This window comes from Crinia signifera, chromosome 9, assembly GCF_055691185.1.
Source record: "Crinia signifera chromosome 9, ASM5569118v1, whole genome shotgun sequence".
Taxonomy (NCBI): Eukaryota; Metazoa; Chordata; class Amphibia; order Anura; family Myobatrachidae; genus Crinia; species Crinia signifera.
The window spans coordinates 160,454,558-160,526,646 of NC_139225.1; the positions used below are offsets into that span (position 1 = coordinate 160,454,558).

At 45.5% G+C, this 72,089-nt stretch overlaps 1 long non-coding RNA gene across 2 annotated transcripts; it reads left to right on the top strand.

The window, feature by feature from the left end:
- The first annotated feature begins 7,179 nt into the window (after positions 1 to 7,179).
- Positions 7,180 to 51,778, top strand: LOC146036779 (uncharacterized). Of its 2 annotated transcripts, none has more exons than XR_014460961.1 (3): positions 7,180 to 7,449; positions 9,990 to 10,254; positions 51,687 to 51,778. It is a non-coding gene; the product is annotated as an uncharacterized LOC146036779 (long non-coding RNA). The 2 variants fall into 2 exon arrangements; XR_014460960.1 differs by lacking the exon at positions 7,180 to 7,449 and adding an exon at positions 9,500 to 9,633.
- Positions 51,779 to 72,089: the final 20,311 nt, after the last annotated feature.

Sequence of the window (72,089 nt, forward strand, 5' to 3'; positions counted from 1 at the left end):
ACAAAAATCATCTCAAATACTTTAATGTTTTTATGCACAGTAAATGTAATACAGCCCATTCATTAAATATGTTTCCTGTCTGTGATGGTTTTATCTGGAGACAAAACAGAAACGGAAACACACAAGAATGTATGAATTAATGACGATTATTCTACCCAAGGTTGGTTATGCTGAGACATCACTCTAGATAACATGTTATGTACTTATAAGTAATGAGACTGAGCTTTAATTGCAGCCCTTCTACAGAGTAATATGAAGTGGCGTCCATGCATTAGGTTGGTCGCTGTGTAGGAGGGAGCGGTTACTGCATAGAACATTTTTAGCTGCCCTAATGTCTGCTCTGAATGAAGAATGGAAATAATTTCTGTGGCTTATTCTTACCTCAAATTACTGGTATTATACAGTAATTGTAAAACCTTCTGCATATACGGGAGGAGGACACAATCTTTTTATAGATTATTAATAAGGTCTATGTGAACTTTTCACATTCGGTTCTGCCTCTATCCTCAGATATGTTTATGTGTCTTCTATTTCCACCCGAATGTTGCGATGCTATGTGACGGTTCAGCATGGGCCCTATTCATGTTTGTATGGAATTGCACAGTTGCAAATCAGAAACTTGGATTTCTGCCTAACTGCAACCCTAATGCAGCAGGGGGCGTCTGTAGGAGAGGAGGAGGAGGAGAGGAGATGCCTCCTCTTAGCATTGGAGATGATCTTAGTGGTGCATCGGAGGACGCAGTGTTCCGGATCACCATTGCGACTGTTGGTCATGATTCATGATGGTTAAAGGTACCGGCTAGCATACAGTAGGTGCCGATTCTGTGGGTGCTCAAGGGCCCGAGCACCCACAGGAATTAATGAGCACCCACGTGCCCGTAACTCCAGAGTCCCAATGCCGGGCCACTGTACAGTATTTGCTTGTTGAGCCTGTCAACAGGCTTGGGCACCCACCAGCAAAAATCATAAATCGGCACCTGTATGTAAGCTGATGCTTAACCCTTTTAGTGCCAAGTGAATTTGTCAAAAAAGGTGTGAATATTGCCAAGCAAACATTTTTATTCACCATAATGACCTGTAATGTTACCGTATATAGGTAATACACCACCTTATTCTGGTTCACGCGCAACACTGAGTTTTGCAGCGTTGCGTGTGGATGTAACGCCGCCCACAGGACCACCGACCCTCCCCTGCTTTGTGCGATCTTAGCATAAACATCCATTCCCAGCCTTGAGTGCGGGGCCAACTCATTCGATGGTCAAATACCATACTAATGATGTCTCCAGCTCTTGCGAGCGCCCTGTGTGGGAAGCGGGTGGGCAGCTGACCTCCGCTGAAGTCAGCTGCCAACCCCGAGCACCGGAGTCACCAGACCATTTGCATGGGAACGCTGGACGCGAGCAGGGATGGCGAACTGGCAGTTCACCGTGCCTGCTCGCACCAAGTACCTGAACATATGCATAAATGCGCATTCGCAGATGTGAAAAATCGGTCCCCCGTGAGCGACGCTGACCTTTTTTAGCAAATATTTTTGCACATCTCCCACAGAGATGGCACTCAAAGGGTTAATCCAACTGGTTGTGGGATCCAGAGACCGGGGTCGGGAAAGTCTGCATTTAATGATGTAGACCCGGACCCATCGTGCCTTAGAACAGGTGACACACCTGTTAATAAGTCCTATTGTGTATGAGGGTATGGGTCCTAGGATTGACACTAATAAGGTCGGCAGTCAATAAGTCGGCCACTATTGGTCAACAGGCCATAGGTTGACACTTGAAAATGTTAACATACCTAAGGTTGACAATCTTCAAAAAGTTGACACAAGCAATATGTCGACCTTAGATCAACATGAGTTTTTAATAGGTATTGGACATGGTATTAATGTACCTCGCCCCCCTGCCTGGCGCGCTTCGCTATTATAATCTAACTCTATGTCCACTTGGATGATAACGTTTCAAAAACACCTTTCATTGAAAAAAAAAACCCCGTGAAAAAGCCATCTCGACATTTTTCATGTCGACCATTTAACATGTCAACATATTGCTTGTATCAACACCATGCCGACCTAAGTAATGTCAACCTTTTTCATGTGTAAACCTACAGAATGGCCTGTCGACTGATATGTTATGTCCCTATTCTATGAACAGTAATATACGTGTTGTATTCCCCCTACGGGATTTATCAATATGCGTTAATATTAAAGTATTTGTATTATTTATTGCTACTTGAAGCTGCGATCGTTTATAATGAGCTCCGTACCGGAATCCTGCGCTTCGGCTTGAAGCAACAGTTTTATAGAATAAATTATTATTTTACTATACTTAACAAGAATTCTTTTTTTATCATAAAGCCTTTTTATGTATCAGGAGTTTCTGCTTTCACCGTGGCGGCATTGCATGGGGAATGTACAGCCAAAGGTGGCGGGTGGAGGCTACCATTGGTGATGTCCAATAATATCTTTTGCCGAAGCCATGACTAGAGTGGTGCTGAGGTTACCACCGCACCTAGCACCACATGGTAGGGGCTGCTGTTGGGAACATTTGCTAATTATCTGTTTTATTTACTTTCCATTCTTGGAGCTTCCCTCCCCTTTTTGAATTATGTCCCCTCCTGACAACAACTGTCTCCTTCCTACACCCCTTCCCTTGCTTATCCCTATACAGCATTCATGAATGCCACTAAAGAGCTCTTCCCCAATCAGTAACACTGCCCCTTATTACATTTCAAGATGCAGACACACCTGGGACTCGAACCTACCAACTGTGACACTGCAGCCAGACCCTCTTTTCATTGGCTGCGCACTATATAGACCTACTCATTTGCAGTGCGGATTATTTTTGACAAAGTACATGTAACTTCATATTGTTAGAAACCACAAAGTTCTTATGCAGGATCAAACAGCTCAATGAGTAACGTGTGTGTGTGTGTATGTGTGTGTATGTGTGTGTGTGTGTGTGTGTGTGTGTGTGTATGGGGGGTGGGGGGGTTGTTTGCTCATTTATCACTCTCCATTTTATCAATTTCATTGCTTAGTACATTTGCTCCTTTTTTTCCTATAAATAATCGATTGACCAATAACTTACTTAGCAGCTATGGATTCTGCACAGCAGAGCAGGAAAACATTTCCCCTAGTCACGTCAGGAGCAGGTATATATACTAGTACTGTATATGTAGCTGTGTATAACCCTATTTCTGCACAATTTAACAATGTTGTCAAACAGTATGCACCATTAACCCCTTCAGTGGTGTTTTTTTTAAAGGGAGTGCTCCCCACTGGGCGAGTATTTTCTGGGGAGCGCTCCCGAAAATAAAACCCTGGGTCTGGGCAGCGCCACTGAATAGTCAGCCGCTATCCTGCACTGTTCCTGGCAACCCGGCTTTGTTTTGCGTGACGTTGCAAGGTCACGCTGCACACAGCAGGGGGGAAGGAGGCAGGACTGGGCAGCAGGAGCTAGGCCGCTAAAGCTGAGTGCAACGCTGATCTCTGCGCTCAGCTCAGCGTCACTGCCCAGCGGGAGGGAGTGCAGGTAGTGGCACTCCCGAGAATATTCCGGGTTTGCCAGTCTACGCACTGAAGCAAAACCTGGAAATTTCACGGGAGTGCCACTGAAGGGGTTAATAAATATCAGCGTGGCATGTTCCAGTATACAAATACTTGCAAGGTGTTGTTGCAAGTTAAAAACCTGCCCTTGGAAATGCTAACCTGAAATGTTCGGAGGATATCTGCTTCCAGCGTGCTTATTCTCTCCCTGTCACAGAGATGGCTCTGGTAAGGGGCTGCCATAAATTGACACTTCTTGAAGCAGAAAGATATTTAGCAATATTAGAGAAGAAAGCGTATTTTCTGGCTCGGGCTGTGAATGCCTCAGTCCATTGTATGTAACACACCTGGATCTGGAGGCTGATTGCTTCTCTCACGCTGTGATAACATTCCCTGCAAGAAGCAGAACATTTCAATTTTCGCCGCTTGCACTGAATACGTTTTATCTTGTTTTTGTGAGTGAGCAGTTTTCATCCTCTCGTGCAGCACTTTTATTTTTTTTTACATGAATGAGGAGAGTAGGAATACAGGGCTTAAATAGTGTAAGGGGCCCTCAGAAGCCCCTCCTGGGGGAAGTTTGGGTGCATAACACAAAAAAAAAACCTATCAACATTAAAATGAAAAATAATACAATGAGAATCTAAAGGCCCCCATACCTTAGTCCGACTTGTCCTAAGGGCAAGCCGGACCCTGTTCCCCTTGTGTTCCCCCGGCAGCTCCCTTGGAGAGCTCATTGGTGACTTAGCACCAGATGAGCCATTTTTACATGTGATAAATCGAATGCGATATATCCCACTGCAGTTGCGGGATAGGAGAAGTTAAAAAAAAAAAACATTCAAAAGAATGTGTAGCTATTGATTGGCTGACAGTGCTTTCTCTCAGCCAATCAGCGGCCTGCCATTCTTTTGTATGTTTTTTTTTTTTTTTAATGACCAATCCACTACCTTCTGGGGATGCAGATAGAGGGCACTTTCCAGCTCTGCAGATACAGTATGTGTGCGCCACTGCTGGGAAACCCCTAGTAGAGGACCATAACAGATGCGGTACTGTAGATCATGGGTGCTAAAAAGGGCCGCAAATCAGATTAGAGGGATCCGATATGTAATGCCGGCGGTCGGAATCCTGGCGGTCGGAATCCCGACACTGGAATCCAGACCGTCGAAATCCCGACATGGGGGGGACGTGGAGCCACGCAGCGGGCCCGGTGGCTCGCTACGCTGGGCACGCTATTTTATTCTCCCTCTATGGGTGTCGTGGACACCCACGGAGGGAGAAAGTTTCGGGATTTCGGCGGTCGGGATTCCAGTGTCGGGATTCCGACCGCCGGGATCCCGACCGCCGGCAAATTGATTGCATCCCGTTTAGAGGTCATACACATTCAATTGGGGCCGATTTCACTTGATTTCTCACCCCGATCTGCATGATTCGGGTGAAATCGGGCCAAAAGGGCATAGTGTGTGGAAACCATTAGTTTCCTGCGTCTTAGCGCGTGCCTCGTTCTGCTCTGGGTAAGAGCCAGGCGCCTCTCGCCACTGCCGCTGCGCTTGGCATACTTTAGCGCGCTCAGTATAAGTCCAAGTGTATTGTAACGTATCGAGTTAAAAAAAACCCTCAAAATGTATTTTGATCTTTCATGTGTCAAGCACAGCCACGTCGACCTTTCCTTGTGTCAACCTTTTAACATTATAAACCTTGTGTATATAGAAAATATCAGGTCAGCCTATTGGCTTTTGACACAGAAAAAAAGGACAGAGAAGGATTGTCTTTTTTGTTGGCGCACTTTAAGGAAAAGAAGGAATGTATCTTAAAATATACCTTTTATTAACGTCTTTATAAAAACCGTTTAAGTGAAAAGACGTGCGTTTCACGAACGGCTTTCTCAAGCCTTGAGAAAGCCGTTCGTGAAACGCGCGTCTTTTTACTTAAACGGTTTTTATAAAGATATTAATAAAAGGTATATTTTAAGATACATTCCTTCTTTTCCTTAAAGTGCGCCAACAAAACAGACAATCCTTCTCTGTCCTTTTTTTCTGTATCAATCTATTGTCTTTGGCAGCACCCCCAAACTCAGTCAAACTGTAAGTCAACTTAGAAAGCTAAACTTGGGGAAAACTATAACCAACCTATATATATCTGGTGCAGAAGCATTCCCAAACCCCTCTCCCCTCAAAGTACTATTGGCTTTTGACCTAGACACTGAGGAAAATAGTTTTACTAGGATGGGAGTTCTACAGTATGTCACATGGAATGTTGCTTTGGGCAACCAATCAGATACCATCGATTATCTTCTAGAAGGTGCTAAATAAATAAGAATAGATTCTGATTGGTTGCCCATAGCAACATCTCAACTGAAATAGAAATCCGATCTTAGTAAATTTCCACCTGCCTGTCAGCCATCTGGATACTGAAGGTATATAGATTGATAGATTGACTTTGTCATTAGGTCGACCACTATTGGTCGTCAGCCAAAAAGTCGACAGGGTCCAAAGGTCGACAGTCAAAAGGTTGACAGGGTCAATAGGTCAACAGCCAAAAGGTCAACATGGTCAAAGGGTCAAAAGGTCAACATGAAAAATGTTGACATGCATTTTTTAACAAAATTTTGAGCCGACGTGCCGACGGGTGGTATTTCATACCCTACCATCCACAACGGCGTGGAGGGAGACTATAATAGTGTGCCAAGTGCAGCGAGGCACCGAGTACGAGCGCAGCGAACTGTGTAGGCATAGACACCAAAAAAGAAAAAAAAAATCATGTCGACCTTTAGAATTTCTACATTTTGATCATGTCCACCTTTTCACTGTTGACCTATTGACCCTTTCAACATTTTCACTGAAGACCTTTGGACCCTGTCGGCCTTTTGACTGTCAACCTTTTTAATGTCGACCTTTGGACCCTGCCGACATTTTGACCATTAGTGGTTGACCATATGACTGTAGACCGAGACATTGTAGATCTGATATACCATATAACCGACACTGAAATGCCGATGGCCTGGTGGTCCGACCTGGCTGCACAGAGATGGGCTGTCCTCCCAGCGCTCTGCTCACCCACCTGACTTACAGAATACACAGGAGTCTGCTGCCAGGTCTCGCCCTGTGAGACGTGACTGCGGTGCAGGCAGGGCGGGGTGCCCCGGCGCTCAACTGCTCCACGGGGGTGGTGCGCAATGTGGCTGCCCCGCCTGGGGGGGGGGGTTTGCGCGATGTGGCTGCCCAGCCGGCCGCCAGGGGAGGGGGGGTTTTCCATGTGGCCGCCGTGCTGCTGGGGGAAGGGGGGGGGGTGCAATGCTCACTTACTGAACACCTGTGAGCTCCTTCCTCTGGTTTTCCTGCTCGTCTTCTGCTGCTGCTGCGGTAGCTTTCCAGCTCACTACCAGGGGCGGATTGGCCATTATATTTACCGGGATCTTTCCCGGGAGGCCGACACTAGTGAGGCCGCAGCCGAAATTTGCGCATGCACACACTCTTAAGCAGGGTTGGAGCCTGCTTTACTGGGGGGAAGTGGCGGATTAGTTTGTCTGGTGTCCTGCAGCCTGATAAGTGGGCGGAGACAGGTGGGAGCCCGTGCGGGGGGCTGCTCTGCGCCGCTGCTGTTAATGTATGAGTCTGACCACCTGTGTCATGTTCGCTGCCTTCTTTAGGATGGTAAGCGCCAGCGCGGCTTTTGGCTACAAGGAGAGAGAGAGGAGAGACACAGCGCCGGGGAAATAATGGACGATACCCGGCGCTGGAAAGAAAGAGCAGCAGACGGCGCCCCTGGAACAGACACAGGACTCGGCCCTGGGGAAAGAAAAAAAAAACGGCACTCAGGAGAACAAGACTTTGCGCCGGGGGGGAGAGAGGAGAGTCGGGACCATGGAGAAGGAGCAGATGCGGCCGGTGAGAGTGCAGCGCAGATGAGAGAAGGTACACATTGACTAATTTTTCAAATGCCTGCTCTCCCTCCCCTGCCCCATCTCCTCTGCCCCATCTCCTCCCTCCTCTCCCCTTCCCCCTCTCCCCCTCCACCTTCCCTCTCTAGGGCTGGAGCTTGGTCTGCCTACCCCCCCCCCCCCCCCCCCCCTACATTATATATAAAGAGCAACATACATACGGGAAGCAGTGTGAAAGGGGAACAGGGCCAAGTGTGAGGGCACCCGGCAGGGTAAGCTGGCACTTGCCTAGCTAGGTGAGCCATGGGCACCATGGCATTGCCACGGGCACCATGGCATTGCCACTCTTCCCACTCTTCTTGTAAATAAACCTTCCTGCAGGCCCGCGTTCACCACTTTATGCTTGAAGGTGCAGCCTCCCCGGGCTACCAGCACTATCCAGGGCTCGCCTTCCTCCATTACCTCGGTGCTCATGCCGGGCACTGTCTAGTGGGTGTGGGGTCACAGTCCTCCAGGCTTCCCGGATCCCTCGGGAACCCCACCAGGCCCTGCACGCTCTCCTTGGGGGGACTATCCCCATAGCGGCCACTCTCCGTGGTGACCTGCACCTTGCTGTTCATCAGTAGCTACATGTACTCCGTGCATTCCAGTGGACGTACAGAGGAGCTGGGACACAGCTCCAACAGAACCGGGCACACATACAGCCAGCCCGGCATCCTCAGCGCTCTGAGACTGCAGATGGCATGGACGCCTTCACCACCGCCGGCAGAACATGCACTGTACCCGTGGGTCAGATGGATGGAGGCTACTGTGCTCCACTCTTCCACCTCCTGTGCTGCCCCACACAGATACAGTAAATAAGGGGCGCCCTCCAGTGGCTAGCGCTCTAGGCAGCTGCCTAGTGGTAGCTCCGGCCCTTTTCCTCCCCCCTTCCTGTCCTCTCCTCCACTCCTCCTCCTCCATTCCTCCTTCTCCTCTCCCCCCTCCGCTCCTCTCCTTCTTATCCTCCCCCTCTCTCCATACCCTACACCTCCACTCCTCCTTCTCTGCTCCCCCTTTAATTCACTTCCCCTCCCCTGCTCCCACTCCCCTCTTTCTCTATCTCTGCCTTCTCTATTCCTCTGCCCTGGAATATATATATATATATATATAACTCCTGCACTACGACAAATAATCAAGGTATTGTTGCGTGCCTGGAATATACATCACCCTGGGACTTTGTGCAAAATATATATATATATGTGTATACAAAAGCCAGCTGTAAAGTAGCAGCTGAAATACTTTACAGTGTCTGCTGAATTATTTCCGAGTGCCCCTCCTGCATACTTCTACATTTGGACCCATGCATAGGAAACTCCATTGAAGGCACTAACCTAAAAAGTGTTTATGGTGTACTGCCTCTTCTAATAAATATATATATATATATATATATATATATATATATATATATATATATATATATATATATATATATATATATATATATATATATATATATAAAACAGGGTTTTGGGGAATCCGGCACTCCTTACAATCCAATGGCCTCGTGCCTTCCATATGGTAATACAGCAAACAGTGTACCAAGGTACTCAGGCGGCACTCACAGGGCTTACACACGGTCACAAAAAACTGCAGACTACACCGGCAGTAGGTGCTGACATTTCGATAATTTAATATCTTTATCAAAGACTTTGATAAAGATATTAAATTATCGAAACGTCAGCACCTACTGCCGGTGTAGTCTGCAGTTTTTTGTGACCGTGTGTAAGCCCTGTGAGTGCCGCCTGAGTACCTTGGTACACTGTTTGCTATATATATATATATATATATATATATATATATATATATATATATATATATATTCGCCCATCTGCATACCTGAATATTTCTACCACCACCGGGGCCCATCCGAGGGTGGGCACCAGGTGTCACTACGACTTTACAGGGCAGTGGAGTGCCGGCATACATCTACAATATAGGAACAGTACCTCTGCCATAATACATAACTGCAGTACTTCAAAAACAATAGCTTTTATTACCTAGACTGATGTAATAAAATAACCTTTTTTTTTAAATACTACAGTTATGTGCCAGTTTTATGGAACCCTGCTGGGTTCTGCTGGGACTGCATCCGGAGCCTCTGGAGCAACACAGAGTTCCCACGTGGGGTGCGACTGGCTTTAACCTCTGCTACCACTGGGGCACCACTGGACTCCTGGTAGGCTTGCACAGTAAATAGCTCGCTATAGTGCTTTACTGTCTCTGTATCCTCGTGTTCACTGTCCATGCGTCCTCACCATCAGTTTCCATGCTTCCACACTGTCTCTCCCTGAATCCCCCCGTCTCTATTCCTGCATCCCCGTCAGAATTTGGGCTTAATCCGTGTAGCATAATGTGAAGTTTTGACTCATTCCGTGTGGCATAATGTGAATTTCGTCCCATTCCGTGTGGCATAATATGAAAGGGGCAAGTAAAGGGGGTCTACTATTGTGTTGCATAATGTGTATAAGGGGTATTTGGTGTGGTACACTACACCCTTTTCTTCTTTTACCGGCCCTGGACACGTCGCCTCAGTCTTCTCCACGTGACCCACTGCTGCCCGAACGGAGCTCCCTCCACTCAGAACCCGCCGCTTCTGCCACAGGACCTACCCCCCTGCCTGCCTCTTCCACAGGACCTGCTGCCTCTGCCTGCCTCTTCCACGGGACCTGTCACCTCTGTCTCTTCCATGGGACCCGCCCCCTCTGCCTCCTCCACGGGACTGCCCACCTCAGCCTCCTCTACGGGACCTGCTGTTGCCCTGACCCTCAAAACACCTGCTGTTGACCTGCTGCCTCAGGTACACTATTTGTCTTGTATATTGAAAGTAAAGAGGGGGGGGGGGTTGCTGGGTTCTTTTTCCCCCACTCTTTCTGGTCTATCTCCTCCCCCAATCTCCTCTTTTTCTCACTTTGCTCTCCTTCTCTCTCCCTGTAATCCTCTCGCTCTCCTCTCTCTCTCTGTGCGCGCTCCTTCTCTCCCACTCCACTCTCATTCTTTCCCTCTTGCCACTCTCCTTCTTTCTCTCTCGCTGCTCTCCTCTCTTCTCTCTCCCTGCACACACACTCTCTGCACTCTCCTTGTCTCTCCCTGCACACTCCTTGTCTTTCTCCGCGCTCACTTTGTCTCTCTCTCTCTGCGCTCTTCTCTCTCTCTCCTTTTCTCACTCCCCTTTCCTTTTTTCTCTCGCCGCTCCACTTTCTCCCTACTCTCCTTCTTTCTCTCTCGCCGCTCTTTCTTTCTCTCACCACTCTCCTCTCTTACCGCTCTCCTTCTCTTGCTCTCTGCACTCTGCTTTTCTCTCTTGCCGCTCTCCTTTCTCTCTCGCCACTCTACTTCTTTCTCTCTCGCCACTCTCCTTTCTCTCTCGCCACTCTCCTTCTCTCTCTCGCCACTCTCCTCTCTCTCTCTCCCTGCTCTCCTTGTCTCTCTCTCTCCTCATCTCTCTCTCCTTCTCTTTCTCTCATCTCTCTCTCCTCTCCTTTTCTCTCTCTGCTCTCCTTCACTCTTTCTCTCTGCTCTCCTTCTCTCTCCCTGCTCTCCTTGTCTCTCTCTCTCTTTGCTCTCCTTCTCTCTCTCTGCTCTCCTTCTCTCTCTCTGATCTCCTTCTGTCTCTCTCTGCTCTCCATTCTCCATTCTCCATCTCTCTATCCTTTTTCTCTCTCCCCTTTTTCTCTTCCTTCCCTTTTCTCTCTCCCGCTTCTTTCAGCTCTTGTTACACCCCTACTCTCCGCTCTCCATCTCTCTCTCTCTCCACTTTCCATCTCTCTGCGCTCTGCTCCATCTCTCTCTTAGGGGCTAGCATAAAAATCATAGGTAACACTAACAACTGTTCTTGTACGGCACTAGCCATAGTGCCGTAGTGTAATCGTTATTTGGGGGGGCCGGGGGCCCAGCACCAGCAAGCCTGGCAGGCCATCGTTGCATGTGGTATACTATGTAATGGGTGTATGATGTGTAAAAGGCATTACGGTGTTAATTTTCGGGGCGCACATTATCCATGTTCTCCCTATTTTATGAAAATTTGAAAAGCCCTGACATAATGTGTAATGGGCATTATGGTGTGTGGCATTAGTTTTGCCTGTCAACAATGTATCTAAGTATAGTGATGTAATAATCACGCCTACCGTTATTTTGGCTCCGCCCTTTATTGATTTGTTGCATGAGGCCACTTTCAGAAATTTTCCAGGGCCACTTTTAGTCCCCAATCCGCCCCTGCTCACTACTGCCCAGTGGCCGGCGCCCTAGGCAAATGCCTAAACCTGCCTAGCGGTGGCGTTGGCCCTGGGTGCAGGTGAACGCTATCATGCTAGGACCTCGAATCAGGTCTATTATCTAACTCTTATCAAAATAAGAATCTTTTAAAAGTTCAAAATGAATTGAAAATGATGGAATTCTTATACATTCACTAATGTAGACCCTGTGTGACATCAATATACCGCAGCCTGTTCCTGGCAGCAGTACTGTATATGTATTACTATATAATGACTTTGTAATGAGCTGAGAAAGTCTACATACTGTACACTTAGCCCACACTGAGTAGGCGTATACTGTACGTTTTCGGAGAAGGAGTCATCGGGTTATTGGGCGTAGAACGCACGAGCACTTGACCCTGCAGAGAAACAACACAGACTCATTACACACAATAAGTGCCAACAGAAATTTCTCTCCGTGTAACACAAGAACCCCCATTAAATATTCTATGTTCATATTATTGTTTTTTAATATGGATGAAACCTCCTGTTCCTCCTATATGTCTGTTATCTGAGGACATTGATAGTTTGCAACAATGACGTTTCCTGCCGACTTTTACAAACTAGAATTACTGTGTTCCTCTTATATTGGCGCATGGGGGGGGGGGGGGGTGTGTAGGGAAACAGATATATGCTACGGCAGACAAATAATGTTAACATTACCCAGATAATCAATGGAAACCATCCTTCCTTGTTTTCCTGGTGATTTTAATTCAAAAACATGTTCTTTTTCCTACACACACACACAGACAGATTAGACGTACGGCACCTTTGAGTTTATATACATTGTCAAGCTGCTTTTAAGTTGGAGAAATAATTGCGGCATACGATTTCTTATGTGCTGGCTTTATGCCTTTACAGCTGCGGCAGGGGAATATATATCAAATAAGGGTTTTGACGAAGACGCATGGAAAAATGTACAGCAAGCACTATAAAGTAGACAGCTGGTGCAGGGAGCTGCAAGACTTTATAAGGCCAACATGAAACAGGAGGGGAGGACATTTTCGGTCGCTCTTGTCAGTGATCACCTTCCAGTATCTCAAAGGCGCTCCGGTGGACTCCGAAGCCCCCACATACCAACTGTTTGTACCAATGAAAGGATCTTGTTGATGAGAAATGTGGTGTCTCAGTGGAAGAAGGCTCGGCGAGGGGCCTCAGCTGTGTGGAGCAGTACTATAAAGGAATATACAAAGCTGTTTGTTTCTTGGCCTTTTTCATTTTGTTCATTATAAGCAGCGCCGACTGAAAGGATCCTCGTGATATGAAAGAACGTGTCAGGGCACAAGCTAAAGCGATTGTGTAATAATATGTTAAACAGGAAACGAGGGCGACGCAAATAGATGCATTGTTTGATGCGCTCAAAGTTTACTTTTAAATCATGGAAAGCATTAAGGGAAATGCACGGGTCCTGGACTCTGCGGAGGGAAATGATCTGCGAAGCTTCTCCTGCGTGCAAACAGTTAAAAACAATTAATTACTGTAAGTCGTAAATGGACGGCGCGGATTTAGAATACATCAAGAGCCATATGTTGGGATATTGCACCATGGGGAGCTGCTGAAAATAATTGGACTTCATCCCCATTATACTAAACCTATATGAATGGCGTATAGAGGATGAATTAAATGTGTGTAAATGAGGCATCCTAACAACTGGCCGTGATGGGTTTTTGCATTTATAGAGGGAGTGAGATCAGTTGACAATAACATTTGCTAGAGGCTGTGGTATTGATCTGAACAATATACATAAGATGACTAGAGCAGGGGTTCCCAATCTTTTTTGATTCACGGCACCCTAGAGAATCAGAATTTTTTTCACGGCACCCCTAGGTCCAAAAAAAATTAATTAGATTGGATTTATATGCTATTCTTAGTGGCAGTTATGTGGTAAAGGGCAGGATTTGCTTCTGTTTGTACACATTCTATGATTGGCAGCCACCAGCACTGGTTTTGCTCATAAATAATTAATCATTAATAATTTGAGTTGGTCCTGGACCACCAAGCCACGGCACCCCTGCATGTGTCCCGAGGCACCCCAGGGAGCCACGGCACACAGTTTGGGAACCACTGGACTAGAGGATTTATTCTGATCGTCGGCAGCAGGCTTCCCCGACTGCAGATGCTGGCTGATACAGACTGGGATTGGTGAATGAAGGGCCAACCGAGGGAATACCCTATGCTTAAGGGGTGTGGTCATCCACCAGAAGGGGTGTGGCCAGCCATTACGGATGTTGTTTTGAACTTAGTCATATCTTGGTGTAGTTTCTGTAAATGAACAAATGACCCAAGTTTACCGTATCAGTTCCCGCGCTCCATAGGGCAATAGGGCAACAGTGTATAATCTCAGTGCCCAGTCTGGAGCAGGACACCTAGAAGAGGCAGTGGGGCCACTGGGAGTTTTCTTCTTTGCAAAAAAGCAACAGTGCAGTTGGTGACTCTCGCTTGGTCTAGTCCGCCCAGCACTGGGCACTGCGGCCCAACATGTAAACTCCCTTCCCACGAGCCAATTGCAGCTGTGGTGGACACAAATAATGTAGAATCAGACCCCAAATTTGCGATTTACTGACATTTTGCTCTTTATTAGTGTGGAATACCGTTGGTGATAACATTTCCGTTGCAGGTGCATTTACATATGTGTAAAGTGTTATTGTTTCCCACACCAACCCTAGCCTATAACACAGGTATGTCCATGTGGCTGTCCATGTGGCTGGTTTCAGCACATGTGAATAGTTTGTATGTGTACATAGGTGTAGTAGAATTGATGTGTATACTAGACGTCCTCACTAGACCAGCCTCACTTCATTCGATGGCTGGTGACCATCGAATCATTTTTCTCCTGTACGCTACCCTATGAATGGAAGTTTATTTATTTATTAACAGTTTCTTATATAATCCACACAAGTACGGTGGGTAATATACAAACTCCGCACAGTTAAGGTACCCATACACGGTCCGTTAAACGGATCCGTTTGGGTCTTAATTAGCATGCATCGTATCGGATCGCATGCCTAGTGCATGCCTAGTGCATGCAATGCGATCCGATACGATGTTTAGCTAGTACAAAAAGTATGTGCAGCACATACTTTTTGTACCGTACTATCCGATGCGCGGGAGCGCGCATCGCATAGTACTAAACGGACGGTCCGGGAACAGACCGTCTATGGGCGCCTTTAGGGCCATGGTAGGAATAGAACCCATGACCTCAGCGCTGTGAGGCAGTAATGTAACCATTACAATATCCGTACTGCCCCGTATATATAACACAGGGTGGGAATAGAACCCATGACCTCAGTGCTGTGAGGCAGTAATGCTAACCATTACACCATCCGTGCTGCCCCGTATATATAACACATGGTGGGGATAGAACCCATGACCTCAGTGCTGTGAGGCAGTAATGTAACCACTACACCGTCCGTACTGCCCTGTATATATAAAACATGGTGGGGATAGAACCCATGACCTCAGTGCTGTGAGGCAGTAATGCTAACCATTACACCATCCGTGCTGCCCCGTATTTATAACATATGGTGGGGATAGAACCCATGACCTCAGTGCTGTTAGGCAGTAATGCTAACCATTATACTATCCGTACTGCCCAGTATATATAACACATGGTGGGGATAGAACCCATAACCTCAGTGCTGTGAGGCAGTAATGCTAACCATTACACCGTCTGTACTGCCCCGTATATATAACACAAGTGGGAATAGAACCCATGACCTCAGCGCTGTGAGGCAGTTATGCCAGCCATTACACCATCCGTACTGCCCTGTATATATAACACATTGTGGGGATAGAACCCATGACATCAGTGCTGTGAGGCAGTAATGCCAGCGTACACCATCCGTACTGCCCCGTATATATAACACAGGGTGGGAATAGAACCCATGACCTCAGTGCTGTGAGGTAGTAATGCTAACCATTAAACCGTCCGTACTGCCCCGTATATATAACACATGGTGGGGATAGAACCCATGACCTCAGTGCTGTGAGGCAGTAATGCCAGCCATTACACCATCCGTACTGCCCTGTATATATAACACATGGTGGGGATAGAACCCATGACCTCAGTGCTGTGAGGCAGTAATGTAACCATGACACTATCCGTACTGCCCAGTATATATAACACATGGTGGGGATAGAACCCATGACCTCAATGCTGTGAGGCAGTAATGTAACCATTACACCATCCGTACTGCCCCGTATATATAACACAGGGTGGGAATAGAACCCATGACCTCAGTGCTGTGAGGTAGTAATGCTAACAATTACACCATCCGTGCTGCCCCGTATATATAACACATGGTGGGAATAGAACCCATGACCTCAGTGCTGTGAGGCAGTAATGCTACCATTACACCGTCCGTACTGCCCCGTATATATAACACATGGTGGGAATATAACCCATGACCTCAGTGCTGTGAGACAGTAATACTAACCATTACACCGCCCGTACTGCCCCGTATATATAACACATGGTGGGGATAGAACCCATGACCTCAGTGCTGTGAGGCAGTAATGCTAACCATTACACCGTCCGTGCAGCCCCGTATATATAACACATGGTGGGGATAGAACCCATGACCTCAACGCTGTGAGGCAGTAATGTAACCATTACACCGTCCGTACTGCCCTGTATATATAACACATGGTGGGGATAGAACCCATGACCTCAGTGCTGTGAGGCAGTAATACTAACCATTACACCGTCCGTACTGCCCCGTATATATAACACATGGTGGGGATAGAACCCATGACCTCAGCGCTGTGAGGCAGTAATGTAACCATTACACCGTCCGTACTGCCCCGTATATATAACACATGGTGGGGATAGAACCCATGACCTCAGCGCTGTGAGGCAGTAATGTAACCATTACACCGTCCGTACTGCCCCGTATATATAACACATGGTGGGAATAGAACCCATGACCTCAGCACTGTGAGGCAGTAATGCTAACCATTATACCATCCGTACTGCCCGATTATAGAACACATGGTGGGAATAGAACCCATGACCTCAGTGCTGTGAGGCAGTAATGTAACCATTACACCGTCCGTACTGCCCCGTATATATAACACATGGTGGGGATAGAACCCATGACCTCAGTGCTGTGAGACAGTAATGTAACCATTACACCGTCCGTACTGCCCCGTATATATAACACATGGTGGGGATAGAACCCATGACCTCAGCGCTGTGAGGCAGTAATGCTAACCATTACACTGTCCGTACTGCCCCGTATATATAACACATGGTGGGGATAGAACCCATGACCTCAGTGCTTTGAGGCAGTAATGTAACCATTATACCGTCCGTACTGCCCCGTATATATAACACATGGTGGGAATGGAACCCATGATCTCAGTGCTGTGAGGCAGTAATGCTAACCATTACACTGTCTGTACTGCCCTGTATATATAACACATGGTGGGGATAGAACCCATGACCTCAGTGCTGTGAGGTAGTAATGCTAACCATTAAACCGTCCGTGCTGCCCCGTATATATAACACATGGTGGGGATAGAACCCATGACCTCAGTGCTGTGAGGCAGTAATGTAACCATTACACTGTACTTACTGCCCTGTATATATAACACATGGTGGGAATAGAACACATGACCTCAGTGCTGTGAGGCAGTAATGTAACAATTACACCATCCGTACTGCCCCGTTTATATAACACATGGTGGGGATAGAACCCATGACCTCAATGCTGTGAGGCAGTAATGTAACCATTACACCGTCCGTACTGCCATCCGTACTGCCCGATTATATAACACACGGTGGGAATAGAACCCATGACCTCAGTGCTGTGAGGCAGTAATGCTAACCATTACACCATCCGTACTGCCCCATATATATAACACATGGTGGGAATAGAACCCATGACCTCAGTGCTGTGAGGCAGCAATGTAACCATTACACCGTCTGTACAGCCCCATATATATAACACATGGTGGGGATAGAACCCATGATCTCAGTGCAGTGAGGCAGTAATGTAACCATTACACCGTCTGTACTGCCCCGTACATATAACACATGGTGGGGATAGAACCCATGACCTAAGTGCTGTAAGGCAGTAATGCTAGCTATTACACCGTCCGTTCTGCCCCGTATATATTACACATGGTGGGAATAGAACCCATGACCTCAGTGCTGTGAGGCAGTAATGTAACCATTACACCATCCGTACTGCCCCGTATATATAAAACATGGTGGGGATAGAACCCATGACCTCAGCGCTGTGAGGCAGTAATGTAACCATTACACCGTCCTTACTGCCCCGTATATATAACACATGGTGGGGATAGAACCCATGAACTCAGCGCTGTGAGGCAGTAATGTAACCATTACACCATCCGTACTGCCCTGTATATATAACACATGGTGGGGATAGAACCCATGACCTCAGCGCTGTGAGGCAGTAATATAACCATTACACCATCCGTACTGCCCCGTATTTATAACACATGGTGGGGATAGAACCCATGACCTTGGCGCTGTGAGGCAGTAATGTAACCATTACACCATCCGTACTGCCCGTATATATAACACATGGTGGGGATAGAACCGTTACATGGTGGGGATAGAACCCATGAACTCAGCGCTGTGAGGCAGTAATGCTAACCATTACACCGTCCTTACTGCCCCGTATATATAACACATGGTGGGGATAGAACCCATGAACTCAGCGCTGTGAGGCAGTAATGTAACCATTACACCATCCGTACTGCCCTGTATATATAACACATGGTGGGGATAGAACCCATGACCTCAGCGCTGTGAGGCAGTAATATAACCATTACACCATCCGTACTGCCCCGTATTTATAACACATGGTGGGGATAGAACCCATGACCTCGGCGCTGTGAGGCAGTAATGTAACCATTACACCGTCCGTACTGCCCGTATATATAACACATGGTGGGGATAGAACCCATGACCTCAGTGCTGTGAGGCAGTAATGTAACCATTACACCGTCCGTACTGCCCGTATATATAACACATGGTGGGGATAGAACCCATCACCTCGGCGCTGTGATGCAGTAATGTAACCATTACACCGTCCGTACTGCCGTATATATAACACATGGTGGGGATAGAACCGTTACACCATCTTTGCTGTTTATACAAAGCATCCAGTGGCGGCTCCTGCTATTGGGCTGCAGGACTGCAGGCACTCCATTGAAATCCAGGAGGTTTCCAGTGTAAAACAGACAGTCAGCATCAGAGCTCCTGTGTGCGTGCTCGTTCGCGATCGTGGGTGCATGTGTTCGCGGGTGCGCACGGTTGTGCAAGAGGGGGGTGCAAATTCTACCCACGGGGGGAGAGGGGTTGCGGGACCTAGTTCTGGAGCGCTCTGCTGGCTCTCTGCCAGTCCTCATGTGTCACATGATCACATGTCTTTCCTGTCAGGAGTCACAACACCAGGATCATGTGTGACCTCCTCTCATGTGGGGATTGGAAGATTCTACTGCCTATCATACAGAGGACTGAAAACTCCTCCCCCTCTTGGGCTGCCAGTACATGGAGCGATGACAGCAATAGCTTTCCAGCAGGAAGCCATTCTGTGCACATCACCAGAGCTGCAGTGCTTCCATGGGCTGCTGCCTGTGCAGCCCGGCAGAAGCAAACCCTCTGCAGTGAGCCTGCCCAGACTTCAGTGAGTCACTCAGTGTGATGCAGCTGAAGGAAGGTATGCAGTGCACCAGAGAGGGGCATGGAAGTTGATTTATTTTTATAATATTTGAGCCTCTGTGAATAATATTTATTTAAACTATTATTTGTGTGTAGATCTTTATTAGGACTCGGAGTATAATTTTCTGTACTTTAATTAATATTAAAGTTATTCAAAGTGTGTATTTTGCTCTGTACCTGTGTTAGTGTGCACACAATATGGGTACATCATTTTACAGTATATGCAAAAAACACTGGTACAGAGCAATCACAATCGACGTTACTTTATTCCATAGTTTAAGGTGATTTAAATTAGATTATCTGTATGTTGTGTTCTGTTTGCAACGAGGCAGTACCCAGGCAGTTGCAGTCCCCCTTAAGTCTAAAGGTAGGAGCCGCCACTGAAAGTATTCACAAAGTGGCATGGATGCTCGGAACGCGGTGGTGGTGGGGGTCTGGCATTCACACGCCTGACTGCTTGCGTTGGAAGGCTCGACAATCAGCGCATTTTCACTGCTTAGCGAGCCAACCAGAATCATTTACTATGTATACTGTATATTGTATGTCCTTTAGGGCTCTAGTATTTAATATTGTTTGCTATCAAAGTCTAATGATCAAAACATCCTATAGCTGCAGTTACGGCAGTCAGTAATCTCTATTCACCCACCGCCATGAAGTAATATAATCACATTGCCCCTTCAGCTGTGCTACCACATGCCCCAAAGAACATTGGCACATGGACAAGCCAGAGCCACCAAGCAGGGGGGTCACTACAGTCTGTTTTGCCTCCGGGCACTTGGTAACAATAAAGCCATGAATCCAGAGTACTGAAGCTTTACACTCAATGTCTGACACAACTGATGTAAAGAAGAAGATACTAAAATGTACCATAGCCCTTTAATAAAATACTATGACATTGTATCTAGCTGTAACAGCAGCATAATATATAATGAATCATGCATGGAAAGATCAGGCCTGTGTCTGCTGCTAGACCCTGACATTATCTTAGAGCCCATTGCAGTAATATACAATGTACCTGATTTAAATTGGTATCTTAGAATCACTATACAGTAACTGCTAATCTGTATTATGCCCATTGCATAACCAGTATTGTTAAGGATGTGTTTTTAGTCTTTGTATTAGCTGTTTGAAGCTGTTGTCAGTGAGGCATAGGGCCTTATTCTAGTTCACTCTTTCTGACAAAATCCTTCTTAGATGGACAAAACAATGTGCACTGCAGGTGGGGCAGATGTAACATGTGCAGAAAGAGATAGATTTGGGTGGGGTTTTACTTCAAATTGAGATCTATATTGCAGTGTAAAAATAAAGCAGTCAGTATTTACTCTGCACAGAAAAAAAATAATAAACCCAAATCTAATTCTCTTTGCACATTTTACATCTGCCCCCCCTGCAGTGCACATGGTTTTGTCCATCTAAGAAGGATTTTGTCAGAAAGAGTGAACTAGAATAAGGCCCATAATGTATTGGAGTATATGTTTTGGCTAGTGTTTATTTAGCACAGGCTATGTCCTTTGATTTGCTGGTCATGTGACCTCAGCTGTAGCCTCTCAATCAGACCTGGTATATTTGTTCACATAGAGGGCAGTTCTCTAAGTTAGAAATATACTAAGTGAGAAATTACAAAGTGGGAATAATTACTCTTAAAGAAAACTTAAAAAAAACAGTTGAAAAACGTTGAACAACATCAAGCAAGGTAAATACAATACTTACTGTACTACACTTTTTCTTATTATGCATATCCACTCTGCATAAACCTGTATCTAGCATACACACAATCACATCATGCTCACCAAACTGGTACTTCCCATTTCATTACATGGAATACTCACCAAACTTCACTCATCCTGTAATCTCCCTGACACTCACCACTCTGTGCACATTGCCTCTTCAATTATTCACTACCCTCTATTAAACACTCGTGAGCTCTTTACTTACTTCTCTACTTGTACTTTCACATCCACATCCCACCAACAATACAAATAAACACAAACATACACCTACTGTATATATCTATATCTCCTTTCTAATCTTATTAGCTGGTGACATATCACCAAACCCAGGCCCCAACCACCTGTCCGAGTGATTTAATTTGTTGTAAGCCTTATAGAAATTCAGCAAACCTCATAAATATCACATGCCTCCCACCACACACAAAGCAACTTAAATGTGCCCTATTGAATGCACGCTCTGTTTGTAACAAATTAACATCCATCCAAGACCTCTTCATCTCTCACAACTTCAACCTGATGGCCATTACAGAAACCTGGCTCACACCATCAGACACAGCCTCGCCGGCAGCACTGTCACATGGTGGTCTCCACCTCACACACACCTCCAGGCCTGGTAACAGTAACATGGCCACACAGTCAGACACGGTCTCGCCTGCAGCACTGTCACATGGTGGTCTCCACCTCACTCACACCTCCAGGCCTGGTAACTGTAACATGGTCACACAATCAGACACGAGCTCCCCTGCAGCACTGTCACAGGGTGGTTTCCACTTCACACACACCTCAAGGCCTGGTAACAGTAACATGGTCACACAGTCAGACACAGCCTCACCTGCAGCACTGTCACATGGTGGTTTCCACTTCACTCACACCTCCAGGCCTGGTAACTGTAACATGGTCACACAGCCAGACACGGCCTCGCCTGCAGCACTGTCACATGGTGGTTTCCACCTCACTCACACCTTCAGGCCTGGTAACTGTAACATGGTCACACAGTCAGACACAGCCTCGCCTGCAGCACTGTCACATGGTGGTTTCCACTTCACTCACACCTCCAGGCCTGGTAACTGTAACATGGTCACACAGTCAGGCACGGCCTCCCCTGCAGCACTGTCACATGGTGGTTTCCACCTCACTCACACCTCCAGGCCTGGTAACAGTAACATGGTCACACAGTCAGACACGGCCTCGCCTGCAGCACTGTCACATGGTGGTCTCCACCTCACTCACACCTCCAGGCCTGGTAACTGTAACATGGTCACACAGTCAGGCACGGCCTCCCCTGCAGCACTGTCACATGGTGGTCTCCACCTCACTCACACCTCCAGGCCTGGTAATTGTAACATGGTCACACAGTCAGACACGGCCTCCCCTGCAGCACTGTCACATGGTGGTTTCCACTTCACTCACACCACCAGGCCTGGTAACTGTAAAGGAGGTGGGGTTGGTATATTACTGTCACAATCATTCAGATGCTCAGTTCTACCACCTGTTCCTTCACTCACATTTACATCATTTGAAGTTCACTCTATTAGGGTTTTTTCCCCTTTTTCTCTGCGTGTTGCTGCTATCTATCGCCCAGCTGGGCTTTCCAAACCTCAATTTCTGGAACATTTCTCTGCATGGCTCCCAAATTTCTTATTCTCTGACATCTCCACCATCATTCTGGGTGACTTCAATATTGCTATTGACAGTCCCCCATCTCTGCATGCCTCCAAACTGCTCTCTCTAACCTCCTCTCTCGGCCTCTCCCAGTGGTCGTCTCCTCTACTCATGAGGAAGGCCACTGCCTTGACCTTGTTTTCACAAGGCTGTGCTCAGTCTCTGATTTTACTAACACTCCCTTCCCTCTCTCTGGCCCTTATTCTGATCTGTGCGGAAATTCCCGCATTCTTACGGAGCGGTCCGCACGCCACGGTGTTTTGCCGCATGCGGCCATCGTCCGTAGAAACGCCCACGTGTCCTCCGCATTCGGACGGACTCACTCTTTAAGAACAGGGCGTGTTTACGGACGACATACAAATCATGCGTGTGCGGGAGAAACACTCCGATTCGGCACGGTATTACAGAGTATTACAGAGTATGCTCGGGAATACCGCATCCGAACGGGAGCCAAGCGGTGCTACCGCACGTAAGCGGAGGATTTACGCCAAACAACCCACTATGAAGTATCTTCTGCAATACATCACATGACCCACTTATTCAATTACCTATCCTCATAAAAAACTGCTTATTTGGAATTGGAATCAATTAGATTCCAATATATCCTTACAAGCATGCCTAACACATGCATTGCACACATTAACCCTTACAGCAATGTAAGTGCAATGCTTTGTATTACACCCTGTGTAAAAGATTATAAACAATCTACACATATACTATTTAAAGTGCAAATAAAACCAACAACTGTGAACTTGCATAAAGAATTTTATTAACGACACAATAAACATAAATAAAAAAATATAAAATTAGAAATTAAAGAAGAAGGACTTTCAGGTCTTAAGTGTGGGACAAGTACAGCATATGTGGGGGATTACTAAGGTTTCCTTGAAGCAGCAATGGTTTCAATTAAAGCACTGACAAGCGGCCTATTAGTGAGTAATGAGTAAAGGAGTAGATTCTATTGGGTTCAGGTGTTAATGGTTGTAGTCATTAGGCGTACGTTCGCATACCGCATGAACGAGTGGTGTCCGCAAAGCAATAGTACACTTGTGGACACCGCACATTTCTGGCCTTTTTGATCGCGTGCATTCGGAGTGGTTTCCGAATGTACGCCCCCCAACATAAGTGTACTCCCCCGTGTCCGCCCATGTTTCCGCCCCGTTTTGCCCACTTTGAAACTACGCCCATGTGTCATTCCGCATGACGCCCATAATACGCCCCTATTTCCCGAATGATAGCGGTGAACAGTTCTGGACGGTCTTTGTCCGAACTGGTACCGAGTCAAGGCGTGGCACATGCGCGTTGCGTTCTCTACGCATGCGCAGACGCCGTAAAGACGCAATCCGTAAGAACGCGGTAAAGTCCGCATCAATCAGAATAAGGGCCTCTGATCACAATCTCATTACCCTCTCACTCTCCTCCATTACCCCAAGCTCCCTGACACTGAAATCATGCAAGCCTACTCTAACCTGCAGAAATACTAATGCTTTAAATTTTTCACAACTTTCCACCTCCCTCCAACAACAGCTCTCACTAATTTCTACATTTACCTCTCCTGACTCTGCTGTTTCCCCCCTCTACCAGGCTCTTGAAACTGCCCTTGATGAAGTGGCTCCAGCTTCCCATTACACCTGACGCAGGCTTCGACGCCAGCACTCCAAGATAACTGGGGAAATTTACTAATATGATATTGTAGAAAAAAATCGTATTATCCTAGGAAAATACAATTTTTTGGAGTGTATTCGTATTTTTGGCATTTACTATGCCAAAAATACAAATATTCGTATTCATATTGATGGGGCATTCAAATTTGTATTTACAAATACGAATGTCTACACCATCGATGAAATACGACAGGAATCACCATTCAAAAGAATGGTGGTTCCTGATTTACTAAGCAGCCGTATTGAAAATACGGCTTCTAATTGGTGTGAAACAGCCACGAATATACTGCAGGAAAATACACTTTATTTTCCTGTCGTATTTAGCAGAAGCCTGCACAGATCAGTCAGATCCATAGTGATTTTTAGTCAGTTTTAGTGATTAAAAAAATGTAAAATAAAAAAATAATTAAAAAATCAGCGTGGGGTCCCCCCCACAGCTGTAACCAGCACCAGGCTGAAGGAGCCGGGCCGGTAATTAAAAATCATGGAACCCGACAAATAGGGGTTCCCCGATTTTTAACAACCAGCCCCAGGCTCCAGGTCCGGGGCTGGTTTCCAAAATACAGGCCACAAAATTATTAGGGGTCCCCCGTATTTAAAGAACCAGCCCCAGGCCAAACCAGCCAGCAGGGTAATGCCACAGCCGGGGGGGAGACTTTTTATACAAGTCCCCCCGGCCAAAGCATTAACCCCCTGACAGTTCAGCCTGGCCAGGGACCCTGGGGGAGAGGGGACCCCCCCGATAAAGGCACCCCCCCTCCAGGACTTACGTGGCAAGGCTGAAGCCTGGTGCTGTCCCTGGTGACCCTGGAGCAATGGCCACCGGGCTGATTTCAGTGTAAAAAAATATATTTAAAAACTATTATTGTAAACTGTGGAACTATGAGTCCCAGCAAGCCTCCCCCACAAGCTGGGACTTGGAGAACCACAAGTCCCAGCCTGCGGGGCATTAAAGGGCCCGCTGGCACTTGTAGTTCCCCAGTAAAAAAAAATAGTTAAATAAACACACACTGACAACACAGAAAAATAAAACTTGGTACTTATTTCCTAGCACGGCGCCCGTCATAGGTGATTGCATACCTTAAGTTAAGGTATGCGATGGACGCGACCGACGCGATTTCAGGGCTATTTTTAGCCTTTTACCTGACAATTAAAAAATTGCGTCCATCACATGCCTTAAGTTAAGGCACGCGATGCGACCGATGCGATGGACGCGATTTTACATAGGGAACAATGTTAAAAATGGCCAATGGACCTGATTTTTCATTGTATAGCCACCCTTATGGGTATTTGACATGACAAATGCCCCCCCCCCCATTGTTAACGCCACCCCACGATGAATGCCAACCCGAAGCGTGGCAAGCGCAGCGAGTCCGCGAGGGGCGGCGGTACACGTCCTCCGTCCTTATAATACCCCCACTATCCACGTCGGCATGGAGTTGATTTTATATAGTGTGAGAGGGCAGTGATCCACCGAGCCCGAAGCGTGGTGAGCGCAGCGAGCCCCGTGAGGGTCCGCGTAATTCCTGTGAAGTAATGCGCGTCCCCTTGCAGGGCTCGCTGCGCTCGCCACGCTTCGGGCTCGGTGGCTCGCTGCGCTCCCCACAATATATATATTCAACTCCACGCCAACGTGGATAGTGGGGGTATGAAAAGGTCGGAGGACGCGTACCTCCGCCCCTCGCGGGCTCGCTGAGCTCGCCACGCTTCGGGTTGGCGTTGATCGTGGGGTGGCGTTAACAATGGGGGGGGCATTTGACCCATCAGGGTTGGGAAACAATAAAAATTGGGGTCTGGGCGCCATTTAATATTGGGGACAATGTAAAATGACACTCTCATTGACCCCTTACAGTCAGTGAGAGTGAATGCCGGAGTGTTAACCTGCTCTGTATGCAGCAGTCAGGCCCAGGGTGGTATTACTGTATTTGGTTGTTCAGGTAAAAAAAAGTCTTCCAGTAATTTGTTATCCAATTGTACATACTTAGGCACCTGTATTATATAATTATATTAAATTTTAATTTGCCATCATACTGTATGCTTGTCAGTATTACAGCAAATGAATAAATGTAACCGTGTATTTGAAGGGAAATAAATGACAGGTATTATTAATATTATTATTAATGTGTAACGGTTATTCTGTAAGCTTCCATTAGGACAATATAATAGACCTAACGAGATATCGTTGTGTGTTTTACGTTTTCTCAGGACAGAACCAAATGTTTGTTCCAAGCAGGCGCTATTCCGAAATCCCGCGAAGGGACGGCGGATTATTTGTGTATTTCCCGCACATCAATCACTTGTGGGAACTTGTTGCTGAGCCCACTTCAATTAACATGAAATCTTACCGTAGACATTCACTTAATAAATTGATTAAGTTTTACTGTAACATTAATTTTCACAAATTTATGGTAATAATGCAGTAATTGGATTGTAAAACTAAAACACAGTGAGCTATAAATGAGCAAAGCTAATGTTGGAAATGCATTAAAACCTCCCACAAAAGGCAATAATTACTTAAAAACAGATGATTGTGAATATATGATGATGTCAATCATAATACTGAGGATACAATATGACAAAATACAAAGTTCCAAGGACATGATTTAGCTGTATCCACTGCCTAGAGACTCTGGGGGTTATTCTGGTTCACTCCTTCTGGCAAATTCCTTCTTAGGTGGGGCAGATGTTACTTGTGCAATAAGAGTTAGATTTGGGTGGTGTTTTACTTCAAACTGATATCTATATTGCAGTGTAAAAATAAAGCAGCCAGTATTTACCCTGCACAGAAACAAAATAACTCACCCAAATATAATTCTCTCTGCACATGTTACATCTGCCCCACCTGCAGTGCATATGGTTTTATTGAATGATTTCTCTAGCCTTCGCTCTGAAAAGTAAGTCTATACTACTATTGAGATGCTTGGTATCTTGGTTATTGGGGGTGGGCGCTGATGTCATAGACGCTGACGTCATGTCATGTCAGCCACACACCTGTGTTCGCAGGGGTACATCCGACCCTTGTCAGCCCCCTGTCCGCCCTTCCGAAGGAAGTCATTCGCTCGGCCAGATTAGCAAATTTGTCCTGCACTGAATCGCACCCTATTTTCTCAGTAAAACATACGGCTAACATTTCTATGAGATGTGGGGGCTAATTCAGCTGGTACGCAGTCAGTGGATAGACAATGTCTAGGTCAACAGTCACTAGGTTCAACCCACAAATGTTTCCCTGCAGTTTTCCTGTGTACCCCCCAAAACAATAGCAAAAAGCCCCCAAATAGAATTAAGTGATATTACTGGGTGACCCTTGCCATAGGCTTCACTCTGTAATATTCCTAAATTAGGGAGAAGAAAACATCAAAATGAATGGAACCTGAAGGGGCTCATAGTCAGGACTTACCCCAAAAATGTAACAATTGTAATGCAAGCCCCCACCAAAGATGATACAGATGCATACCTCCCAACTTTGGTTTCTCTGCCGGCGGGACGCTGCAGCTGCGCTCGGCGCGCCGAAATTTTCGGGGGCGTGGCCTAATTTGGGGGCGTGGCCTATACCCACGGCTCCCCCCGTGAGGCCACGCCCCATTTTACCGCTATGGGGGCATGACCCAGAGGCTCTGTGAGCCTCTAGCCATGCCCCCAGCCCCCTGGCTGCGGGAATAGACGCTGTGCACATGCGCACAGCGTTTATTCCCCGCTGTTTAGCAGCTGACGGGGGGGGGACTCCCAACAGCCCCCCCACACCGCGGGACACTGCCGCCCACGGGTGGGACATCGGGACAGGCCCTGACAATCGGGACTGTCCCGATAAAATCGGGACTGTTGGGAGGTATGCACATGGGTGCAGGAGCTGATAATAAGAAATATCATCCTTTGCTTGTTGCATTCCCAGAACTGATGTTGATCATCTACGTTACATTTTGTTTTATACACATTACAGGTGCAACACCCCCCCATAATACAAGAAGTAAAGCCCACCGGATGTTGGGTGATAAAAAGCTACATGCTTAGTAAGTAGCTTCACATTACCCTTTGCCGGCCCACCCTGCACCTTCCCTGGACAGCCCAAAGCATTGTCGGGGCCAGTGGTGGATATTTATCTTCTGAGAGTCAGCTTGGTTTGGACACAGTGAGTGGACATGACTGAGTTTCACAACTCCCCTGTGGACGTACTGTAATGCCATGATATGCGGGTGTATTACGAGGGTCCAGGGCCTATTGCAATAAAATATCCGCCCCCAGCAGTGACCGCAGCAGCTCAGCTGTAACTGGTAGAGTCTCTCTCGCTGCCCCATTCTATCTGTCCCTCTCTCTCTCTCGTGCTCCTCTACTCCTCACTCTCGCTCGCTCACTCACCCTCCTTCTCTTGCTCCCCCCTCTTTCTCTCTCACATACTGGCTCCCTTTCTTTCCCTCTCTAGCTCCCTCTTTTCCTACCTGACACTGGGCTAGATGCACTTAAAACTTAAAAAGTGATAAAATGGAGAGTGATAAACAACCAGCCAATCAGCTCAGACTGGGTTTGGGTGCCTCTGCCTAAAATGAAATATTTTGTTCCATAAATTATCCAATATTATATAAGCCGGAAGGAACAAACTACTTGCCGCTTCTGAGCCGGATAGAACAACCCATTAGGCCGGATGTATCAAGCTGCAAGAAGTGATAAGATGGTGAGTGATAAACAGCCAGCCAATCAGCTCCTACCTGCCATGTCACAGGCCAGATTTGAAAAATGACAGATAGGAGCTGATTGGCTGGTTGTTTAGCACTCTCCATTTTATCACTTTTGATGCTTGATACATCTGGCCCATTGTCTGATGTAGATTTAGGTAAATCGGAAACATTCATTATCAGGGTAACTAACGTTAAACCCCCCTAAACACAGCAAGGTTTACACCCAGGTATTTGCATTGCAGACACCGCAATAACCTTACACTGATGTTTTGTCAGTGGAGTTGGATCCTGTGAGTCACTTCGGAAATACTGCAATAAGTTCCTCTAATGTAAAGATCCTTAACAATAATAAGTAGACATTGTCTATGCTAATACATAGCGCACTATTGGATTGGAGGTGACAACCCCTGACAGACTGTCAGAAGGTGCAGAACTCTGGGTCTGTGATTGACACCTGCCACTGAGGAACATGTCTGTAAGAGATCATTTGCCTGTTTTTAGACTTTTGTCCTGTGTGCAGCGATTGTATTATCTGTGCAGCTATGATAAGTATCAGCTTCTGTTCCACTCTAATGCTTCATACAAGTGACAATATATTAGGCAACCTGTGTCTAATATACAGTATTGTAAGCATACTTGCCTTCTTTTGAAAACTAGTTTCAGGGAGATAATAGTTGGTAGTACAATATTGCACAGCGCCCCATTGAAGGGGTGTGTCATGCTCCTACCAAAGGGCGTGTCTAGTTCCAAATATGGAGAGATTGTGAAAAGAGATTGTGAACGTGGCCCCTAGAAGCGTGGGTGTGTACTGCTACATCTGAGGGGAATCTTTAACAATGACTTATATCCAAATGTAGATGAGCCCCAAAGCAGTTAGTAAGAGCTACTGTACTTGGTAAAGTGCTGGGAAATGGTGCTGATAAATCAATGTAAATGTATCTATCTCTCATTCCTTTTATCCCAAAAATGTAACAGTGTAATGTGGGCTAGGTGACATGAGGGAGATTGCTGGACTAAAGAGGGAGAGAGGGAGATTGCTACTATGTCAGTGAGTCTCCTGCAGAATGCAGAAGGGGAGGTAACTATGGTGTGACAGTGTAATGTGGGCTAGGTGAAATGAGGGTGATTGCTAGACTAATGAGGGAGAGAGGGAGATTGCTACTATGTCAGTGAGTCTCCTGCAGAATGCAGAAGGGGAGGTAACTATGGTGTGACAGTGTAATGTGGGCTAGGTGACATGACGGAGATTGCTAGACTAATGAGGGAGAGAGGGAGATTGCTGTTATTTCAGGGAGTCTCCTGCAGAATGCAGGAGGGGAGGTAACTATGATGTAACAGTGTAATGTGGGCTAGGTTACATGAGGGAGATTGCTAGACTCATGAGGGAGAGAGGGAGATTGTTGCTATTTCATTGAGTCTCCTGCAGAATGCAGGAGGGGGGGGGGGTAACTATGATGTAACAGTGTAATGTGGGCTAGGTGACATGAGGGATATTGCTAGACTAATGAGGGAGAGAGGGAGATTGCTGCTATATCAGGGAGTCTCCTGCAGAATGCAGGAAGGGAGGTATTTATGATGTAACAGTGTAATGTGGGCTAGGTGACATGAGGGAGATTGCTGGTATTTCAGGGAGAGAGGGAGATTGCTGCTATGTCAGGGAGTCTCCTGCAGAATGCAGGAGGGGAGGTATTTATGATGTAACAGTGTAATGTGGGATAGGTGACATGAGGAGATTGCTGGTATTTCAGGGAGAGAGGGAGATTGCAGCTATATCAGGGAGTCTCCTGCAGAATGCAGGAGGGGAGGTAACTATGATGTAACAGTGTAATGTGGGCTAGGTGACATGAGGGAGATTGCTAGATTAATTAGGGAGAGAGGGAGATTGCTGTTATGTTAGGGAGTCTCCTGCAGAATGCAGGGAGGGAGGTAACTATGATGCAATAATGTGATGTGGGCTAGGTGACATGAGGGAGATTGCTAGACTAATGAGGGAGAGAGGGAGATTGCTGCTATGTCAGGGAGTCTCCTGCAGAATGCAGGAAGGGAGGCATTTATGATGTAACAGTGTAATGTGGGCTAGGTGACATGAGGGAGATTGCTGGTATTTCAGGGAGAGAGGGAGATTGCTGCTATTTCAGGGAGTCTCCTGCAGAATGCAGGAGGGGAGGTAACTATGATGTAACAGTGTAATGTGGGCTAGGTGACATGAGGGAGATTGCTAGACTAATGAGGGAGAGAGGGAGATTGCAGGTATTTAAGGGAGTCTCCTGCAGAATGCAGGAGGGGAGGTAACTATGATGTAACAGTGTAATGTGGGCTAGGTTACATGAGGGAGATTGCTAGACTAATGAGGGAGAGAGGGAGATTGTTGCTATGTCAGGGAGTCTCCTGCAGAATGCAGGAGGGGGGGGGGGTAACTATGATGTAACAGTGTAATGTGGGCTAGGTGACATGAGGGATATTGCTAGACTAATGAGGGAGAGAGGGAGATTGCTGCTATATCAGGGAGTCTCCTGCAGAATGCAGGAGGGGAGGTATTTATGATGTAAGAGTGTAATGTGGGCTAGGTGACATGATGAGATTGCTGGTATTTCAGGGAGAGAGGGAGATTGCTGCTATGTCAGGGAGTCTCCTGCAGAATGCAGGAGGGGAGGTAACTATGATGCAATAATGTGATGTGGGCTAGGTGACATGAGGGAGATTGCTAGACTAATGAGGGAGAGAGGGAGATTGCTGCTATGTCAGGGAGTCTCCTGCAGAATGCAGGAAGGGAGGCAATTATGATGTTACAGTGTAATGTGGGCTAGGTGACATGAGGGAGATTGCTGGTATTTCAGGGAGAGAGGGAGATTGCTGCTATTTCAGGGAGTCTCCTGCAGAATGCAGGAGGGGAGGTAACTATGATGTAACAGTGTAATGTGGGCTAGGTGACATGAGGGAGATTGCTAGACTAATGAGGGAGAGAGGGAGATTGCAGGTATTTAAGGGAGTCTCCTGCAGAATGCAGGTGGGGAGGTAACTATGATGTAACAGTGTAATGTGGGCTAGGTTACATGAGGGAGATTGCTAGACTAATGAGGGAGAGAGGGAGATTGTTGCTATGTCAGGGAGTCTCCTGCAGAATGCAGGAGGGGGGGGGGTAACTATGATGTAACAGTGTAATGTGGGCTAGGTGACATGAGGGATATTGCTAGACTAATGAGGGAGAGAGGGAGATCGCTGCTATATCAGGGAGTCTCCTGCAGAATGCAGGAGGGGAGGTATTTATGATATAACAGTGTAATGTGGGCTAGGTGACATGATGAGATTGCTGGTATTTCAGGGAGAGAGGGAGATTGCTGCTATGTCAGGGAGTCTCCTGCAGAATGCAGGAGGGGAGGTAACTATGATATAACAGTGTAATGTGGGCTAGGTGACATGAGGGAGATTGCTTGACTAATGAGGGAGAGAGGGAGATTGCAGCTCTTTCAGGGAGTCTCCTGCAGAATGCGGGAGGGGAGTTTACTATGATATAACAGTGTAATGTGGGCTAGGTGACATGAGGGAGATTGCTAGACTAATGAGGGAGAGAGGGAGATTGCAGGCATCCCCTGAACCCTCTGTAGTTACGGCACGATCGCTAGTGGTACACTAAGGATATATTGATCCCTGAGCATAGGCTGGAATCGCATGTGATATATTGCATGTAAAAGGTCTGCATGCGGCCAATTTAGGTCAACATTGGGTCGACCACTGAACGTCGACAGGGCTTAGATTGACACCTGAAATATGCTACAGTCGACACGGTGTGAAGGTTGACACAAGCATTAGGTCGACAATGACAAGGTTGACATGAATTTTTCACATTTTTGAGCCGAATGTCAACATGAACCCCGTCTTAGTGTGCCACGTCCCCTCACTATGCTCGCCATGCCTCCGGCACTATTCTATTCTCCCACCATGCCACAGCGGATGGTAGGGCATTAAATACTGCCTGTTGGCACTTGTTAGCCATGTTGATCTAGTTCAGGATTCAACCTGACAATCTTTAGTTGTAGACTCCATGCATGTCAACCTAAATAGAGTCGACCAAGTGCCCGCGTCACCGCCCGGTAAGCTGCCAAGCAGTTTTCGTCTGTGACTTCTGCCCTCCGAGTAGTCGCAGTGGTGTAAATATATGCTAAGTAATCTTCTTACCCGCAGCTGGAAGAACTGTGCGGGCACGATGCCAGGGTCTGCCACAGTCTAACACAACGCCACGTACCTCTGTCTAATGAGCCTCGTTGTCAGAAGCCGACACTGCGAGGTTAATCTGCTCCCAGCCAGAACGCGATGCCATTGGCAAACTGGAAAGAGTGCGCTCTCCTGCCCTTGGGGCCACTTTTATGGGCCCCCCATTGTGGGTCTAGGAAATATATTCGCTTTTCATGTCACAATAATTCTATGAACACAGATCCCAGCTTCCAAATGCTTTTTCCTTTTATCCCAATCATCTTTTTACATGTGTTGGCAGAATAATCCATGTGACTGAATCCGCACAAGGAAACGCTGCCAGCCTCCATTGGACCGTGGGCACTTCCAAGCTTTTTTACATCCCACTGTTTTGCTATTGTTGCCTTTGACGTTATTTTCCATTGCCAGGTAGGAACATTTTTCTTTAAATTACATTTAATTTGAAATAGCGCCAAAAGGTCTTGTTTTTAAACAGCGCTTCCAAATGGCCATATATGAATAGTTTAACCTTTCTGAATAACATGGATCGGATGCATCTGTCGGTCTTTGTGCCTTTATTTGTTTGTATTGTATTTTCCTGTCTGTGTCTGTATTCACAGTAGTACAATGAGAGTGTTGCAACTGATGCAAAAGAATAAATAGTAATCTTCTAACTACCATTATCTAACTGGGACTCCTGCCTAGGTCCTAGGGGCCAGAGATGGCCCCCAGGTCGCCTAACCAGATTTTCTCTTGCTAAATGCATAGACTTTACTCTAAAAGAGGTTAATGTATTTTATATCATTTTTACTCAAACCATACCTCCCAAATATCCCGCTTTCCACGGGAACGTCTCATTAATTGGGGACGTTCCCATGTCCCTCCCGGGGCAAGCAGTGTTCCGTGGCCACAAGGGGCAGTTGGGAATCCCCGCTGACACCCACTGGGCAGCAGGGAAAAGACACTGGGCGCATATGCACAGCGACTATTCCCCGCAGGCAGAGGGGCAGCAGCGCCAAAATGGGGCGTGGCATCGCGTGAAGGCCGCACCCCCTCACCGCGAGGGCATGCCCCCAAATTTCAAAGATCCCTCTCCGGCGATGGAAATCATGTGTAACCTTATGGCATCTTTATCTGGCTCTGAGTAACTAGCATCATCAGTATAAAGATCTCGCAACGTCATATTACGATGTTGGTGAAAAGGAAACAATTCTAATTTATTATGACTACCTTCCTCTTCTTACTAAATTACTACCTTTACTATCTTAAAACCTTACTCACATGGGGGGATGCACTGAAATCTGCTGCCCCACATCGCTGGCATTTGGCCGGCTACCACTTTATCCGAATTTTCGGCTATGTTATCATTAGGATTTGCTAAGGGCCTATATTGTCTTCTATTAATATTTTGCTATTTATGTATTTTAATAAAGTTTTGGCCATTTATTTAGCTTTCAGTGGCTGTCAGCTTTTTATTTTTCTCTTGTTCCTGCTCTGATTTCCCTTTTACAAATGTTAATTCCTTACGTTCAGTGAAAGCCTTCTCTTCCCTTTTAGCTGGTATGCTTTAAACACCCTTCTTATTTTGTATTGCTTACCTTATCAGCCATTATGGGTTAGTCCCGCTGATATATTCCCCTTTTTTACTTTTGGGATACATTTGGGATACATTTGGGGACAATGCAGTGTAATACGTATGACTGGCTGTCTGTTAGGGGTGGGGCCACATGTCAGGAAACAAAACAGGTTTCCTATATATGTCTGCCCACCAGGAGTTTTCCCACCGGGCCCTATGGCCAATCTGTCCCTGCTCTCTGGTGTCACACAAGACTCTGCTACCATTGTGAAGGCCGGGTTCTACTGTACTGCCAGTACACAACACTACCCCATAGCATACAAATACAGTGATATTCAATTGTTATTTTGCGTCCGATTTCCTGTCTGAAATGACCGAAGATCGTAGGGTGATATTCAATTGTTCTATTTTTTTGCAATCATTCGATGGTCACGACCATCAAATTATTTATCCAGGGCTTCCATCAAAGACAGTACGGGCGGCTGACTTCATGTCCGATCTCATCATTGATCTAGAAGGGCCCTGAACATCTGCCTATTAAGTAGAGGCGGAGGAATTACAAAAAAACAAAAACAAATTAACAACTATATAAAACTTACATAAAATGTGAAACTGATCTGAAAATAACTCGGCATTCTGTAATGTAGTATTATATTTCACATATCATAAAAATGGTAATAAACGTGAAAAACTAGCGTCAGTGAAATCAACGGCATCATTACCAGATAGCGACACATTGGCGCGGCTGAATGACTAACTCAGGCACCTCTTGTTTTTCAGGACCAGAGAGAAAATAGGTTTATGTGATGAGTTTATGAGCAATACAATAAATGCGATTTATAAGACGTAAGATCTGTGTTATTCTGTGTGATAGGGTTCAGAACTTTCTGTTTACTCCGTTATAATTTCCCATTTACTTCCATTCTGTCATGATTTCATCTTTCCTTATAAATCTGTGACTCACGTGTGAATTATTGTTACTATCACCAGCCAAAGTTACAAGATGCTGCTCCCGAGTTCTCCGGTGCGGTTCAGCTGCACAGAGTCTGTCGTTACGTGGGATGCGGTCATTGGGTCCCCAGCATGATGGTCGACAAACGTTAGGTCAACACCATTAGGTCGACATGCATTTAGGTCGACATGACTTAAGGTCGACATGGAGGAAGATCGACATGACTTAAGGTCAACATGGGTTAGGTCAACAGGGTCATTCGGTCTACATGGTTAACATCAACAGGGTCATTAGGTCGACATGGGGTTTTTTACTGGTTATTTTTTAGCCAAAATGTGCCGACAGGTGGTATTTCATGCCCTACCATCCACTAGGGTGCAGTGGGAGAATAAAAGTGTGCCCGAAGCATGGCGAGCATAGCAAGCCATGCCAGGGGACGTGGTGCTACATTTCGCTGTCCATGTCGACACAACATGTGCCGACAGGCGGTATTTCATGCCCGACCATCCACTAGGGCATGGTGGGAGAATAAAATAGTGTGCTGAGCGTAGCGAGGCACAGGGCCCGAAGCATGGCGAGCGCATCAACCTTTTTACAGTTGACTTTCCCCATGTCGACCTAATGCTTGTGTCGACCTAATGCCTCTGTTGACCTAACCCCTGTCAACTTTCAGTCATGTTGCCCTTCCTGCATGTCGACCTTAATGCATGTCAACCATAGAAAAAAAGCAGGACTCTCCTGGAAAGTGGGGACATCTGGGCACCTTATGGACCTGCTCAATAATGAAAATATAATAACATCAATTATGGTATTTAACTGTTGCGCGTGTTGACATCTCACAATAAGTTCTGGCAAACGGATATATTTTCAAAGTATTTCAAACTATCTGCAAGTCAGAGATAGCAGGACCGTGGTACGGATTGGCAAGATGTGTCACAGTGGGGAACATGATTAAATTCTAACAATGAGCCAATGTCAAAGAGAAAATATATTAGGCTTAATATGGGCAAAGAAAAAGGTAGAAAACTGATTTTCAGAGAAGAGATCAGCTGTTGTGACAGACGGCGCATAAAACCCTCCAAATATTATTTCATCTTTTTTTTGAAGGTCAGTAAACAGGTTTTTTTCTTTTTTATATTTTAGATTCTTCAGTTATTTGTGAAGTCGGAGTGAATGCATCATATTCTATCAAATGATTATTTCTACTTTACACAAATAGTTTATTCATCAAACAGACGCACGTCCAATGCAACCGGCCTCCCCTCATTATTTATCAGTGATGCAAACTCAGACAAAGTAATAGAATCTCAGATGTTGGGAACATCGATCAACTGCCGGAGAATTCAAGAGAACTGTAAAATTCATATTCACAGACTACGGGGTAAATGTACTGACATGGGAATTCTATTGAAGATGTGATGCTGCCCGAAGCCATCGCTCAGATTCTATCTATTGTATTCTAGATGGTTCTAAATAAATAGGAAGTAGAATGTGATTGCTTCTTATGAGCAACTTCAATAGATCTCCCATCTTAGTAAATTTACCCCTACAATGGGAGTACAGGTACGGCGCCGATAATACTGCACCCATGATTCCATCACCGTGACCAGATTATCTGTTTCACCGGACTATCGGTGACAGCTGCATCCTGATGGCTAACCATCCTAACCCCCCCCCCATTGTCTATTCCTAAATTTCCCTCCCCCCACAGTCTAGCTCTATCCTACAGAGCAACTTTACCCCTCCTGCACCTCCGCAGCAGCCCCCCAGCCCCCGCAACGTAACTCCTCCCCCTACGTACGTACATATATACACAACACACACAGCATACATGCACACAGCACAATGCATATATACATGCATACATACACACAGTATGCATACACACATACATTCATACATACATACATATGTACATTATTAAAATCAAAAGATTAATACACCAGTGGACTATGAGGTAGTTACTCTGTATCCGTTACCTTCTAAACCAATATCCAGTTACCCTTGGCAACCGCAACCTGATACAGTATGTGCAATGCAGTAGCTCGTGTATTTACGTGTAACTCAGATGCAACAGCGTATGAGACTCTCAATAATATTTTATGAAATGACCATTTCCTGTAACCTTATGTCTACTAACAATTCTCTCACTATATCATCCTCGTACACACTTAGTCCTTAGTGGACACAGGTGATTACAAAGTAGCAAACAATATAAACTTTAGACTTATGCAGTACAGCTTATACATGAACAAGTATTACTATAATAGATACAAATGCAGGTACAGCTAACACCCAACAACAAACAAACATATATGGATAACAATTACTGTCAAAAGATGCAGAGACCACGATCAAATGAGTTTTCCCCAGGATCCCGGGCATGTGTTCTATATTAGATCACATCTGGCCAAAATGATCCGGGCATAGACTTTTAAAGCAAGGGGGTGTGGGGTCAAACGGGATGGTCATTGGATAAAGGTAAAGGGACTGGGCATCTCCTCATTGGTTCTCCTCTTCACTGGGATGTCTTCCTGTTCATGAGAGTATCGTCCGTGGCATGCGGTTCTTTGTCTTGAGCAAGGGGGAAACTAGTTCAACTGGGATTATAGTTCTTTGTTCCTTCATTTGGTGTCTCACATACTGATTCATTTGATACACAGTCCAAATATCTCTAAGGTCATGTATTGTGATTGCATTACAATCACCATACTGACCTTGCTTCTGTATCAGCAATTACAACAAGGTTAAACAAAATAAGTATGGACGATCAGATTCCAATACTTGGGGAGTTACATAGAAACACATGAAAGGGGACATGCCATTACAAGTGAACCATTAATGTTTCACGTCCGTCCCTGATCGCTATGTTTAAGCTATGGAGACGCAAATGGCATAATTAAATTACGTAGAAGACGGTCGTAATACAGTAATGGCATAGAGATACAATTTCGTTTTCCACAACATATACACACAACACACACAGCATACAGATGGAGTGGTAGACATCTTTGGCCGCCGCTTGCCAGATCCCTTGCACTGGCGAGCGCCGGCGATAGAGACTGGGACACGCGTGCATCTCACATGCACGTGCGTCCCAGTTTCCCGTTGGCGGGGGGACGGGAACCCTGTCCATCTCCGCTTCAGGGAGACAGACACGGTTAGGGGGGGGTGCAGCAAGGCGGCGAGGACCCGGGGCGACCGTCGGTGAGGCTGCGGGGACCCGGGGGGGAGTCCCCTTACGGCGGCTTGCGGGGGATGGCGGATGGCGACTCTTTCGCCATCCCCTGCAAAGATGTCTCCCGCTCCATCTGTACATGCAAACAGCACAATGCATCTATACATACATACAGCATGCTTACATACATACATAGAATACATACACACAGTATACAGCTTACATACAGCACACAATACATGCATACATACATACATATACAGACAATACACACACTACAAATATACACGCAACAAACACAGCATACTGTGCATGCACACATAGCATACATGCACACAGCATACATACACAAACAGCATACGTACAGCACACACACTGCATGCATGCATACATACATACATACTGTACATACATACATGCAGATATATACACACAATACACACTGCATACATATATACACACAATACCCACACTGCATACTATATATGTGTGGGTTTGGTTTTACTCGGATTTACGCGGATCTCAAAGCGGGATCTTATTGGATAGCCAAAAAATAGGACAGCCATTTTGGAGAAATCCGAACTTGCGATAAATTGGCGATAAGAACAGATTAAATCTGAAACTGTATGTCTCTACTGCATACATACATATACACACGCAATACACACACGCAACACACACGCAATACACACACGCAACACACACACGCAATACACGCAATACACACACAATACATAGATACACACAGAATATACATACTTTACATACATACATACAAACACACACACACATACACACCATACAGCGCTTACCAATAAAGGAAAACATGAAGAGTCACTGCCTGTGCCTGAGTAGGGATGGCCATCGACCATCGATGATTTGAAATCATTAATGGTTTATGGATGATGTAGAATATTTTTGTCATCGATGGAGGTGAACCAGATGGTTTCCCTTCATCAATGACACAGCAAAACCGATGGTTTGCTTTGTTTTTTGTTTTTTTCAAAATGCCGGGACAATGAGCATAGCTCCGCACCCAGCGCTCGTGGAGCCTGGAAATGGATGTCCATCAATAAGTAAAAACATTGATGGTCTTCCATTGCATAGTATAACACTATAGATGACCAGTTGCACTATTGCCATGGATGGCCATCCCGCAGCCATGTGAGTGGAGCTGCTGGTGGTGCATGTGCTCAATAGCTCCCTCTGCTGGTGTCTGCCCTGCTTTATGCAGAGACTCGAGCTGTCCGTGAGGAGCAGCAGTGCACCTACTGTGCCAGGCAAGGGGGGCTAAGAGACAGGGGGCCTGGCAGAGGCGGATTTTTAAAATTGTATAACATCGGCTGCCATCGCATCGCATACCATCAAATGCCTTATGGTCTGCGATGCGATGGGCGCCGTGCTACTACACAAGTACTGCTTTGTGTCCCCAGCTCCAGGCCATGCCTAGTGAATATTACTGACTTGAATCAGCCCCTTTTATTTCATGTACGCTAATGCCAGTGCCTCCTCCTCTTCATTTGTATGAACCAGGCATAATTAGTGCCAGCAGCGATGAGCACAGTACAATGTAAAGTTCTGTTAATTCAAGTTTTTCCTCCACTGATAATATCATCATTTTATAATAGTGACCAGCTGCAGCGTTGCGTTCTCATCTGCTGGATTAAATTTTAACCATCTGTTTTTATGCTGAATTCCAGTAACAATATTTTTTTTAAAGTTAAATTAAAATCCTTCCTTACCAACCTATAGAACATGCATTTTTGATGAGGGTACTTGTAATTGTAGTTAGCAGGGCCAGAATAAGCCAAATGGGGCCCAGGTACCGGTCCGGCATGGGTGTACCGTCTCCTGCAAAGGGTACATTTGGCCCTCTCAGCAGCAAAGCAAAGGTGTACATTTATCTCTCTCAGCAGCAAAGCAGAGGGGGATATTTGTCCCCCTCAGTGGCAACTACCCAGGATTTTGGAATTCAGTGCTTGCTACCGCCCCCCCCCCCCCTTTTCAGCACCCCTGGTGGATAACACTGTATTGTAATATTACTAGCAGACACTGTACCTAAGGCTGCTGAGTGATCTGACCTGTTTCCTAGGGAAGCAGCATCATATCACTCTTCTACCATTGGTTGGCTTACAGTAACTATGGTTCTGCACAAGCCACCGATGGCAGGGACCTGGAAATCTACATCCTATGGTGACGATCAATGACCTCTTCTCCTTTCTTACAGTACCTCTTTACAAATGTAGGTCATCTCCATTCCCTCCCCACCATGAACAGCACTCAAGCAGAATCGAACACAGGCTCTTTGATTATAATATCACATCTGAATGACCCCCACTGTCCCCTGCAGCTTCAAACACCATCATGTTCACTTATATATTTAGCAGAGAGAGAGTAGTGAAAGTTCTTTCACCACTTGCAACTAGCTATGTTTTTGCAAACCAAGGTTTTCATCACTCATGTCTAGCTAAACAAGTGCGGCTATTTAAGATAAAAATAATAGCCATGGACAGTACTTGCGTCATCATTGGGGGAGAAACAACAAATTGATGCTGTGCTTTTTATGCACAGCATGGCACAAATTTATCTTTCTGTTTTATGGCACAAATTTATCTTTCTGTTTTTCTTTTCTTTTTTTTTTTTGGTATGAATAAAAGAGTGAAGCTACAGTATAATTCTTACAATTTTAACCAGTGGCAGAACTTGTGGGTGGTTTTCCCAGGATCAAGTATATAAATTGGCCCCCCTCCTCTTCCCCAACTCAAGGACACAATATGAAACATGGCAGTGTGTCACAGGAAGAGGCAGAGGGTGATAGGGAGAGGCAGAGGGAGACAGGGAGAGGAAGATGGTGGCAGGGAGAGGGTGACAGGATAAAACAGTGGGTGACAGGGGCAGCAGTGGACCCCTCAGGGGCCCTGTGCACTGTGTCTGCAACACCAATGGTAGATCTGCTTCTTATTGTAACCTTAATTACAGGTGGAATGGGAGTTTCATTTTGTTTATACATGTGGACTTGTTATGGTAAGATTGTTATTTGAGGTTAAAATTTATAGAAATCATAGAACTGTATGAGAAGTGTTTATGTAGGTTGGGTGAGATTCAGAGTATCTAGAATTTATGATTTGGGAGACATGACTTCTAACCAATCACATCTAACAGCATAGTCATATCATAGTCATATGTAACCAATCACATCTAACAGCATAGTCATATGTAACCAATCACATCTAACAGCATGGTCATATCATAGTCATATGTAACCAATCACATCTAACAGCATAGTCATGTCATAGTCATATGTAACCACTCACAATAACAGCATAGTCATGTCATAGTCATATGTAACCAATCACATCTAACAGCATAGTCATGTCATAGTCATACGTAACCAATCACATCTAACAGCATAGTCATGTCATAGTCATACGTAACCAATCACATCTAACAGCATAGTCATGTCATAGTCATATGTAACCAATCACATCTAACAGCATAGTCATGTCATAGTCATATGTAACCAATCACATCTAACAGCATAGTCATGTCATAGTCAGATGTAACCAATCACATCTAACAGCATAGTCATGCCATAGTCATATGTAACCAATCACATCTAACAGCATAGTCATATCATAGTCATATGTAACCAATCACATCTAACAGCATAGTCATATGTAACCAATCACATCTAACAGCATAGTCATATCATAGTCATATGTAACCAATCACATCTAACAGCATAGTCATGTCATAGTCATATGTAACCAATCACATCTAACAGCATAGTCATATCATAGTCAGATGTAGCCAATCACATCTAACAGCATAGTCATGTCATAGTCATATGTAACCAATCACATCTAACAGCATAGTCATGTCATAGTCATATGTAACCAATCACATCTAACAGCATAGTCATATCATAGTCATATGTAACCAATCACATCTAACAGCATAGTCATATGTAACCAATCACATCTAACTGCATAGTCATATGTAACCAATCACATCTAACAGCATAGTCATATCGTAGTCATATGTAACCAATCACATCTAACAGCATAGTCATATGTAACAAATCACATCTAACTGCATAGTCATATGTAACCAATCACATCTAACAGCATAGTCATATCATAGTCATATGTAACCAATCACATCTAACAGCATAGTCATGCCATAGTCATATGTAACCAATCACATCTAACAGCATAGTCATGCCATAGTCATATGTAACCAATCACATCTAACAGCATAGTCATGCCATAGTCATATGTAACCAATCACATCTAACAGCATAGTCATGCCATAGTCATATGTAACCAATCACATCTAACAGCATAGTCATTTCATAGTCATATGTAACCAATCACATCTAACAGCATAGTCATATCATAGTCAGATGTAGCCAATCACATCTAACAGCATAGTCATGTCATAGTCATATGTAACCAATCACATCTAACAGCATAGTCATGTCATAGTCATATGTAACCAATCACATCTAACAGCATAGTCATATGTAACCAATCACATCTAACAGCATAGTCATGTCATAGTCATAGATGTAGCCAATCACATCTAACAGCATAGTCATGTCATAGTCATAGATATAACCAATCACATCTAACAGCATAGTCGTGTCATAGTCATACGTAACCAATCACATCTAACAGCATAGTCATGTCATAGTCATATGTAACCAATCACATCTAACAGCATAGTCATGTCATAGTCATACGTAACCAATCACATCTAACATCATAGTCATATGTAACCAATCACATCTAACAGCATAGTCATGCCATAGTCATACGTAACCAATCACATCTAACAGCATAGTCATATCATAGTCATATGTAACCAATCACATCTAACAGCATAGTCAAATGTAGCCAATCACATCTAACAGCATAGTCATATCATAGTCATATGTAACCAATCACATCTAACAGCATAGTCATATGTAACCAATCACATCTAACAGCATAGTCATGTCATAGTCATAGATGTAGCCAATCACATCTAACAGCATAGTCATGTCATAGTCATAGATATAACCAATCACATCTAACAGCATAGTCGTGTCATAGTCATACGTAACCAATCACATCTAACAGCATAGTCATGTCATAGTCATATGTAACCAATCACATCTAACAGCATAGTCATGTCATAGTCATACGTAACCAATCACATCTAACAGCATAGTCATATGTAACCAATCACATCTAACAGCATAGTCATGCCATAGTCATACGTAACCAATCACATCTAACAGCATAGTCATATCATAGTCATATGTAACCAATCACATCTAACAGCATAGTCAAATGTAGCCAATCACATCTAACAGCATAGTCATATCATAGTCATATGTAACCAATCACATCTAACAGCATAGTCATATCATAGTCATATGTAACCAATCACATCTAACAGCATAGTCATTTGTAACCAATCACATCTAAAAGCATAGTCATATCATAGTCATATGTAACCAATCACATCTAAAAGCATAGTCATGTCATAGTCATATGTAACCAATCACATCTAACAGCATAGTCATATGTAACCAATCACATCTAACAGCATAGTCATGCCATAGTCATTTGTAACCAATCACATCTAACAGCATAGTCATATGTAACCAATCACATCTAACAGCATAGTCATGTCATAGTCATACGTAACCAATCACATCTAACAGCATAGTCATATGTAACCAATCACATCTAACAGCATAGTCATATGTAACCAATCACATCTAACAGCATAGTCATGTCATAGTCATATGTAACCAATCACATCTAACAGCATAGTCATATGTAACCAATCACATCTAACAGCATAGTCATGTCATAGTCATATGTAACCAATCACATCTAACAGCATAGTCATATCATAGTCATATGTAACCAATCACATCTAACAGCATAGTCATATCATAGTCATATGTAACCAATCACATCTAACAGCATTGTCATACGTAACCAATCACATCTAACAGCATAGTCATATCATAGTCATACGTAACCAATCACATCTAACAGCATAGTCATGTCATAGTCATATGTAACCAATCACATCTAACAGAATAGTCATATCATAGTCATATGTAACCAATCACATCTAACAGCATAGTCATTTGTAACCAATCACATCTAACAGCATAGTCATATCATAGTCATATGTAACTCATCACATCTAAAAGCATAGTCATGTCATAGTCATATGTAACCAATCACATCTAACAGCATAGTCATATCATAGTCATATATAACCAATCACAATAACAGCATAGTCATGTCATAGTCATATGTAACCAATCACATCTAACAGCATAGTCATGTCATAGTCATATGTAACCAATCACATCTAACAGCATATTCATGTCATAGTCATACGTAACCAATCACATCTAACAGCATAGTCATATCATAGTCAGATGTAACCAATCACATCTAACAGCATAGTCATATGTAACCAATCACATCTAACAGCATAGTCATGTCATAGTCATATGTAACCAATCGCATCTAACAGCATAGTCATATGTAACCAATCACATCTAACAGCATAGTCATGTCATAGTCATATGTAACCAATCACATCTAACAGCATAGTCATGTCATAGTCATATGTAATAAATCACATCTAACAGCATAGTCATGTCATAGTCATATGTAACCAATCACATCTAACAGCATAGTCATGTCATAGTCATATGTAACCAATCACATCTAACAGCATAGTCATATGTAACCAATCACATCTAATAGCATAGTCATGTCATAGTCATATGTAACCAATCACATCTAACAGCATAGTCATGTCATAGTCATATGTAACCAATCGCATCTAACAGCATAGTCATGTCATAGTCATATGTAACCAATCACATCTAACAGCATAGTCATATGTAACCAATCACATCTAACAGCATAGTCATATCATAGTCATATGTAACCAATCACATCTAACAGCATAGTCATATAGTCATATGTAACCAATCACATCTAACAGCATAGTCATATGTAACCAATCACATCTAACAGCATAGTCATATCATAGTCATATGTAACCAATCACATCTAACAGCATAGTCATATCATAGGCAGATGTAACCAATCACATCTAACAGCATAGTCATGTCATAGTCAGATGTAACCAATCACATCTAACAGCATAGTCATGTCATAGTCATATGTAACCAATCACATCTAACAGCATAGTCATATCATAGTCATTTGTAACCAATCACAATAACAGCATAGTCATGTCATAGTCATATGTAACCAATCACATCTAACAGCATAGTCATGTCATAGTCATATGTAACCAATCACATCTAACAGCATATTCATGTCATAGTCATACGTAACCAATCACATCTAACAGCATAGTCATATCATAGTCATACGTAACCAATCACATCTAACAGCATAGTCATATCATAATCATACGTAACCAATCACATCTAACAGCATAGTCATATCATAGTCAGATGTAACCAATCACATCTAACAGCATAGTCATATGTAACCAATCACATCTAACAGCATAGTCATGTCATAGTCATATGTAACCAATCGCATCTAACAGCATAGTCATATGTAACCAATCACATCTAACAGAATAGTCATGTCATAGTCATATGTAACCAATCACATCTAACAGCATAGTCATGTCATAGTCATATGTAACCAATCACATCTAACAGCATAGTCATGTCATAGTCATATGTAACCAATCACATCTAACAGCATAGTCATATGTAACCAATCACATCTAATAGCATAGTCATGTCATAGTCATATGTAATCAATCACATCTAACAGCATAGTCATGTCATAGTCATATGTAACCAATCGCATCTAACAGCATAGTCATGTCATAGTCAGATGTAACCAATCACATCTAACAGCATAGTCATATGTAACCAATCACATCTAACAGCATAGTCATGTCATAGTCATATGTAACCAATCACATCTAACAGCATAGTCATGTCATAGTCATATGTAATAAATCACATCTAACAGCATAGTCATGTCATAGTCATATGTAACCAATCACATCTAACAGCATAGTCATGTCATAGTCATATGTAACCAATCACATCTAACAGCATAGTCATATGTAACCAATCACATCTAATAGCATAGTCATGTCATAGTCATATGTAACCAATCACATCTAACAGCATAGTCATGTCATAGTCATATGTAACCAATCGCATCTAACAGCATAGTCATGTCATAGTCATATGTAACCAATCACATCTAACAGCATAGTCATATGTAACCAATCACATCTAACAGCATAGTCATATCATAGTCATATGTAACCAATCACATCTAACAGCATAGTCATATAGTCATATGTAACCAATCACATCTAACAGCATAGTCATATGTAACCAATCACATCTAACAGCATAGTCATATCATAGTCATATGTAACCAATCACATCTAACAGCATAGTCATATCATAGTCAGATATAACCAATCACATCTAACAGCATAGTCATGTCATAGTCAGATGTAACCAATCACATCTAACAGCATAGTCATGTCATAGTCATATGTAACCAATCACATCTAACAGCATAGTCATATCATAGTCATTTGTAACCAATCACAATAACAGCATAGTCATGTCATAGTCATATGTAACCAATCACATCTAACAGCATAGTCATGTCATAGTCATATGTAACCAATCACATCTAACAGCATATTCATGTCATAGTCATACGTAACCAATCACATCTAACAGCATAGTCATATCATAGTCATACGTAACCAATCACATCTAACAGCATAGTCATATCATAGTCATACGTAACCAATCACATCTAACAGCATAGTCATATCATAGTCAGATGTAACCAATCACATCTAACAGCATAGTCATATGTAACCAATCACATCTAACAGCATAGTCATGTCATAGTCATATGTAACCAATCGCATCTAACAGCATAGTCATATGTAACCAATCACATCTAACAGCATAGTCATGTCATAGTCATATGTAACCAATCACATCTAACAGCATAGTCATGTCATAGTCATATGTAACCAATCACATCTAACAGCATAGTCATGTCATAGTCATATGTAACCAATCACATCTAACAGCATAGTCATATGTAACCAATCACATCTAATAGCATAGTCATGTCATAGTCATATGTAATCAATCACATCTAACAGCATAGTCATGTCATAGTCAGATGTAACCAATCACATCTAACAGCATAGTCATATGTAACCAATCACATCTAACAGCATAGTCATGCCATAGTCATACGTAACCAATCACATCTAACAGCATAGTCATATCGTAGTCATATGTAACCTATCACATCTAACAGCATAGTCATGTCATAGTCAGATGTAACCAATCACATCTAACAGCATAGTCATGTCATAGTCATATGTAATAAATCACATCTAACAGCATAGTCATGTCATAGTCATATGTAACCAATCACATCTAACAGCATAGTCATGTCATAGTCATATGTAACCAATCACATCTAACAGCATAGTCATATGTAACCAATCACATCTAATAGCATAGTCATGTCATAGTCATATGTAACCAATCACATCTAACAGCATAGTCATGTCATAGTCATATGTAACCAATCGCATCTAACAGCATAGTCATGTCATAGTCATATGTAACCAATCACATCTAACAGCATAGTCATATGTAACCAATCACATCTAACAGCATAGTCATATCATAGTCATATGTAACCAATCACATCTAACAGCATAGTCATATAGTCATATGTAACCAATCACATCTAACAGCATAGTCATATGTAACCAATCACATCTAACAGCATAGTCATATCATAGTCATATGTAACCAATCACATCTAACAGCATAGTCATATCATAGTCAGATGTAACCAATCACATCTAACAGCATAGTCATGTCATAGTCAGATGTAACCAATCACATCTAACAGCATAGTCATGTCATAGTCATATGTAACCAATCACATCTAACAGCATAGTCATATCATAGTCATTTGTAACCAATCACAATAACAGCATAGTCATGTCATAGTCATATGTAACCAATCACATCTAACAGCATAGTCATGTCATAGTCATATGTAACCAATCACATCTAACAGCATATTCATGTCATAGTCATACGTAACCAATCACATCTAACAGCATAGTCATATCATAGTCATACGTAACCAATCACATCTAACAGCATAGTCATATCATAGTCATACGTAACCAATCACATCTAACAGCATAGTCATATCATAGTCAGATGTAACCAATCACATCTAACAGCATAGTCATATGTAACCAATCACATCTAACAGCATAGTCATGTCATAGTCATATGTAACCAATCGCATCTAACAGCATAGTCATATGTAACCAATCACATCTAACAGCATAGTCATGTCATAGTCATATGTAACCAATCACATCTAACAGCATAGTCATGTCATAGTCATATGTAACCAATCACATCTAACAGCATAGTCATGTCATAGTCATATGTAACCAATCACATCTAACAGCATAGTCATATGTAACCAATCACATCTAATAGCATAGTCATGTCATAGTCATATGTAATCAATCACATCTAACAGCATAGTCATGTCATAGTCATATGTAACCAATCGCATCTAACAGCATAGTCATGTCATACTCAGATGTAACCAATCACATCTAACAGCATAGTCATATGTAACCAATCACATCTAACAGCATAGTCATGCCATAGTCATACGTAACCAATCACATCTAACAGCATAGTCATATCGTAGTCATATGTAACCTATCACATCTAACAGCATAGTCATGTCATAGTCAGATGTAACCAATCACATCTAACAGCATAGTCATGTCAACCTTCCGACCTGTCGACCTAACCCATGTTGACCTAATGTTTTGTCGACCTAAACCCATGTCGACATTGCCCCCTGTCGACCTTCACCATGTCGACCTGGACACCTGTCGACCTTCCAACCTCTCGGCCCAACGGTGTTGACCTAATGACTGTCAACCTAAGTGCAGTCGACAATACGATCCACACCCTCTTATGTACAGTTTTTATACTAAGTTTAAATGTCTATCGGTTCATTAACAAACTAGCCAGTCATCAGAGACACCAATCACAGGGTTTAGGAACAGGTTTTAAAACATATAGATATAAAAGCCTTGTCCTGCAAATCACAGTATAGAAGAGAGGAGAGTCTGGAGCAGCTCCCATTGAATATTGTATGAAAAATTCCACTGAGGTTCAGCTAAGATCCAAGGTATTATGGAGGAATGAGATATATGTTGTGCTGATCCTTTGGGGCCACACTATGTAGTATCATCACTTCTATATGAGCCCCATAGAATTTATTTTCTATTCATAATTCTGACCTATAGATGGATCATCTTTTACACAACACAGGCTCTGCCTAGGGCCCAGTGGAAAATGAAGGCAGGGCCATATTAATGTCCACAGGGGTCTTGGGCTGAAATTTATTAAGGGCCTATAGTGAGAAGCGAAGGAGGTGTGCCCAGGGCAAGATTAAGGGGTGGGCTCAGGGAGTCAGTACCCCTGGGCCCCCCTCTATCTCGGGGCCCCCTGAGGATTACATGTATATTTAAAAAAACATTTTTTAGCTAAAGGTTTTGTGCATGGCAGTGGGATAGTGCTGCAGGTTTACCTATCTGCCAATGTGACAATGATTAGCGGTGCTGAGCATCGGGAGCCAAGGCACACTAACTGCACAAGTGTGCAATGCATTACTGAAAGCTGACTAAGTCCCATGAGACTTTGCACAAGAGGTTGGAGGTTTGTGCTGAGCTCTGCTTGGTGGAGCTCATCACATACTTCTCAGGCCCATGGAGGACAGCAGCAGCAGCCTCATCATGAGAGGGGTTTTTTAATCAGTGGCAGCACTGAGCCTGTGAGGTCTCCTACATAATAAGGCACATTATTTTGTGAGGAAAATATAAACACAGTTTTTACAGTACGATTTATGGCCCACCATGTGGCACGCTCGGTGGCTGGTCATCATTTTGCCATCACAATGATGGGCCTATTTTTACGTGGAAGCCGAGAGATAAAGTCTTATCCACCCTATTGTTAATCTAACCCTGACTGAAGGACGGGTGCCCCATGAATATAGCTTTCTTTTTCTTTTAACAATACAATGGAAACTGGAACCCAAATCAGTATATACAGTACTCCCTAGATCCTTGTGTGGTCTTAATCCATGATCTATGTATTCTGGTCAACAACTAAGCCAGTGTGGATGGGAGTTCCGGTAGTTCTAGGGTCTGCAATTCAGCTGTATCTCCTTAGTCATCCTTTATTGACACATCAATATCACACCGAGAGCAGCTACATATGAATATAACTCTATTTCTACAAACAAACATGAAAAAAGAGCAGATTTGAAAGCTGCGATACAGTCAGTTGTTATAAAACAACATCCTCCTCACCCATCTACCCTTTCTCCGCCTCAGAAGTCTACACCATCCGTGCACCGCAGGAAGTCCATACAAGACGAAATGCTACTTACACTTTTTTTTCTATTAACGATTATGATTTAACAAAGTGTTTCTTCTTGGTTGATGAGGTTATAATGTATTATTTAACAGGTCTCACAATTGGAATGTCAACTACAAAGGCTGAAATGTTCATTGTTGAAACGGAGAGATATCTACAAGGAGAACAGGGCGTTTGAAAGCGGTTGTGATGTGATCCAAGGATTTTACCGCTGTCCGCTTAACACGGCGCTCTGTGCTCTGGGCTCAATTATTTACAGCTTGTTTGAAAATAGAGTTCTGTAAAAATAAAGTGTTCAATAAAATGATAGAATAAGAGATCGCTTTTTTTTATATAATTCATGTCTTTCAGCTGAAATTTTTGTTTGCTTTATGGTTTAAAAACAGCATTTATGCTTTATACTTTTTATTTCCTGCCAACACTTTTACTTTTTACTCTGTGTTCTGAATTTATGTAGAAAACTTCAGCAAAATACATAGAGAACATATCAAATATATACAGCATATTAGGATATGAAAGACACCCGTGGTTTATTCATTGGCTTTGTACAGGTGTAGCCCAGCTTATTATTGCTGCGATATGGACACTCGTACAAAAAGTTGCACCTATGCCGTGGAATCGCTACACCGCACCATCGCCGCTCAATGGTATTCTATAAGCCCAGGGCCGGCGCCACCACTAGGCAAGTCTAGGCATTTGCCTAGGGCGCCGGCCACTGGAGGGCGGCATTTCGCCCCCCATGCCACGGGTACCTGTTGTGCCGTCTGGGGAGGAAGGGGTGTCTATTCCGGAATCTGACAGGAGCCCGCACGGGTACCTGTCCTGCGACGCTTTGTGTATAAACCTGGCGGCGGCGACGGGGGTCCCTGCACTGCAGTGAATAATAAATAACAAGCTCTATCCGGCGGCGCGGGAAGTGCTTCTATTTTGAAAACACTGGCCGCACGCTGATTCAGCCAATCAGCGTGCGGCCAGTGTTTATTCAAAATAGAAGCACTTCCCGCGCCGCCGGATAGAGCTTGTTATTTATTATTCACTGCAGTGCAGGGACCCCCGCCGCCGCCGCCAGGTTTATACACAAAGCGTCGCAGGACAGGTACCCGCGCGGGCTCCTGTCAGATTCCGGAATAGACACCCCTTCCTCCCCAGAAGGCGCAACAGGTACCCCCCCCACACACACACACACACCATGGCACTGGGGCGCCCCCACCCCGACTCGCCTGGGGCGCTCCGGTGCCTTGCGCCGGCCCTGTATAAGCCACATATTTAAATTAAACGCATGAGTGTACGCATCAATCACAATGTATGTAACACATGGCGGTTGCTGCGACAAGGATGAGCCTGAAATGGAGTTTGTATTTTAGTTTTGTTATTTTATTTTTATTTTATATTCTTTAAACAGGGAGTAGAGTTATCACAAAAAGTACTCTACTTCTGCATCGATATTAATATTGGATCTACAGTACGGTAACTAACTGCTACTGCTATATACATTTTCCATAGTTCCTTTGATGTTATTCCACAATTCATGTTTCGTGGCTGTCAAATTTTGACATGGTCAACAGAAGCAAAAGGTAAACGTGAAAATGGTCAACACATGAAAAGGTCAGTTTTTCACTTTTTTGGGGGGTGCTAATTTGGGCTAATAGTTGGGCAGAAAAAAAAAAAAACATGAAATATAGATACCAACCACGTGTTGATATGCTCTAGGCCAGGGGTGGCCAAAACGGTCCTCGAGTTTCCCAGGTTACCTAGCTGGTGCACAGCTGTAGTCATTACTAACTGTCACATTTTCAAACATGCTGCATTCATTCCTACTACAGATCCACAAGTTGCCTGGAAAACATGCACCGTTGGTAGATCTTGAGGACAGTTTGGAAATATGTATGAACACAGAGATGGCGAATATATAACTGAATTATGTACATAATTATGCTCATACATACAAAGGGGGGATTTAATCCCCGCCACAAATAGCGGCGGGTGCCTATTCCCGATTTTAAAAGCTGACGGGCCCGTTTTGTCGATAACAGCCGTGAATTGTTGCAATCACAGCCAAATCTTGACAATCCACAGCCGTTTACATGGATACGCACCCTTTTTGCCAATAGCCGGTGGGGACATTGAATCCAGCCTGGCAATATGCCGTAGAGCAAAATGAAAATGGGCCAGAGTCACACCCGTCGGGACAGATCGACATTCGTGACCTGGAATTTAATACCCCCCCCCCCCCAATATGTTCATAATACCTCCCTAAGGTGTAAGAATGTTGCATAAGCAGAAGAAAGTCAACGGAAAAACTAAGTTAAAAATCAGGATGGACACCATTGGTTGAGTCCAAAATAAATAAATAAGCCAAAGGTGAAGGCTAAAAGGCACACAGGGAAAGTGAAGAGAAATGCCAAGTCAGTACCTGAAGATAAGCCGTATTGGAAAACAAATGGGTACTTATCGTTAGGAGTTATATCTACGTATCACACTTCTGATCACATTTTCCTGATTTGCCCTTAGTTTTGCCCTTATCCAAGATGGCCCGTGTTATCTTAGAGGAGCCCATCTTCGATCCCATGTCCTGTTTGGGCCTATATATACAGTAGGCACAATCATGCTTGAGTATTCTGCTTGCCCAGCTCCTGTTACTTGCTCCTGCATACTTTTTTTTACCTGTGGTTACCTGCTGGTGCACCGACGTTGGCAAACATCTTGCCACCTGCTGGTTACCTGACCTCAACCTACAGTATAGCTGCTTGTTCAGCATCTTAATACATTCTGCAGAGAGCAGTAGAGATGTGGGCATAAACCTTAGCAGGACAGGAATATGCCTGGCATCATTAGGGGATGCCACTGAGGAGGAGGACAGTAGAATGTGATACTATAACTGTCCCTCCTATTCATGTGGATCCTATCCATGGCTTCTGTACATATCATCTAGGCAAGAAGCAGAGATATGAACTGCGTCTGCCCAATGAATCACACCCATGATGGCCTTTCCAAATACAAATCTTCCTGGTAAATCTTTAAATACAGTATTAGTTTCACTTGATTCTGCCAACGGAGTACATAAGCTGTCTGGTTAAACATAAAGTTTCATTCTTATGTAATTATTTTTTTTAAATAATTTCGGGATTATATTTAAGTTGATTTCTTATGCACAAATTATTTATGCGTGAAGAAGAAAATCTGCAAAAATAATCAATTTCCACAGTATGAATGTGAGAGTAACTAGCGTATAGCCTTAACCAAATCTGATTGGTTAGCAGAAATGGGGATGCTCAGCCTGAATGGCAAATATTGTAATAGGATTAAAAATGTCAAAATATGAAGCTGAATGGGTAAGGAAACAGCGCTACTGTTATAAGAGGGGATTTCAGTATAACTGGCAGCATACATGTGTGTGTATAAATAATTACTTTATTAGGGAAAACTGGTTACATGCTTGTTAATGCATTTACCGTAGCTAATCAACCAACCAGGTTCCAACAAGATATACAATGGTCTAAAGGTTCAATTATTGTTCCCATATAAACCCCATAATGGTAATGAAATGTGATTGAAGTGTCTTTGGAGATTCATCATCCATTAACAGGTGCGGATTGGCCCGCCGGGAAACCGGGTAATTTCCCGGTGGGCCGCTACTGATTAGGCTGCATTATCCCTGTCTGGGCCACGGGACTCGGACTGCGCTACCACAGAGCTTAGTGCCTGCGGCCACAGCCACCAACTACTGGCTGCCCACAGTCAATATGGCCACCGGTCGCTCTCGGGTGACGTCACCCGGTATTACAGTGTTACTATGGCCGCTTTCAGGTGACGTCACCTGGGACTGAGCGGCCTCGAGCGTGTGCGGCCGCAAGCAGCGTGGCACCGTGTCAGCTTAGTAAGTGGCGCCCCCCCCCCAAGGCTGGGAGCTAGGTCCCCTGTCATTAGTGTTAGCACCCAAGCTGGTCATTAGCGTTAGCCCCCCCTTACTTTGTATATCTGTAGGGTCAGGGCCTTTCAGTAACTCTTTGAGTAGCAAGATCCAACTTCTCTGTGTGAGTTGTGCAAAATATCCGCTAAGAATGCAAGCATCGCTCACATTTATTATATAAGCTCAAATAAAAAATGTTGTGTAAAAGAGATACTATCTCCTATATTGGGTAACATTACAGATCATTATGATGAATAAAAATGTTTGCTTGCCAATTTGTACTAAACAGACTTGATATCGAGTTTGCAGCTTTAATAAAAGATGGATACTGGGGCCCATGGGGGGGATATGGATGTGAGAGAGAAGGAAGGGCTCTGCCCTTAAAGCCCAATTCAGGATTTTAGGCCTTCAGACGGAGGAGACTAATTAGTGCCTGCACCACCTAGAGGCAGATATAAACTGTCAGAGCTTGGCTCAGGGTCTCGCTACCTGAGGCAATGGGCAGCAGGCCTGTTATGAGACACTGTGATATACAAACTGTAAGTTCTGTGCATATGTCTGTGTTTGTGGTAGGGGCATTACAGACTAACACCCGGGCAGGTGAGAAGAACAGTGTGTGACATGTGCATGCCCTTGGCTTCTATAAACTACACCAGTCAGAACCCATAGAAGCCAGGAAAGGCAGGGAGTGGCTTCCTACAAGAATCTAGCTCTGTACTTATCACAGCATGGACTTGCAGTCCCATAGGCAGGGCTGCCAAGAGAAATCCTGGGCCCCGGTACAACAGCGTCACGGGGCCCCCCTGGAGTGGCGAGCAACAGAAAAGAGGTGTGGCCATTAAAGGATATAGGGGTGTGTACCACACCATATACCCTTTATGCAACACAAGGGGGTTTAGAAGAGGAGGAGATGGGGGGTGGGAGAGGGGATGGTATAGGATGGGAGGGGGTGGTAAAGGAGGAGGAGATGGGGGTAGTAGAGGAGAAGGGGGTGGTAGAGTATGAGGAGAAGGGGGTGGTATGGGGGAGAGAGGGGGTAGAGGAGGAGAGGGGGTTGGTAGAGAAGGGAGAGCAGGCAGTTGTTATATAAATTTCTTTGCGCCTCCTAATCCTTCAGAGTGAAAAGAGGGGTCGATTCAGACACGTTATTTTGGATCCAAATTAGGCCCTATCCCCGATGGTCGTGAGCCTGCACAGACCCTGGGAGCCAATGAGAGGGGGGCTGCAACAGGCATCACTGTATCTCTCCACACCCCCAGCAGAGGTATTCGTGTGCTGAACCAAACCTCTCTACCTCCCCTCACAATACACGCTGGGTACCCCTGTCACTAATGCTTCCGGCAGCTGGAGTATCTGTAATTGGCATAGATGGCAGTGGCTCCCATAATCAGTGCAGCAACGACAGCGGGTCCCTGACATTAGCGCCGGCGGTAGAGGGGGTTCCTGACCCCTCTATACCCACTATATCACTGACCGCTCTATACCAACCACTACATCACTGACCGCTCTATACCAACCACTACATCACTGACCGCTCTATACCAGCCACTACATCACTGACCGCTCTATACCCAACCACTACATCACTGACCCCTCTACACCCGCCACTACATTACTGACCGCTCTACACCCGCCACTACATCACTGACCCCTCTATACCCGCCACTACATCACTGACCGCTCTATACCCGCCACTACATCACTGACCGCTCTATACCCGACACTACACCACTGACCGCTCTATACCCACCACTACATCACTGACCGCTCTATACCCGCCACTACATCACTGACCCCTCTATACCCGACACTACACCACTGACCGCTCTATACCCACCACTACATCACTGACCCCTCTATACCCAACCACTACATCACTGACCGCTCTATACACACCACTACATCACTGACCCCTCTATACCCACTACATCACTGACCGCTCTATACCCACCACTACATCACTGACCGCTCTATACCCACCACTACATCACTGACCGCTCTATACCCGCCACTACATCACTGACCGCTCTATACCCGACACTACACCACTGACCGCTCTATACCCACCACTACATCACTGACCCCTCTATACCCAACCACTACATCACTGACCGCTCTATACACACCACTACATCACTGACCCCTCTATACCCACTACATCACTGACCGCTCTATACCCACCACTACATTACATACCCATCTGCACCCTATGCTACTGAACTCATATACTGAACATACAGTAGGTACACATAGTGTATATTTTTATATCTATACCACTGACCGCTCTATACTCTACACTACATCACTGACCGCTCTATACCCTACACTACATCACTGACCGCTCTATACCCACCACTACATCACTGACCTCTCTATACCCGCCACTACATCACTGACCTCTCTATACCTGAGACTACATCACTGACCTCTCTATACTCGCCACTACATCACTGACCTCTCTATACCCGCCACTACATCACTGACCTCTCTATACCTGAGACTACATCACTGACCTCTCTATACCCACCACTACATCACTGACCTCTCTATACCCACCACTACATCACTGACCTCTCTATAACCACCACTACATCACTGACCTCTCTATACCTGAGACTACATCACTGACCGCTCTATACCCACCACTACATCACTGACCTCTCTATACTCGCCACTACATCACTGACCTCTCTATACCCGCCACTACATCACTGACCTCTCTATACCTGAGACTACATCACTGACCTCTCTATACCCACCACTACATCACTGACCTCTCTATAACCACCACTACATCACTGACTTCTCTATACCTACCACTACATCACATACCCATCTGCACCCTATGCTACTGAACTCATATACTGTACATACAGTAGGTACACATAGTGTATATATATATATATATATATATATATATATATATATATATATATATATATATATATATATATATATATATATATATATATATATATATATATAGAGAGAGACTTGGAGAGAAGATGCGGCACACCATTCACGTACAAAACGATTCTTTAATGCATTAAAGAATCGTTTTGTACGTGAATGGTGTGCCGCATCTTCTCTCCAAGTCTACCTACTTTCACATGCAGGCACCATGCAGTATCCCACCTAGGAGGCTGTGCCGGACACCTTGGATCGCTATATATATATATATAGTATATAAACACAAATGCTCATATATTGGAATATACAGATTGTATAGACATATACAATTGTCAGAAACACATATACAAATGGTTCATATACACACACACACACATAACTATATATATTTTTATATAGCGCTACAGATGCTAATATCTATATACAAGTACCAGATACTGTAACAACAGCTCCCCCCCCCCCCACACACATACAAAAACACTGACATGTATTTTTCCACACAATCACATGCAGACACACACACACACACACACACACATTTAATGGAAGCACATTTAATGAAAGCAACAGGGCCCACCCACATAGGTACTTAAGTTACACATATTCTTACACACATAGACATACTTAGTCCATTCCACACAGCACTGACATGTTTTTATTAAGTTAACAACTATTATAAGAGATATCCCAAAGCACTCACCCAGCAGCAGGCAGCTCCTGTAAATGTGTGACTGTGCACCGTGGAGAAGGGAGGAAGCAGGAATTGAAGCTGCCCGGGAGGAGAGAAGAGGAGGAGCCTGAGGTCAGGAAACATGGGGGGGGGGCTAGCCTGCGTGAGCTCAGCTCATTGGTTGCACTTGCACTTGCTGTCCCAGGGAAAGAGGGACTGCACAGTGCACAGCTGTGGCTCATGGGCTACGTTCAGTCAGTGCACTCACACTGCGTCTGTCTACTCTCCACACTGTCGGCTGTCAGAGAACAGTCAGGCTCAGCAGCACACGCTGCCTGCAATGCCTCCCGGCCAGCCACAGATATGTACGGCACATCTGTGACCCCAAACAGTTCCACTGACACCCTGCCCAGCACGCCACTGATGCTGACATTCCCAGCATCATGGAGCCGCGCTGCCGCTATATGAGGAGGCGGGGCTGCGGCGGAAGAGGAGGACAGCGGGTGGGAGGAGGCTGCTGAATGGAGCAGGAGAGCCATCGCTGACCGGGCTTAGGCAAATTCGGGGGTGTGGCCTAATCGCGGACCCGTGGCCACGCCCCCTTTTATAAAAAAAACTTTTTTTTTTTTTTTTTTTTTGTGTCGGGACCCGGGCCCCCCTGGCAGGCCCGGGCCCAGGTAAAATGTACCCGCCCCCCCTGCCTCTCGGCGGCCCTGCCCATAGGCAGTGGTGCTGATAGAGGGGCCCAGTGGGGCTCGCATTACCTAACAGAAGCCACTCTTCTCACCCCAGAACATGCTGCATACTTACCTACATTCAGGCTGCTCTTTCCGGGAGAGGGCAGCCAGCTCAGGGGGAGTGGGGCTGCGGGGAGTGAAAAGGGGTGGGGATGGGGCGGAGCCACATGGATAGCTACTTGTTTGTGGGCGTGGACAGAACGATTGTGCTGTTATAGCCATGCCCCCCGACGTCCAATGCCATTTTTAAGGCACTGCACTGCGGTGGGCGGTGCTAAAACAGCGCAATTCATGTCATTTGACCCGCGGACCCCCCCCCCACTGAGGGGGGTTATGGTTGGCGGAGGGGGGGATGTCGAGGGAGCCGGGCGGCTTTGCGGCAGGGTTTGCCTTATTTCTGGGGGGCCAGGAGGGGGACCCGATATCCGGGACCCTCCTGGCCATTCCGGGAGGGTAGGCAACCCTGACATGCTGCTGTATGCTGGGCTGCAGTATAACCAGGGAGGTGCTTAAATGTTATTTTTTTCTGTATTTTATTGTAAGGTATGTGACCATTCCCCCACAAATAGGCCACATCCCCTGAAAAGTAGTGGGGCCCAAACAGGCTCCCTACTGTTCTTCCCATAGGGAGGAAAAACCTTCCAATATGAAGTGTCTGTGACTGACAGGTACTGTAGGACGTCCTTTATGAATCACTGCAGTGTTTCCCAGCCAAACAATGTAACATTATTTGGTTCGAACCGACACTTGTACACAATGATATGCAGCTTGCCTACATTCTGTGTGTGACTGCGACTGCATCAGCATGCCAAATGACGTTTCACTGTTTAACTGGAAAACACTGTACATCACATGTAGGGTGGCCAATCCCGGGATCGGGATCGGCGGGATCCCGGGATTTGGCCCCCAAAACGCCGGGATTTCAATCCCGGGATTGGAATTTCCAATCCCGGGATTTCGGGATTAAACTGCGCATGCGCAGTTTAATGCCGGGCAGCGTCTGAGCACTCAGACGCTGCCCGGCTTCTCCCAATCCCCGCAGTGCGCAGCGTGACGAGGTCACGCTGCGAGGTCACGCTGCGCAGGGCACAGCCACACGTCCACGGCTGCCCGCCCGCCCAGCGCTCCCGGCCACCTGCCCGCTTACCCACCCAGCGCTGACGGCCGGCAGCACTCACGGCCGGCCACCCGCCCGCTCACCCACCCAGCGCTCACGGGGACCCAGCGGCAGCGGTCCCTGTCCCTGCCACCCACCCGCCCACCCAGCGGTCCCTGCCACCCACCCGCCCACCTAGCGGTCCCTGCCACACACCCGCCCTCCCACCCAGCGCTCCCTGCCACCCAGTGGTCCCTGCCACCCACCCGCCCTCCCACCCAGCGGTCCCTGCCACCCACCCGCCCAGCGCTTGGGCGGCCAGGGTGTTTTTTATTATTAGGGAAGCCAATCCCGGGATCCCGGGAATCCCGGGATTGAGCATTTTTCAATCCCGAATCCCGGGATTGAAAAAATGCCCCGGGATTGGCATCCCTAATCACATGTCACAATTACATACAGCATATAGGCATGCTGTATATCATTTTAATCAGCAGAAACGCATGCATCTGATTGGCTTATCAACATGCAGAAGATACACTTAACTGTAAAAAATAATAAATGATGTACAGTACATGAGCTATTGTAACAGATCAATGTATATTTTTGCTTTTTTCGGTTAGTAAGAAGGAATTATTTGTTACAACTGTGCTGTAAATGTGTATTTGGAAATCATTTTCCAACACTACCAAATACAACTTGTCCCAGAAAATGTGTTCTATGTAAGGGCCTGATCGGGCATGATTACAAATTGCAGTTCACTACGAGTAGTTATCCACCGCCCAGACAGAAAGAAAACCTGCCCTGTGCAAGTCTACGAGCGAATTGCGTAAATATCGCTATTCACTATTCACCTGCAGATCCATATGCAATTCCCAAACTATCAAATGATTCTTTCCAGTCTGTACAAATGTGAGTAAGTCTGACCCTTTTACAACTCTGCTACAGATACAGGATGACTGGGGCCGGCGATGACATCACAGACTCTCCCCGAAACGCTTGGGCACATCTGCCTTTCTCCTGACACTCCCAGAAAAGCAGGTTACCACCCCCAAATGATAGCTTCCTGTCAGTCAAATTTCAAGAGGATTGCAATCCGATCCATTTTCTACTGTCGCTATGATCCGCCCGGCATGTGCAGTCATTGGAAAAATGCGAATTCGCATTTTGGGTGAGATTTGCTAACCTGGCATGCTATCATGGCTGGGATTGAATTCCAGACAATTTTGGGGCCAAATTCCCACTGATCCCGGGATTGGCCTCCCTAATCACATTACTGTTAGTCTTAAAAAAAATCAGATGCTTCCTGGTCTAAAAATAGAGGTTTGAATCCGGTTTGAATCCGGTTTGCATTCAGAGTGTTACAGATGTACACCATTACATTGGCTATGCTCCGGCAGAGAGTTGAACATTCTAACGTCCGATATCAAGCAACTTTTTACCGGCTGCTGAAATCAGCTCCAATCACATCCCAGCCATAGTGTGCGAACAAGTAAAATACTCTCTGAAAACATATTTCCATTCAACGATGCACCAACCCGCAATGTAAATGTTCTTGCAGAAAAGCAAGACGTTGGCGTTAGGTCCAAGCAGCTGTGCAGCTGATATTTTCAGCTTTGTAAATTACCTCCATAGTTTTGCTCTTTCCGAGACTTTCAACTAAGCCCTGGCAGATTGTGATGCAGTAAAACAAGCTACGCCTCTGCAATATTTTACATGTAACAATGCACAATATTACTCTCACATCTATCCTGCTCACCTCTCAGTGCCCTGCTCCAGCTGTTCTTGTTTTCTCTTATGCTACAGCAACAGGAAAACCAGCATTTTGTTCCGCTATAGATGTTTCACAGATTGTCATGTGTATTCTTTCAGGAGAAAAAGAAGGGAATTGCAGAGTGTTCCCTGGAAACGTTTGTCGGTGTCATTGTGCGGGTGGAGTAGATGGTGTGGCTCTGGAATGGAAGACTTTACTACCAGACAGTGCAGGGGCGCCGATTTACATTTTTGCTCAAGGGGCGTGTCCTTCAGGGGAGCGGTGTGGCCCTGCAATGGGCACCCACAGACACCCCCCCCCCGCCCTCAGTTCTGGACGGAGACAGGCGGGGATCATGGCAGCGCCACAGCGGGGTCCCAGCAGCGGATGGACCATCAGCAGCAGGGTCCCTGCGGAAGATGGGAACTATCAGCGGTATTAATACCGCTACTAGTTCCCATCTGCCGCAGGGACCCCGCTGCTGACTTCCCATCAACAAATGGCTTCAGAGTGCGCTGAATAGAGTATAAAATATATTCAAATAGTATTTAATAAAGAATGCCCTCAGGCAACAATGTGCATACAGGTTTTCACAATACAATTCAGTGAATCAAAAACAGATGATCCTCTTATCAAATTCACATAATATTCAATTAGACAATACAGTTGGTCGGTCCACCGCGTTTCATCATGGTGTTGACTTTATTAGGGGTAAAGGGTACATCAATTTGTTGAGATTACCATACTGCAAATCATAATACATACATGTAAATACATTAGAAAAGTATAAATAACATCACCCCGAAGCGTGGTGAGCGCAGTGCGCCCCGTGAGGGGACGCGGTACGCGTCCTCCTGACCTGTCCATACCTCCACTATCCACATCGGTGTGGAGTTGATTATATAAAGTGTGGCCAGCGCACACCGAGCCCGAAGCGTGGCGAGCATAGTGAGCCCCGCGAGGGGATGCGTAAACTGACCTCAAAGCACGGTGAGCGCAGCGAGTGGACGTGGAATACACGTCAAGTTATCGGCATCCCAAACTTTATCAAGTCAACTCCACACCAACGTGTAAAGTTGGGGTATGAACAGGTTGGGAGGACGTGTACCGCTGTGCTGCCACGCTTCGGGGTGATGTGGATAGTGGGGGTGTGCTAAGTAATAGTGGGGGTGTGCTAAATCCACAAGTGAAAATACACAAGTACCATCGTATGTGATCCGATTTCAGTGCCGCCGTGAAACTACACATGTATCGAAAGATATCCTAGAACAAGTTTAATATAGTACTTAATGGATCACCAGTCTTAATGGGTTACTAGGGTTAATGGTTTAATTCTTACATACCACCATCAGTTGTTCTTCATAGTTTTAGAAGAGTTCTTATACTTATAGTACACATACATACAGACATTCTAGGGTTAATTTGTTGAGAGCCAATTAGCTTACCAGTATATTTTTGGATTGTGGGAGAAACCGGAGTACCTGGAGGAAACCCACGCAAGTACGGGGATAATATACAAACTCCACACAGTTAAAACCATGGTGGGAATAGAACCCGTGACCTCAGTGCATTGAGGAAGTAATGATAACCATTACACCATCCAAACTGCCCAATATATACAGATGGAGCGGGAGTCATCTTTACAGGGGATGGCGGAAGAATCGCCGTCCGCCATCCCCCGCCAGCCGCCGTAAGGGTACGCGCGCACGAGATGCGCGCGCCTCCCCTTACAACAGGGCTCCCCCCGGGTCTCCGCCGCCTCTCCAACGGTCGCCCCGGGTCCCCACCGCCTTGCCACACCCCCGCTAATCCTGTCCATCTCCCTGTAATGGCGACGGACAGGGTTCACGTCCCCCCACCGACGGGAAACTGGGACGCGCATGTGTGTGAGACGCACACGCATCCCAGTCCGATGGAGCGCCTCTGTGCCGACGATCGCCAGCGGACAGATTCTAGTGATCCCTGGGCAAGAGTGAGAGGCGCTCCATCTGTATGTATATATATCTATATATATATATATATATATCTATATATATATATATATATATATATAATGTGTGTGTGTATATATTATATATATACAGTATATGTGTGTCTGTGTGTGTCTGTTTGTGAGATACTTGCAAAAATTATGTTTAGAATAAAGAGCGTGTGACGTCTTTGGCCCTGCTAGGAGGTGGAGTCAGACAAGGAAGCAATATTGACAACTTTCAATGAACTGATTCAAACTTGCAGAGGAGGAGAGGTGGCCACCTGGGAGCAGGAGCCCAGCGGCAGATGACTCCATTGTCTCCCACAGTTACACCTCTGCTACCAGACCATAACTAAGCACAGGTTTACGTGTTCTCACTGTGCAACTACACTGCAAAGCAGACATAATATCTGTGTTTGCTTAAGTCTCCATGTTGCTGTATTCATGCCTTTGTGGTATAATTATGTACTTCATCGCCAAACTTATTTTTACAATCATTGAGACCATTATTACATATGTGGAGTCAGTAATACTCTTATTTCTACTGTCAGCTGGAAATTACTCTTCTCTATCTTTCTTAAGTGCTGCTGGCAACACAGCAGACATAAAGGCACATACAGTACAGAATGCTGCACTTGTTCTTACAGTATATAGTGTATTTCCAATTGCATTGTTTTTCAACATAACAGAGTTGTCGGCAAGGTAAGTTGTTTCAATATGTGTTCAGAAAATTCCTTTTATTGTGATATCTAATGCCAAGTTTGTTATTCATGGAATGTGTAATGGGAGTAGAAGCTTCGCTGGAGGGGGTGTATTTGCTGTCTAAAGAAACAATATACCTTTTACAAGTTTGTAAATATAGATGTTATGGGCAACACATATGGCGTAATGGTTAGCGTTACTGCCTCACAGCACTGAGGTCATGGGTTCTATCCCCACCATGTGTTATATATACAGGGCAGTACGGATGGTGTAATGGTTATAGCATTACTGCCTCACAGCACTGAGGTCATGTGTTCTATTCCCAGCATGTGTTATATATACAGGGCAGTACGGATGGTGTAATGGTTAGCATTACTGCCTCACAGCGCTGAGGTCATGGGTTCTATCCCCACCATGTTGTTATGATAACTGGGTGTCCTCGCCAACCCTGACTCCGTTGTCACCGAATGAGATTGGCGGACGCGTGCTTGAGCTAGGCTTCGCCTATAATAGCCGCGTTCGACAGAGCCCGTTAGTCAGGCTCCACCAGGTCTTTAGGGTTGACAACCCCGCCACCAATGCCAAGGATGAACAAGGGGATAGCTAACTAACCCAAGAAGGGCGAGGTCACCCTTGCTCTGTGGACAACAGGGTGGACGTAACAATACGCAAAGATGAAACACAATAATATCCCAAACAGGTGTAACAATACACAGAGGTGTTCTATCAATATCAAAATACGAGTAAGGGCTGTCTGGGGGTAAACCCCACTTATCTGTGCACCGAGGAGGCAACAAGCAGCGGGAACCAGGATACGGATAAAGGACAACACACGGACACCAGGAGTACAGGAGACTGGACGGAGGACACGGCTGGGAATAAACGACAGGATGCAGGATGACTGGGCACAGGAACCAGGAGTAGCGGGTAGGTGGGAACCAGGAACACTTGAGACCCTGAGGTGCAAAAGCTATAACCGGCGCCTGTCCTGGGCAGACGCTGGCTCTTTATTCAAAATCCCCGCCGACGCTGACGTGCGCTGCACTGCCGGGCGCATGACGTCAGCGCGCCGGCGCGCCGACGGAGACGCTCGGGGACGTTGCCCAGCAACGCCCCGATGCCTGCTGACGATGCCGTGGGGACGGAAGCTAGGGGCGTTGCTGCGCGATGCCCCTGACGTCTCCCCCGGCACTCGTCTACACTGTCTGTCCCGGCGGGTCCGGGACAGCAGTGTAAAAGTACCCCCCCCTTGAGGAGGGGTCACCGAACCCTTAGAACCCGGTTTCCAAGGAAATTTTTTTAAAAACTCCGCTCTTAGCCTGGGCGCATGCAAAAACTTTTCTGGGACCCAAGATCTTTCATCTCCAAACCCCTTCCAATGGACGAGGAATTTGAACTGACCCCTGACTACCTTGGAATCCAAGATATGTTCCACCACATACTCCTTATGCCCCCTGACCAAGACAGGTCTTTGAGTACGTGTAGAGCTGGATGGAAGGGTTCCGACGACAGGTTTGAGCAGGGAACAATGAAAGACATTATTGATGCGCAGAGACCTGGGAAGCTGAAGTCTGAATGCAACAGGGTTGATTTGTCCGATAATCGGGAATGGACCGATAAACCTGGGACCCAGCTTGGGGCATTGCTCTCGAAGTCTAATATGGCGTGTGGATAACCATACTCTCTGACCCACTTTAAAGAGACATGGTCTTCTATGCCTATCAAAGAAAATCTTAGACCGGGCTGAGGATTGTCTAAGGGCTATGTGTACATTCTTCCAGGCTTTCCTAAAAAACGAGACAGTGGACGAGGATCTTGACGGATCAACCGGGGGCATGAAAGAACTACATTTGGGGTGAAAACCTGAGTTGCAGAAAAAAGGAGAGCTCTTAATAGCTGTATGATAAGAGTTATTATATGCAAACTCCGCTAATGGAATAAGCTCAGCCCAATTGTCCTGGCACTTTGAAACGAAACAGCGGAGGTATTGTTCCAAAGCCTGGTTGACCCTCTCGGTCTGTCCATTCGACTGCGGGTGGTAACCAGAGGAGAGACTGACCTGAATCCCTAAGGCTGAACAAAACTGCTTCCAAAACCTGGCCACGAACTGGGAACCTCTATCCGAGACAATATCAACCGGGAGTCCGTGAAGCCTAAAAATGTTGGTGATGAATAAATTCGCTAGGAGTTTAGCTGTAGGGAGCCCATGTAATGGAGTAAAGTGAGCCATTTTGGAAAATCTATCCACAGTAACCCAGATGGTGGTGAACTTCCTAGACGGAGGAAGGTCAACGATAAAGTCCATAGAAATATGGGACCATGGTTTTTCAGGAATGGACAAGGGAAACAGCGGCCCAATCGGAGACTGTCGAGAAGATTTGTGTCGCGCACAGACCAGACATGAGGCCACAAATCTGTCGACATCTTGCCTCATAGAGGGCCACCAAACAGTCCTGGCTAACTGTTCCAAAGTTTTGGCAATACCTGGATGCCCGGAGCTTTTTGCCGAGTGAAAATCCCTGAGAACCGCCTCCCGTAATTTCGGTCCTGTGTTGAGGAGCCGACGCTTGGGCAGCAATCACTAAGGTGGCTAAATCTTGGGTCAGGCCCGCCATGATGACCGAGCCAGGGACGATGGGGGATGCTTTAACTTCAGATCCCTGGGAAGTCTGAAAACTGCGGGAGAGGGCATCCGCCTTCACGTTCTTAGAACCTGGCCTAAAGGTGATAATAAACCGGAATCTGGTGAAAAAGAGTGCCCACCGAGCCTGTCGTGGATTGAGGCGTTTGGCGGACTCAATATAAGAAAGATTCTTGTGATCGGTGATCACCGTGATGGTATGCTGAGCTCCCTCAAGCCAGTGACGCCACTCCTCAAACGCCCATTTGATGGCCAATAACTCACGATTGCCTACATCATAATTTCTCTCGGCTGGAGAGAACTTGCGGGAGAAGTAAGCACAGGGATGGATCTTTAGATCCTGTGGCCCCTTCTGAGACAGGACTGCTCCAGCACCCACATCAGAGGTGTCGACTTCGATTAAAAAGGGTAGCCTGGGATCTGGGTGGTGCAGAATTGGGGCTGAGCAAAACGCTTTCTTTAATTTTTCAAAAGAATCCATCACCAGTTGAGACCATTGTCCTGGGTCAGCCCCTTTCCGGGTCAAGTCCACTATGGGGGCCACGATGTCCGAGAAGGAGCGGATAAATTTGCGATAGTAATTAGAAAAGCCAAGAAATCACTGAATGGCTTTGAGCGTGGTTGGGCGAGCCCAGGATTGAATGGCCTGAACCTTAGATGGATCCATGGAGAAACCTTGAGGGGAAATGATATACCCTAAGAAAGTCACTTGTGACACTTCAAATTCACATTTTTCTAACTTGGCATATAAATGATTCTCCCGTAGCTTCTGCAGCACCAGGCGGACGTGCTGCCGATGCTCGGGAAGAGACTTGGAAAAAATGAGAATGTCGTCCAAGTAAACTACGGCAAAACCCCCTAAACAAGGCCGAAGGACCTCATTAATAAAGTCTTGGAAGACTGCCGGGGCGTTAGCTAGACCAAAAGGCATCACAAGATACTCAAAATGCCCCGAGTGGGTATTAAACGCGGTCTTCCACTCATCTCCACTTTTAATTCTGATTAAGTTGTAGGCCCCCCTGAGGTCTATTTTGGAAAAAATCACTGCCTCCCGAATCTGGTCAAATAATACGGAGATGAGGGGTAATGGGTAGGAATTTTTGACCGTAATTTTGTTAAGGGCTCTGTAATCAATACAGGGCCGTAAAGACCCATCTTTCTTCTCTACAAAGAAAAACCCTGCTCCTACCGGAGATTTTGAGGGCCGAATAAACCCCTTTTCAAGACTTTCTTTAATGTAGAGGTCCACGGCTTGGGACTCAGGTGCGGATAACGCATATAAACGACCCTTAGGAAGTCTGGCATTAGACACTAAATCAATGGCACAATCAAAGGGGCGATGAGGAGGCAAGGTGTCGGCTTCTTTTTTAGAAAAAACATCCGCAAAGTCGCGGTACTGAGGAGGGAGAGCTTGAAGATCAGGGTGCATCACACGGAGAGGGAGAGTGAGACAAACATCTGAACAGGACCTTCCCCACCGAGTGATCTCACCAGTTTCCCAGTTAAATTCAGGGTTGTGTTTTTTCAACCAGGGCAGCCCCAGGACAATAGGAGTGAGAGGACAGCGAAATATAAGAAAGGTGATATCTTCGGAGTGAAGAGCCCCCACCGACAGACGAAGGGAGGGAGTCCTAAAAGATATACTGCCTTTGGACAGTGGACGGCCATCCAACCCACATACAGAGACGTTACCGGCCGCCCCACAATCTACAAAGGCAGATCCGTTCCAAGAACGGTCGGTCACAGAGACTGATACCTGAATCAATACGGAATCTGAGGGAGAAAAGCTCGACAGGCCCAAGTGAACCCCCCAAGTATCACTTAGGCCCTGTCTTTTCCCGCCTTCAGCGGACAAGCAACAGCAAGGTGACCGGGACCCCCACAATACAAACAAAGGCCCTTGAGACGTCGGCGGTTCTTTTCGGAGGAAGATAGTCGAGTGGCCCCCAATTGCATAGGCTCGTCTCCGGGTACCTCGGTAGACTCGTCTGCAGATAAGGAAGGCAACACTCCAGACCGTCTCTCCCTCTGCCGCTCCCGAAATCTCCTATCCACCTTAATGGCTAACTGCATGATCCCATCTATGTCTTTAGGAGTAGGGTAATGCACTAATGCATCCTTAAGGGATTCGGATAGACCAATCCGAAACTGGCTACGAAGCGCTGGGTCGTTCCAGCCAGAATCAATAGCCCAACGACTGAACTGAGTACAGTATGCCTCCGCTGTGTCCTGCCCTTGACGCAAGGCCCTAAGATTTGACTTCCGGGTCCGGGTCATCATACAATAACCCCATAGCTGAGAAAAATGCATCCACTGAAGAGAGAGCCTCAGCACCATCAGGAAGGCCAAAGGCCCACGACTAAGGATCTCCCTGCAGGAGTGATATAACCATTCCTATCCGTTGAGCTTCAGAACCGGATGACACTGGGCGTAATTTGAAATAAAGCCTGCATGACTGTTTAAAATTAAAGAACTGGGACCGGTCACCTGAAAAACGGTCAGGGAGATTTAACTTAGGCTCCAGACCCCTACCGGAGGAGGAGCTAGACTGTGACCGTTCCTCGTGTGAGTTTACCCGTAGGGTGAGCTCTTGTAATTTCTGCGTCAGCGTGTGCATCTGTCCTGCAAGGGATTGGGCAGCAGCCTGTTGTGTCGGATCCATGATTGGGACTCACAATGACTACCGAACCTCTGAGCTGTAGGGGCAACGAACAGTCCCAGAGTATAGTTTGGCCGGTTATAATGTTATGATAACTGGGTGTCCTCGCCAACCCTGACTCCGTTGTCACCGAATGAGATTGGCGGACACGTGCTTGAGCTAGACTTCGCCTATAATAGCCGCGTTCGACAGAGCCCGTTAGTCAGGCTCCGCCCCCGATGCCACCAGGTCTTTAGGGTTGACAACGCCGCCACCAATGCCAAGGATGAACAAGGGGATAGCTAACTAACCCAAGAAGGGCGAGGTCACCCTTGCTCTGTGGACAACAGGGTGGACGTAACAATACGCAAAGATGAAACACAATAATATCCCAAACAGGTGTAACAATACACAGAGGTGTTCTATCAATATCAAAATACGAGTAAGGGCTGTCTGGGGGTAAACCCCACTTATCTGTGCACCGAGGAGGCAACAAGCAGCGGGAACCAGGATACGGATAAAGGACAACACACGGACACCAGGAGTACAGGAGACTGGACGGAGGACACGGCTGGGAATAAACGACAGGATGCAGGATGACTGGGCACAGGAACCAGGAGTAGCGGGTAGGTGGGAACCAGGAACACTTGAGACCCTGAGGTGCAAAAGCTATAACCGGCGCCTGTCCTGGGCAGACGCTGGCTCTTTATTCAAAATCCCCGCCGACGCTGACGTGCGCTGCACTGCCGGGCGCATGACGTCAGCGCGCCGGCGCGCCGACGGAGACGCTCGGGGACGTTGCCCAGCAACGCCCCGATGCCTGCTGACGATGCCGTGGGGACGGAAGCTAGGGGCGTTGCTGCGCGATGCCCCTGACGTCTCCCCCGGCACTCGTCTACACTGTCTGTCCCGGCGGGTCCGGGATAGCAGTGTAACACATGTGTCCGGGATAGCAGTGTAACATATATATGCCTCACAGCGCTAAGGTCATGGGTTCTATCCCCACCATGTGTTATATATACGGGGCAGTACGGACGGTGTAATGGTTAGTATTACTGCCTCACAGCACTGAGGTCATGGGTTCTATCCCCACCATGTGTTATATATACGGGGCAGTACGGATGGTGTAATGGTTAGCATTACTGCCTCACAGCGCTGAGGTCATGGGTTCTATTCCCACCATGTGTTATATATACGGGGCAGTACGGACGGTGTAATGGTTAGCATTACTGCCTCACAGCGCTGAGGTCATGGGTTCTATCCCCACCATGTGTTATATATACGGGGCAGTACGGACGGTGTAATGGTTAGTATTACTGCCTCACAGCACTGAGGTCATGGGTTCTATCCCCACCATGTGTTATATATACGGGGCAGTACGGATGGTGTAATTTTTACATTAGTGCCTCACAGCGCTGAGGTCATGGGTTCTATCCCCACCATGTGTTATATATACGGGGCAGTACGGA